The sequence below is a fragment of the Pinus tabuliformis genome, chromosome 1_2 (assembly GCF_031772625.1).
Source record: "Pinus tabuliformis cultivar Carrire ecotype Pingquan chromosome 1_2, CPIR1, whole genome shotgun sequence".
Taxonomy (NCBI): Eukaryota; Viridiplantae; Streptophyta; class Pinopsida; order Pinales; family Pinaceae; genus Pinus; species Pinus tabuliformis.
The window spans coordinates 501,356,545-501,428,633 of record NC_142298.1 but is presented as its reverse complement, the minus strand read 5'-3'; the positions used below and the strand labels follow the sequence as shown (position 1 = coordinate 501,428,633).

At 39.1% G+C, this 72,089-nt stretch overlaps 1 protein-coding gene across 13 annotated transcripts; it reads left to right on the top strand.

Moving 5' to 3' along the window:
- The first annotated feature begins 27,842 nt into the window (after nt 1–27,842).
- Nucleotides 27,843–63,840, top strand: SYP61 (syntaxin of plants 61). Of its 13 annotated transcripts, none has more exons than XM_089395466.1 (9): nt 37,708–38,062; nt 38,922–39,032; nt 40,892–40,975; nt 61,313–61,426; nt 61,830–61,943; nt 62,178–62,374; nt 62,738–62,828; nt 63,022–63,087; nt 63,416–63,840. In XM_089395466.1, exons 3-9 carry the CDS (start codon nt 40,922–40,924, stop codon nt 63,524–63,526), a joined length of 747 nt encoding a protein of 248 aa, XP_089251592.1. In that variant the 5' UTR covers nt 37,708–38,062; nt 38,922–39,032; nt 40,892–40,921; the 3' UTR covers nt 63,527–63,840. The 13 variants fall into 13 exon arrangements, with proteins under 13 accessions (XP_089251589.1, XP_089251592.1, XP_089251591.1 ...); XM_089395465.1 differs by having other exon boundaries at nt 38,922–39,037; XM_089395461.1 differs by having other exon boundaries at nt 38,914–39,032.
- The last annotated feature ends 8,249 nt before the right edge of the window (nt 63,841–72,089 follow it).

Sequence of the window (72,089 nt, the reverse complement as noted above, 5' to 3'; positions counted from 1 at the left end):
ACTGGGACTGTTATATTCCTGCATCCCTTGACTCCCCATCGGAGTTATACACATCATAAGAAGGAGAATCATCATATTAGACATAATAAGATCTCAGAGGGTTTGCTTGCGACTCGATGATGTCTCCTTCCTCTCTTTCTTGATCACTGGGTGATGCTTCTTGATGCCAGTATATGTCTTCTTGGAGTGGAGCCCCACAAACATCTTCAACAGGATCATTAACCTCATAAATATTTTCAACATAGAAATATGCACAACAACCTTCAAATAGAGCATCCCACGGATATAATCTTTTGCAATAATGATTGAATGCTATGTGAAATCTCTTTAAGGAAGATATGCTGCCATGCAGTATTGTTCTGTACCAAACTCTAAAATCTTCTTCTAAAGAATACATGAACAATTTCATTTTCGCATATTCAAAAACAATACCCTGTTGTTCCATGGATTCATGAAAATCCTTGAGGTGTTGGTCCAACCTTCTGTCTATGTTTCCACCAAATATAGGCAAATAGGTATTCCATTCATGAAATGGAGGGACATGATTGGGATAACCAACAATAGAAGAAAAATCCAGTGGGGAAAATATGTTGGCCAAGAATGCAGGAAGGGCCATTTTGAAAACCTCTCTAGGTGATTGATCTCAAGTTCAAATGTAGGGGAAGTTTTCTGCGGTTCAACATTAGAGCAAGTATGAGGCCTTTTGAAAGCCGTGATGGTCAAAAAAAGATATAGACAATGGAGTCACCAGGGTGTTTATAATAAGATTCAATGGTGGAGTCGTCAAGGTGAGAGATCTTCAACCCACACTTCCCTTGCTCACCGGACAGAGGGAATGTAAAAATTTGTCGTACCCAGGGAAAAGTATTTCAAATTCGTTCCCCGGCAACAACGCCAGAAAGACGTTGTAAATTTTTCTATCACCTGTAGCACAAGTGCTTTGGAAGATATAGAAGCCTCTTAGAGACAGTCTCTGGTTTGAAATAAGACTAATGCATCTTATAGAGAGGAGTGCTTTTGAAGATTATCTGAGGGAAGTATGTTGCACTCCAATTGTCACGTAGTTTAAAAGGAAATAATTCAAGGGGCTTGGTTCAATAGTCCTTCATCAAGGTAAAATCAAACAAATATATGGATCTAAATACTCAGGGGGTAAATCAAGCTAATCTTAGAGAGAAATGTCTGGTTCCGGTGGCCGACACACAACAATAGGTAGCTTTAATATTGGCGTTGTAGTAAAATGAATAGGAGGAAAGAAAGGAAGGAATTCGATGCGTAGGGCTGCAAACAATACAGAATCCTAAGCAACAATGTTCCAACCGAAGTATGGAAGACTGAAGAAGTGAAATGACAAGAATAATGGAGCGTTAATTAAGGTCACAAGATCTATACATCATGAATACATTCGTTACCAATTAACATAAGTAAATTTGTGCTCATACAAGTACTGTAAACTATCAAATAACATAATATGTAATTACCACAGGTACTGATACTACTTAGCAGCATACATACAACCATGAATCAGAGTGAAACCACCAACTTCATTACACTATTTTAGAGGGAGAAAAACATACATGAAGTGATAAACAAAGGAGAAACATATTGCACATTGCTCTGATTGGAATCACCAAAGAGTTTCATTAATCCTTCAAAATGAGTCCAATTCACCAGTCCATTTACATTCAACAATGTATCGCTCAAGTCCCTCATGGACATGCAAATAGAATCAAAGTGGAACCACAAAATTTGGACATCTTGGGTGCATAATTCCAAAACCCCTATTAAGTGTTTCTTCCCTCTTTTTATAAGGAAAGAGAGAGATTTGTAAAATAGTTACGAAAATATCTTCATTTGAGCTCCAGTTGTCTCATAGACTAGCTGTCTCGGCGTGCGATGGCTGCTACCCAAAATCATTACATTCGAATTTGATTCCGTTCTTGAAAATGTAGAAATTACATAATAAAAGGAAATAAGGAAACATAATGATGGATGAAGAAAATATCTCCCTGCCATCCCTGTGATGGCCTCTAATCAAGCCACGTCTCTGCGTTGATGTGCCTCCCTTGTTGTTTGGCTAGTTCCCATTGCTTTCATATTTAACCACTTGAATTCCCACTTTCTAGAGCTGGGAGCAATTGACTGTGGTTTCCTTGGCGATGTCGTGGAATCACAACTATCGACCCATCCATCAATAACTCCATGTCTTTCCCTATTAGAATGCTATATTCCCCGTAATATAGCCATATTGTTATATCATAATTCTTGCTTCATCGAGACTTTTACTTTAAAAGGTGTTACAAAATAGCGAGATCTGATGCTCCTTGGCCCCCTTTTGTTTAGCCCCTTTCAACATTTTCCTCCATAGGATCGAGGGTTGTGACATAAGGCTTAGCCTTAAGGCACTAGGCCTTTTGTTCCTGTCCGGGGACCGTTTTTCCTTTATAAAGTGATTTGCGCCCCTTTCCTTTGAGTTTCTCTAGTGATCATGCGCTAGCCCAATATATTGGAGCCCCCTTATCAACATTTTCAAGTGTGCACTGCTTTAAAGTGCCGACATCCATCAACCTTCGATTTGTGATCTGAGATGTGATGTCATCCTTGCCATGTGGAACTTCCTGAGTGGTAACACATGTCATCCGGATATGCCCCCTCAAAATGCCAAAACAGATTGCCACATGTCCTTCTGTATCGCCACATCATGCTGACATCATCTGCCATGTGTCTTTATCGGAGCCAACCCTGTGCCACCACGCGTCATTATTGGAGCCAATCCTGTACCGCCACATGTAGCTTATCAGGACCAACTAGATGCTGCCACGCATCCTGCTGGAGGAGAGAGAAAAGGGCCCATCCACCCTTGGTTTTGTGGGGAAATCCTTTGTAAACTTATTTTTTAGTTTCCGTACGGCTTTACACTATATCAGAACTTTATGCGATATATCAACTTTCAAATGTTGTCACATGTTTAGAAGTTTTGATTGCCGATTGTCGATCTTCCGATATGCTTGATGTTCTGATTGTCTACCGCTGATCTTATCCGAGCTCCGATGTGTGATCGCTAATATGCTCAACTGTTCTAGTGTGTGATTGTCGATAGGCGATCGTCGATGTGCCAGGACCTTCGATTATGCCATCGCCGATATTCTATCCCTCATGATGTGTGATCACTTATATGCAATGCTGATCTGATGCACGATTGTTGATCTGCGACATGCCTGAACCTATGATATGCAATCTCCGATATCAGACCTCCAATATTCCTTCTTTCCTTAAGGCTTTAACCCTTGAGCTTCAGAAGACCATAACTTTTGATCCAGGAGTCCATTTTTAGACTTCTACATACTGTCGGAAATCTTGTTCAAAGAACTTTCCAATGGAGAGGGTCCGGTTTAGAATTTGAGTCTTTCTGTGGCTTAGAAGATGACTATAAACTTCTCTACTCTTTTGCACTTTGGACATCTAAAAACACATTTTGCAGTAGGTGACAACTGATCCAGGTGGATCTTTAGATACAGTGGCATGGAAAAAAATCAAAAAATCAAAGTGATCAAAAGGAAGTCAACTTAGGATCAGAGTGTAGATATCGTCATCCTAGTTCCAACGACGCAGACGGTACTTCAATCCGAGTTCGAATGATGAAGTTATCGCATAAAGAAGGATGCTTTAATCCTTAAGAAAATGAAGATTTTCCTTTAAAAATGGGTCTTAAGCCTTTAAGGCCAAATCGCAGTCAGAGGTTGCATAGAGGTAGACTTAAGAGGGGTGTTGTCACACCCCTACACTAGCGGTACTCTTCAATCCGCACTATAGCGAGGTGTGGCACTACCAACCGTTTTCTTTTCACCAATACTTACGATTGTAGACTACACTTAACATTCCATATTTAGTTTATTTTTTTCATTACCAAGTATTATCTTTGTCCTTTATACAGTGAAAGCCCATAACATTCACATAAACAACATTATACAATAGAAATGTACAACAGTATACAGGGAGGGGCAACTCCCTGCAATATGAGTATGCCCGAGTCAATATATATAATCTTCTTTTATAAGTACAAGTTAAATATTGGGAAACCCCAAATTTACACTTAGCCAATTTTCAACTTCGACAAACTCAGTTGCCCAGCTCGTCGGTGCCTCCGCATGGTCGCCGCACGACTCACCAACCCTTTGTTCACCTCGTCGCACGATCGTGTTGTTTGCCCAACTTGGGCGCGCCTCGTCATAACCAAGTCGCCACACACGGGCGCCTCCACACGAGTCACACCTTCGTTCACAACCTCAACACTTCACCATTTCCACCGTTTCGTCGGGCATGGCGCACCCTACCCAAGTTGCCCGCCCGCACGATTCTTTGTTTCGGCGTGCACAGCGCACCCTCGCCCGGCTCCCCTTCTGCACGTCCACCCAAACAACTTCACCTGAGTCGCCACACGACTTCACCCAGGTCGCCACATGAATTCACCTGGTTCACCCGAACAACCTCACCCGGGTTGCCACATGACTTCACTCGGTTCGCCCGAACGACTTCACCCGGGTCGCCTGATGACTTCACCCGGCTTGCCCGAACGACCTCACCCGGTTCACCCGAACGACCTCGCCCGAGTTTCCTGCCCGACGACCTCGCCCGACTTCTGCCTGAACGACCTCACCTGAGTTTTGCCCGCGACCTCGCCCGAGTTTTCTGCATGAGTTTCCTGCACGAGTTTTTTGCCCGAGTTTTTCACCCGACTTTTCTGAACGAGTTTTCCACTCGAGTTCCACCCGTTGTGCAGGCTCATCCACGCACCGCAGAACTCCTTGTTCAAACTCATGTTGATCGAATGATGGTCGTTTGCCTCCAAACGCCCTCCAACATATACGGGCGGGTGGCGGGTTATGTCACCCGAACGACCCACGCCCAACGCCCAAGCTAACTCATTCAACATGTTGCCTTCGCCTGAGTGGAGGGTCGGCCCGCCCAACTCGTGGGACCACCCTCACAACTCGCCCAACATCGTATAAACTCGTCCAAGGTTCACTTCGTTTCACATTTCGCACAGTGGAGTTGCCTTGCCCGTCGCACGGACCGCGGGTCCATACATCCTCCCCCACTTGAAGTCATTGTCGTCCTCGACAATATCTCATCCCGGCAACCACCTATCACCGAGATCACCATACCAAGGTATACACCCCATCGGTATGTCATATATCGGAAATCATCTCAATCGATGACCATCAACCACCCTAACGCAATCTCCACATGCTACTCTCCATCGTGGAAGGCTGGCCCCTCCATCTCAAGCTACATGCTTCCTACAACATCTCGTGTCGACCTCATCCTGTATTGTCCTCGTGTGAACTGCTGCCAAGATACTCCAACATAATGTTAACACATCTCTATGCACTAATGGTCCCCATGTCTGAACTAGTCGGGTGATCAGTGCAACTATCACGTTCAAACCATGAGAGTGTACATCCTCATGCCACCATCAGTTGTTTCTCAGAACATCCTGTCACATCCTCAACTCAATCAAGAATCCATCTCCATATAAGTGTAAGCCATGCTCAGGTCCATGAAGTAGTCCTCATCTCATCTGCAACATGTTGTCCATGATGTTTTCTACCCAACATCATCATCCATCTGCAAAATATCCATCTCCTCAAAGTGAAGAGATCATCACCCGACTCTCGATGTGCCACATCCAGGTCCATGAAGCAACCTCCATCATATCTGTAATGTGCCATCCCCCAAGTCTGCCATAGAAAAAAGTATACACTTGTCTCATCTATCCATGTGCTACCCATGATCATAGATCAATTAGCTCCCATGTGTCAAAAGTGGTTAAGTCTCGGCTCAACCCATGCCCGAGTGTTGCCACCAAGGCATCATCATCGTTGTAACTCCATCACTCCAAAGTGTCTCATATCAATCCTCCACATCAAGTCACTCTTCCAAGCCACACCCATACATGTACTCAAGAGTATGCATCCCATTCTGCATCAAAGTATCTGACCTCAGGTCCTCAATGCTTCAGATCCTCCAAGTCCACCATATATGAAGTCCCTAAAAGTCACAACCTCATGTCATCATGAGCTCCATGAGTCATCTCCAACCAACACTCTAGCAAGCATACAAGTCTCAGCCCAAAGGTCTCTGCAAGATTCCTTAGCTCTCCATGTAGTAGGAATGCTCCATAGTCTACTCACAACTCCATCCAAGTCCATGGCCTTGTTGTACAAGAGTGCACAACCTCTCCATCGGCTCATAAATAAACCATCTCCATGTCACACCAGCAAATCTACCTGCACAACATCCTTGCCTTGGCACTCCTCATTGGATGCCCATATGACACCTCTATAAGTGCTCCTGCATAATGTCCCTACATAAGACTGCCATGCTCCATGTCTCCAACCTGATGTCCATGACTAAGTTGCCCATGTAGTCCAACCAAGTAGACCCACCACAACAATCGGTCATCCCCATCCAAGTCTACAATATTCGGTCTAGTGAACTCGGTCACCCAACCATATCATCATCATCACGAGTCCCTTCCATCATAGCTCCCCCACTGAAGATTCCACCAAGACTTGCTCTTGGTCTCGGCCATGAGAAGTCCACCCAAGCATCACCATACCTCCAGTGTATGCCCTCCTCCAATTTGTCCATGAGTCATGTCGGGCACTTAGCCAATTCTCCATGTGGCTAAAGCATGACCCAATCCTTCACAATGATCATCATGTTCCTCCCTTGTCACGGGCCTTTGTACCTTCTACCATAAGGTCACAAACAACCCCAACAAGTCTTGCAACAATCAACAATCCTTGCTTCTTCATACAAGGTCTCATCATAGACATCCATGGTAAGATGTTCCCCTGCATCGGCAAACTGACTTTGCCCTTCCCTGCATACGGTTCATCTCCCAAATGCTCAAGTGAAACACAAGTATCAATAGTACTTACATCATTATCACGAGGTTCCTCCATGTGAGTATCCTCATCCCTTCATGTCTGCAAACTGCACGATCCTAGTCCAACTTGATCAATCTCAAGTTCATCCTCCATCGTTGTCACATCTGCAACATTCTCAAATATCACGGCTTCCTCTTCCTTGTCAGCACAATCTGCAACTTCATCCTGCTCCATTGTCCAACCAAGTTGAAGAAGTTTGTCTTCAACATTCCTTTCCAAGACTTCAAGTTCCCTTCGAATCTGGGGATTCTCTTCTTTCATCCGCTTCAACCTGTATAAGGTAAGCAAGAGCTTCCCTTCGCATTCTTCCAAACCTGCCATGCCTTGTCATTCAGCGTGGCCCAAGCACTAAGCTTCACCTCTGCTAAACATGTTTCACCATTCACCTGAATCACCCTGATATTCCACTTGTCACCTGCAAAACTTTAACTTCCTTTCAAGTCTTTGGTCTTCGTAGAATCAGCTCCTTGATTCAGTTCACCAAGTTTCCTGCAAAACTTGGACCAGCTCTGATACCACCTGTCACGAAGTGCAGGTGTGTATCAGCTTCAATGCTTCAACACCAGCACCAGCTCCCCGACACTAGCTTTGATACCACTTGTCATGCCCCTACACTGGCGGTACTCTTCCAACCACACTATAGCGAGGTGTGGCACTACCAACCGTTTTCTTTTCACCAATACTTACGATTGTAGACTATGCCTAACATTCCATACTTAGTTTATTTTTTTCATTACCAAGTATTATCTTTGTCCTTTATACAGTGAAAGCGCATAACATTCACATAAACAACATTATACAATAGAAATGCACAACAGTATAAAGGGAGGGGCAACTCCCTGCAATATGAGTCTGCCCGAGTCAATATATATAATCTTCTTTTATAAGTACAAGTTAAATCTTGGGAAACCCCAAATTTACACAGCCAATTTTCAACTTTGGCAAACTCGGTTGCCCAGCTCATCGGTGCCTCCGCACGGTCCCCGCACGACTCACCAACCCTTCGTTCACCTCGTCGCACGATTGTGTTGTTTTCACAACTTGGGCATGCCTCGTCGTAACCAAGTAGCCACACGCAGACGCCTCTGCACGAGTCACACCTTCGTTCACAACCTCAACACTTCACCGTTTCCACTATTTCATCGTGCACAACGCGCCCTACCCAAGTCGCCCATCCGTACAATTCTTCGTTTCGGCGTGCACAGCACACCCTCGCCTGGTCGCCCGTCCGCCCGTCCACCCGAACAACTTCACCCGAGTCGCCACACGACTTCACCCAGGTCGCCACACGACTTCACCCGGTTCGCTCGAACGACCTCACCCTGGTCACCACATGACTTCACCCGATTCGCCCGAACAACTTCACCCGGGTCGCCCAATGACTTCACCCGGCTCGCCCGAGTTTCCTGCCCGACGACCTCGCCTATGTTTTGCCTGAACGACCTCGCCCGAGTTCTGCCTGCGACCTCGCCCGAGTTTTCTGCACGAGTTTTTTGCCCAGCACGAGTTTTTTCACCCGATTTTTCTGAACGAGTTTTCCACCCGAGTTCCACCCGTCGTGCGGGCTCATTCACACACCGCAGAACTCCTTATTCGAACTCGTGTTGATCGAATGATGGTCGTTTGCCTCCAAACGCCCTCCAATATATACAGGCGGGTGGTGGGTTATGTCAGCCAGCCGACCCACGCCCAACACCCAAGCCGACTCATTCAACATGTTGCCTTCACCCGAGTGGAGGGTCGACCCGCCCAACTCGTGGGACCACCCTCACAACTCACCCAACATCGTATAAACTCATCCAAGGTTCATTTTGTTTCATATTTCGCACATCCTTCGCACAGTGGAGTTGCCCTGACCGTTGCACAAACCGTAGGTCCATATAGGTGCAGTGGAACCCCCGATCGCCAATCTCTGATCAAATCAGATCGGCGGACCGAAGGCAACGGGATCGGAGGACTTACTGTATACATATCAGCGAGCAGGCAGAGCGACCGGCGATACACCGATCGATGGAACCATTATCGGGACACCCGGGGCAATCGTTAGTGGGACACCGATGCGATCGGCCAATGCCGATATCGGTGGTCGACACTTCCCCGTGAATAGGACCTTGGCAACAGCGATACGTTGATTGCGACCACAGGTCGAACCCGATAGTCATATAAGCTCGATTTAATGATTTTTTGAAATCCGGGTAAATGGTTTTAGGGCAGATTATCAGTGTTTTCAGGATTTTTAAGGCCTTATCGCCTCAACGATAAAAGGCCATTTAAAGAGGCAGTTACGCTCACCGATCATTCCTTGATATCGGCCTCCATTGTGGACCAAGACAAGCCCCGATTTGAATGGGATCCTGTCCAAAGAATCCATTATAAAGCCACGATCATTGGAAATCGGAAGGGGAGAAGGCATTTTGTTGCAGAACGTTGTTTCATTGGCAGGAGGCCAAGAGCGCTATTTGTCTGTGTTTAGATAGTTTTACATGATTCCAGCCCCTTTTATTGCCATGGACGCTTTGTGCTGTTTACCTCTCCATCTCAGGCATCCATTTCACAGGCTATCTTGCAGATTGGAGGTATAAGCCTCTTGTGGACAATTGATGAATGTAATTATTTTCTTTCATGCCATTTTAATAAGAAAGGCCTCCCCATTGTTGAGCTGGGCCCGGAGACGTAGTCTGAATTGGACGAACTCCATTATCAAGCCTTGGTGTCTTCTTTTGTGCCTTTTATGTGTTTACTTCTTCTTTTCTTATGTGCACATTTCTGTGTTAAGCTGCAATTTTGCATGTGATTATTTTCCATACATCTATAAGCGAAAACATCCTGGATCAATTGGTATCAGAGCAGGGCTTTTTAGATGTGAATTTCATGTTTGCATGCTAATAAGAGGTAGGCTTCAAAGAGGTGAAGGGAATCTAGAACCTTTTGATCTAGAAGTAGGGCGTGCACCTCGAAGGAGAAACATGGCAGAAGATGAAGCTCATATTGAAGAGGAGCGTAATTTCAGAAAGACTTTCTATTCAATGGCAGAGAACATCAGTCAGCTGGTTTTAAGACTAGAGAAAGCAGAGGAGATAAATCCAGAAGGACAAGGTTCAGCACATGGGAATGGTGGAGAAGAATCCCCTCCTTCTCCTTCTGGTAGTGAAGGATCTCCTTCCTCTCACCATGTTATAGACATTTTTGGGCACTGCAACCGCAATCATAAATGTCCATAAACTAAGGGCTCCTAAATCCCTAAAGGTGTTGTTCCAACCCCTAAAAGAACAAGGTCAACTGATTACATCATCTCCCAGAAGTTCTCCATGAAAAACTACTCAGAACTGGTCAAAACTGGATCATTTCACTTGCTCCATGGCCAGGGTGCGATGCATCTCACCTTGTACACATGGGAAGTGCATTGCATTTCAAAAAGCCCTTCTATGGGGTGCGATGGACGAGAAAAGACAAGTGGCAGAGACAGTTTGCGAGGTGGATGATCATGGAATCTTCCAGAAACTTCTCCTGTGACACTTGCCTCTCAGAATCGCCCAAGGATGAGTAAGATATCAATGAGATCTCCAAGTGGAATCAAGAACTATCAGAGAGAAGACACTAATCAAAAACCCAGAGCTGACTCACACCTCTGCAAATATCTATATATAGATCTCTCATCCCAGAGATCCAGAGGTTGGAGGCTAGAATTTTGCATCTTGTAAGGAATTGTTGTCGGTTTCTTGAGGTAACATCATAGTGTTGGGTGATCTAAGCTTTTCATGAGGTGAAGAAGGGCTTACTTGCTGAGAGGATGATGTTGGGTCAGAACAACTGGTTGTAACTCTCTTGGCTCTTTCTTGATTATCAATAAAGCTATTCAAGTTTTCCTCCATACTCTTGTGTGATTTATGTTTTATGCATTTGTATGGTCAATTTACATCTGATCTTAGATTGTTTATGATAATAGATCTATGTTCTCATATAGTGTTATGCTGCTTTGATTCTGCAGGTACTTTGTGAAGCTGGGTATACAAGAAAGCAAGTAGCAAAGGACTATCAGAAGAGAGAGGAATCGAGCAAGGAACCAAGCGCAAGACAAAGGTTGGTCTCCTTTATTCTTCTCTCATCTATCTTTCATAAAGGAAAACGAAAGTAGTTTTACTTTGTCTGTTTCTAAGGTAGCTACCAGCCTTAGTGGGATTAGCAGTTCTGCATAGACACTTTTCCCTGTAACAAAATGGCGACTTCGCTGGGGAGCGAATAGATTGATTGTTTATCTACATTTGTTTACTTTATAAACTTACAGACGGAGCCTGAAGTCAAGCCAGCTAGCCTTCGAACTGCATTTGCTATGCAAGTGTAAAGTAGATCAACGCTGCTTTAGTCAATCTCTGGGTTTTGTTAATGAATTAAACAATTAATTTACAAGCTTTCTAATTGCCCTCGTGGTGGCTCTACCTTAGATCTACCCCTGTGATTGATTTACTGATTACCACTTGCTCGGCCAAAATCCCTGAACTGAATTGCAAACTGTGACCCGGAACCCAATCAAAGTCTCGTCCCTGGTCCAGCGCACTGTCTGTTCTGCGAATCTCAAATTCAGCGCACTTCCAGAGTGTAGTAGGTGCGTTGCATTTCAGTTTCACTATGTTACAGGTGCGCTGATCAGACTAGGCATTGTTCCTAAATTTTGGTTCCTGTGTTCACTCTTTTCAGATCTATTCAAGAGTTTTGCTTCCTGTAGTCAGTACACCTCTGTTTTAAACCCCTTTCCTTGCTGTTATTCTGCCTCCATTGTGCAAAGAACTGTAAATGTTTTTATGTATGTTTTGAGTGATTTTCAGTTCTCCTTTGCAAAAAAGTAACGTAATTGTACTATCGTTTCTTGATTTGAAAGTGTCGCAAGTGTCGTTTTCAGTCATAGAGGAGAGTCTGATTGCTCTTGATAGTCGATTACTCTGTTACTCTTGTATTTGATCTGAATTAGTAGTTTTTCTAGTGTCAAAAGCAAGTTTTCAATTCCAAATCGCAAAGTGTTGTCATTGTCCTCATTTTGTCTTGAAAAGAAACTTGTTAGTAATTGTCACTTTGAAAAATAATTCAGATTTGCGCATTAGCTTTTTTTTTATCATTTACACATTAAGAAGGCTGAAAACAAATACATGCATGTGCATTTGCATTTAGACTATTTGTTGGTTTGATTTAGGACAGTGCATATAGTGTGTGCTCTTTGCTCTTTGTTGAAAGAACGCCATCTCTCTTTCCTTAGTAGCTAGGATTTTCATTGCACAAAGAAGATAAAACGATTGTTTGTCATCTTAGATTGCATTTTAGGAATTGTACATCTACATCAAGCGGTGAACCTGAAAGGCAATTTTCTTAAGCAAAATCAACTATAAAATAAATTTAATGAATCTAACAATGCTTTGGAACCTAACGCACAACATCTAGAAGTCTAGGCTAGAGACGTATTCCGGCGTCGTAAAGCCTGGTAATTGTTGTTTTCACTGTTGGTTGGGTGATTCCTCCACTTTGAGACGATAAGTGCCAGTACGGACTTGTGCTTCCATGTACCGTCGAGTATATTTTGGGAGACCACAATAGGCTTTATCCTTTATCCATAGGAAGCCGTGTCTGCAGCCCTATCGATCGCAATGCACTGAACACAGCATTCGGGAAGATTGACTGTCGTACTGTAAAAAGTATTCTGCAGTTTTGCGATTGGTTTGGTAATCCCTCTGTCTAGATTTCCATAGCAGTCCCTTTCGTTCCTTTTCAGACTCCTTAACGGAAAAGGTCCATCTGAGCACTTGTCACTTCAGGCTCATTAAAAATCGAAGGCGACTGGAGTCATCTTTTGTTTTTTCTCGACTCTTAAAAATTGAAAAAACAAGTTGTGTCAAAGCATATAAAATTTATTTTAATCGGAATAACATCACTGTTCCCTCGTTGGTCTTAGAAGTTAGTCTCCCTTCATCACAAGTTCTTGTAGAATCGCTAGGAAATCTTTTGGATAGACTAGATATGTCTGAACAACCGTCGACATCCAGCACTGTGTCATCTGACACAGCAGCGGCAGAGTCTCCTGCTGCTACTGCAACGATGTTCGCCGCTATACCATCTGTCCCAGCAAGTTATCAACAACAAGCCGGAGTCCAATCAGGGACTGTTTCGACGACATGGTCAGTTCCTATTTCTTCATCTGGATTATCATCTGGTATTTCTTATGTTGAAACTCAACAAATTGATCCAATGTGTCTTCAAAGGCCAATCTACCCTTTAAGTACTGGATTGCCACCATATGGAGGGCAGTATGCCTTTTCAATGTTCCCTCCCGGAGAACAACCATATGAGAGTTTACAACAAAGTTCAGGTCAAAATGGAATTACATCCAGCGGTTGGGTACCAATACTGCCTCAGTAACCAAGGGTTGTATATTCAATGCAACCAGTCCACCCTGTGTCGAATATTCCCACTATACCTGCTATGGTGACTGCGTCACAAGTACAAGCGCTACCTGTTGTATGTCAACCCCAAGTTTCTCATGTTAGAACACAACAGCCTCTTGTCTCAATGACTCAATCACAACCTCAGGTTAGTGCCTCCTTATCTAGAGCGACTCAGGCTCAAACAAGTATTATGACTCCTCATCTTGGTCAATCATCCAGTATTCGGCAACAACAAATGGTCCAACAACCATGGCTAATTCAATCTCAACAACCGCCATTCCAGCAATCATATCAAGGACCTGAGCAACAAGTCTTTGTAAGTAATGGGCAACCGCATTTCCAAAGCGGTTATCAACAACCATATTATAATGGTTATGCCCATCAACCTTATCAAAATTACCAGCATCAAATACATTATGCTGGTATGCAAAGACCAACTGCTCAAGCGATTCCATCTTATCCTGGGTATGCTTCGCCTAACCTGAATCAACAGTTGCCCTTTGTAGCAACTCTAGAATTACCAGATCTAAACCGGCTGACGAATGATCCAATTGCTTATGCCCCTTGGTGGCCAGCAATTCCGCATAAACTTCCATAAGATATTCCTAAATTTAATGGAAATCTGGGTGAAGACCTGTCGAATCATGTGATGACCTTTCATCTGTGGTGTTTATCAAACACCCTAAACGATGATTCGATTAGGCTTCACCTTTTTCAGAGGACGTTAACTGGTCCGGCAGCAAAATGGTATATCGAATTGCCCAGAGCTTCATTTGACAACTTCAGTACCCTAGCCACAACCTTTTTAACCCATTTTCAGTTACCGATAAGGTACGAAACGGGAACAAAACTTCTTACCAATTTCAAGCAAACAACGGCCACTCACATATCTGATCATATTCATGAGTGGCGACGTCATCGTAGAATGGTAAAAACATATGTTCCTGATCAGCTGCTAGCTGAATGGTTTATTAAGTCTTTATTACCTTCTATCACAGAAGATGTAGCAAAGGGAGGAGTCGTCACTGAAGAGCAAGTTATTGCTCGTGCACAATATCTAGACTTGATCTATACTCAGTCTGGCACGCTTTACGATAAAATACCTGATGCTCCTAGACCGGAATTTTCTGTTCCTCCCCCTCCTAAATCAAACAAAGAATCTCATGCCGGTGATGGCGTGATAGGTACGACAAGCACGAAATCGACAAAGGCTACATCTAAGAAAGCCTGTAAGATTGCTGATCAAAATGCAAATGAAGAACTTCTCGCCTCAGAGGTAAATGCTGTGTCGACCGACAAGGGCAAACAACTGAAGCAACTAGGGGGCAAGAAGAGAAAGAAAGGGAGGAAAAAGAAACAGGATGAGTCATCTCCTGAAAAACCTTCTGCAAACCCTTCTGGGCAAAGGAAACCCCCTGCGGGTGTCAGATATGCGATGAGGATCATCAGACGAGAGATTGTCCACATAAAGTTGAAGTTAAGAAACTTTTTAAGAGTTCAAAAACCTCAGCAGTATTGACTGATCCGTTTCCAAACCCGGGAACCAAACTGGTTGCTAATCAAAATGCTTCCCGATCCCAAGTGCTTATGTTGTCTATCTCAAAGCAGCAAAATTATGCTTTGACAAGGAATAAAGATTACGGGAATCCACAGTTGTCAAATAACAAGGCTAATGAACAACCTAGTTCAACAACAACTTTGACCGAAGTTGTGCCACCCATCATTCTTGAACCAATGATAAAGCCGCCAAAGGGAGTAGTACATAAATCGACATTTAATCCTCGTGCCAAAGTAGCACAGAATTATAATATAGTAGAGGATCTGGCCCAATCGTCGTTCGCTATGTCGAAACTTGAGGTACCGCAAAATTGTCTCTCCCAAAAGCAGGATCTATTATCAGTAATAGGTGGGACTGACCCAACGGATTCCAATCTTGTATCCTTTAATCACAAAGGATATGACCCTCAGTTACCAACTCAACTAGCTTTCCTTATTCAAGTGAAAGCCCTCAACAAAACTCTTCATTGAACAATTATTGATGAGGGGGCATCTGCATGTATTATGTCGATGAGTTGCTGGAAAAATTTAGGTTCACCACCCTTGTCGAGATCGTCAACGACGTTAAAAGCATTTGATGGACGATCATACACCCCATATGGGATTTTAAGTAACTTGCAAGTTGAACTAGGGGGAAAAACAGTAGAAATAGATGTTGAAGTAATCGACGGAAACCTCGATTACAACATCCTACTGGGAAGGCCCTGGATATATGCCATGGCCGCAGTTGTGTCGACCTACTTCAGGAAGATTTCATTTCCCTTCCAAGGAGGAATTACAATCGTCGACCAACAAACATTTCTCCCCAACAATTCACAAGTTACGGGAAGCATTCCAATGATCCATGGAAGCAATCATTCGCTTCAAAATATTGGAGTAGGCCTCCTAAAAGACCCTGCCTTAATGGGTACTTTTGCCCTACCGCCTCTGAGTAATTTGGCGGAAGTGGCCACAGTGGAAACCTGCAATATGAAATCTTCTATATCTAATGGATTCAGAAGATTCCTAAACATTTTGTCAGCATGGATCATCGCCATTTTAGAAATATTGTAGCAATCAATTTTCTTGGCTTGGGGGGCAAACCCAAATCAACGCTCATCGAGTGTTTGGATAGATAGGTCTAAGGAATATGGCACCTCTTCAGATCCTTGGTCGCATGTACATTCTATAGACGAAGGAATCATTCAGGCAATGATGTTAGGAGAGGCACCATGGGAGGATTACCACCATCGTTCCCATCTCCCCGATTACAACGGAGATTATTCCAATGACCTTAATCATCCTTCAATTTTTTATTTTCTATGAAATACTGTAAATACGGTGGATTTCGAGGATGGTTCTTATCGCGTGTCAACCTCATTAAAAAATGAAACGACTCCCTTTCCAAATCGAGTCTTTGATTACGATCTTGTAAATCAAAATCGAGTCTTTCGAAGATCTCAAAGGTAAACCTTCATTCCAACCACCGAGTTGAATGTAATGAAGCTTGGGGGGCATGCACCTCGATTTGCGTTATTATGCTGGGGGCATGCAAACTTATCATGAGCAGTGTTACCGTAGGGTTCAAGCTCATTAAAAAATAAACATGCCACGAGCAGTGTTACTGCAGGGTTCAAGCTCGTTAAAGCATAAACCCGCCTCGAGCAATTTTAATGCGGACTTCATGCTCGTTAAAAAATAAACATAAGCAATGAGAAAATGTTTCCCCCAGCGTTTAAGCTCATTTGAAAATAAAAAATGGACCAATTTCTGGTAAATAACCATCGTGAATGTAGTACTTCAGCCTTTGAAGCCTTGGTCGTGTTCTCATCATCACCTCCACTCTGTATTGGCTGATCATTCACCTCCACTTGATTGTTTACCCCTTTTGAGGAACAGCTGCGAAGAGTGATCCTGTTAGCCATCCTTGTAACACTGCCGTGATTGGAAATTCCAAACCTTACCTGGAATCAGCTGCTACCCAAATTTATCACTCGTTCCTCAAAGACGAGTCTCCTTTAAGCTCTTTTCAACTGACTCGTAAAACATGAAAAGATTGCCGAGCCATTGGCCTCTCCAGCTCGTTAAAGTGACCGGAAGTGTTATCCCTCCTTTAGATTTTAATCTTTTTGGACCTGAGGGATTATTACACAAAAAGATCGAGCGCTTGTCTTGTTCGGCTCGTTAAAATTACCGAAAATTCATCCCTTTCGTATTATTTTATACTTTTTCGGACTTAAGGGATTTGATGACGAAAAAGGATATTTTGGAGTTTCCTTTATGTTCCTTTTCAGACTCTCTAAAATTGAAAAGGACCGAGTTATCTTTGTCGTTAAACTCGTTAAAACCTAATAGCAACAAACTTGTCCATAACAGACAAGAACGAGTTTCACTATCGCTAGGCTCGTTAAAACATAGCGATGGGTTTTCCCGAAGGGCAAATTATAGAACAAGCATATGTTATCCTCCTCAAGCTTGACAAAAATAAAGAGGTATTGGTCAGCAATGACGGGAAAAATTGGGAAGAAAACTTGAATAAACTTTGTCGGTAGCAAGTCGCTCTTGAACATGACACTTTCACTCCGCATCCAAGTCGGGTTGGGTTGTTTCATTCACCGGTCACATCACCATGGTCACATCACACCATCCACATTTGGGGTTAATGCTACCAATCCATCATGTCAGTGTCACCGATATGTTCAAGAGAAGTCACTCAGAGAATTCACCTATGTCTCACCCGCTGCAATACATTTACGCTCCATTCTTTCATGACCGCCACCCTGAACCTTATATCACCATATCGTTTTCACGTCCATTAAAATCATTTGCTCCATTCCGTGTCATTGATGTGGGATTCATTAAGGCCCTCCTATGACGGATCGCTTCTTGTCGACATCAGCTCATTATCCAAGAAGTCGATCTAGGAACACCCATTTCAGTACTTTGAAGCTTGCATGCCTCAATGGCAAGTTTCTCACTTCCGGCGACAGGTTTACATCAATGACCTTTGACTGAAAGATTTTGCGTGGTGTTCGACGCCAAGTCCCTTATTCACACCACGTGAATTTTACTGCAGTACCTTGAGGATCATTATCATTATCGGTGATTCCTCTCGCGCCTGTTAACAGCTTACATCATTGGCTGGTAATCAGGCGATGTCTTTCCATGTTCGACTCCAGAACATCTCTCACATGGATCAACTTGTACTTTGAGTGAAGATCGAACAAGATTGAAGACCCCGGATCTAGTTTCATCCATCCGGGTTGCGATATATATTCAGGAAAATAAAGACATTAAATGTACATCATTGCTGCACAGATATTCATCCAATCTAAGGGATGATGGCTCTACCAGAATCATCAGTCTACACTCAGACGATTGTCTGTCCTATGTACATGAAAATGAATTTATAAAGTTGAGCATGGGAATGCCCGCCTCAGCTAGATCATGAAAAAATTATGAAGATAATGTATTGTATTGTATCTTCTTACAGGTCTCCTTCCAGCTTGAAAGAACTTCGGATCCTCATGATAAAGCATTTCACCCGACATCAAAAGATTAACGACCTCATGCTTTAGGGGGCAACTGTTATAGACATTTTTGGGCACTGCAACCCAAATCATAAATGTCCATAAACTAAGGGCTCATAAATCCCTAAAGGTGTTGTTCCAACCCCTAAAAGAACAAGGTCAACTGATTACATCATCTCCCAGAAGTTCTCCATGAAAAACTACTCATAACTGGTCAAAACTGGATCATTTCACTTGCTCCATGGCCAGGGTGCGATGCATCTCACCTTGTACACACGAGAAGTGCGTTGCATTTCAAAAAGCCCTTCTATGGGGTGCGATGGACGAGGAAAGACAAGTGGCGGAGACAGTTTGCGAGGTGGATGATCATGGAATCTTCTAGAAACTTCTCCTGTGACACTTGCCTCTCAGAATCGCCCAAGGATGAGTAAGAGATCAATGAGATCTCCAAGTGGAATCAAGAACTATCAGAGAGAAGACACTAATCAAAAACCCAGAGCTGACTCACACCTCTACAAATATCTATATATAGATCTCTCATCCAAGAGATCCAGAGGTTGGAGGCTGGAATTTTGCATCTTGTAAGGAATTGCTGTCGGTTTCTTGAGGTAACATCATAGTGTTGGGTGATATAAGCTTTTCATGAGGTGAAGAAGGGCTTACTTGTTGAGAGGATGATGCTGGGTCAGAACAACTGGTTGTAACTCTCTTGGATCTTTCTTGATTATCAATAAAGCTATTCAAGTTTTCCTCCATTCTCTTGTGTGATTTATGTTTTATGCATTTGTATGGTCAATTTACATCTGATCCTAGATTGTTTATGATAATAGATCTATGTTCTCGTATAGTGTTATGCTGCTTTGATTCTGCAGGTACTCTGTTATGCTGGGTATACAAGAAAGCAAGTGGCAAAGGACTATCAGAAGAGAGAGGAATCGAGCAAGGAACCAAGCGCAAGACAGAGGTTGGTCTCCTTTATTCTTCTCTCATCTATCTTTAATAAAGGAAAACGAAAGTAGTTTTACTTTGTTTGTTTCTAAGGTAGCTACCAGCCTTAGTGGGATTAGCAGTTCTGCATAGACACTTTTCCCTGTAACACACCACCATAATCAAAGAAATCCAAAGGATGCATCTAAGAAACCTTTTTTTAAATTAGATGTTAAATTTGATCTTCCTGTGTTTAATGGTGAAAGTAACGCAAAAAAGCTTAACAATTGGATCAGGCAGATTGAGCTTTACTGCAGGATTCAGCAAATCGTAGAGGATAAGGCGAAATCTAGTTGGCCTCTCTACGGCTGGGCAACACAACTCTCGTTTGGTGGGAGAGAAAATTTCAGAGCAGTAAAAATGTGGGTAAGCTCTTTTCTTCATGGTCTGATTTTACTTCTGCGTTAAAGGAATAGTTTTATCCCTTAGGATATAAACAGAAAGCTTTGATGAATTGGCAATATTTAAGGCAAGGAAAAGGGTAGAATGTTCAGAGTTTTACAGAAGAATTTAGGAAGCAAACACTGAATTTGGGTATTGCACTTGATGCACCTAAAGTTGTAACTAAGTATATTGGCTCACTGCATAGTTATATTAGGCATTCATTGTTATTGTTTGAACCAAGCACTATTGATTAAGCCAGCGTAAAAGCAATTCATATTGAGAACAGGGGCAAGAATGAAAGCGAGGATCAGTTTAGAAAGCCATCGTTCAAACCTCCCAATGGCAAATCCAAAGCGAAATGGAAAGGGAAGGAGAAGAAAATAGCAGTAGCTAAAGAGGGAGAACGACCTTATTGCAATCACTGCAAGAAGGAAGGCCACGATGACGATCACTGTTGGAAGCAGCACCCAGAAAAGCGTCCAAAGAAGTATGGAGGAAAAGGGAAGCAGAAAACAGTGGCAGTGGCACAGCAAGACCTTGGATCAGATTCGAGAGATGAAGCACTGGTCACAGCAGCGGGAACAAAAGGTACCCTTACACCTCCTGTTGATTCTAAATCGCATGAAAGCACCAGTTCTGTAGATGAGTCCCTTTCGAATGATAGAAAAAGAATTGAATTATTTCATATCAGAGTTGTAGTAAATCATACCAAGGTTGAAACTCTGTTTGACACTGGGTCCCAAGCAAACTTAATTGCAGAATCCCTGGTAAAGAAGCTTGGCTTAGAGACAAAACCACACCCAAAACCTTACCTGCTGGGATGGATACATGATAAAGAAAAATTGAATGTAACCCAACAGTGCAAGGTCAAATTTGTGATTGCATCTAAGCTAGTAGACGAAGTAGAAATGGATGTAATACCACTGGATATCTATGGCATGGTATTAGGGAGCCCATACCTATATGACAGAAAAGCAGTCTTTTTCCGCCATGAGAATAAATACCACATCACCAAGGATGGGGTAGAATACATAGTGTGGGCTCATCAAAATAAGATTAATGCCAACCTCGTAAGCGCTGGGTAGATGAAACGACTGGTGAATTCCAGTAAAACATGCATGCTTATGGTTGTAAGGGAGAAAGAGGCCGATTTCGCTGATGCGTTCCAGGGCTGCGATGGGAAGCATAAGCAGGAATTAATTGAATTAATTTCTAATTATAATGAACTATTTCAGGAGCCGAAGGGACTACCTCCGAAGAGGGAAATCCAACACGAAATCCATCTATTGCATGATGCCCCTCTGCCAAATATCGGCATGTACAGGATGTCGACGATTGAAATGGAGGAGATCAAGAGGCAAGTGCAGGAATTGCTGGACCAAGGCGTCATCAGGCCGAGCTCCTCTCCATGCGGTTCGCCGATTGTTCTAGTGCCAAAGAAAGACGGCAGCTGGAGGATGTGCATGGACTACCGCGCGCTCAACAAGATATCGGTGAAAAATTGCTATCCCCTCCCACGCATAGATGATTTATTAGACCAATTAAAAAGTGTTGTTTATTTCACAAAGTTGGATTTGCGCAATGGCTATCACCAGGTCCAAATTGCGGAGTAGGACGTGTGGAAAACCACTTTTAAGACCAAGCAGGGGCTGTTCGAATGGATGGTGATGCCATTCGGGCTTTGCAATGCTCCAACCACCTTTATGTGGGTTATGAATGACATATTTCAGCCTTTCATTGATGAGTTTGTTCTCGTGTATTTGGAGGATATATTAGTTTTTAGCAAGGGTTGGTTTGAACATGTGAGTCATGTAAAGAAAGTGCTTGATGTGCTGAAGAAGGAAAAACTCTTTGTAAAATTGTCAAAGTGTGAATTCGGGAAAACCTCTTTAGGTTACCTAGGTCATATTGTTGGTCATGGTCAGTTAAAAATTGATCCCTCTAAAGTTGAAGCAATTGTAAATTGGCCTAAGCCCACTAGTGTAACCGAGGTCTGTAGCTTTTTAGGTGCAGTCCAGTATTGGAGGAGATTTATTGCTAATTTCTTTGTTATTGCAGCACCTTTGCACACCTTGACAAGTGTGAAACAAGTCTTCTAATGGGGAGGAAGACAACAGAAGTCCTTCGAAACATTGAAGGAGAAAATCAACACTGCACCAGTCTTAGCCTTACCCGATCTCCAACAACCATTTGAGATCGAAACCGATGCCAGTGGTTATGCCATGGGAATTGTACTGATGCAGCAAAAGAAGCCAATTTGTTACCATTCTGAGAAGTTTTCTCAAGCTGTGATAAACTATCCCACCTATGACAAGGAGCTTTATGCCTTGGTGCAGAGTGTGAAAAAATGGAAACACTACCTGATCAACAAGGAGACCATCATTCATACAGATCATCAGCCCTTGCAGTACCTTCAGTCACAAACCAAGTTGCAGCAATCTCATCATTTCAAGTGGATGGGCTTTCTTCAATAGTTTCATCTGGTAATAAAGTATAAGAAGGGCACTAGCAATAAAGTGGCCGATATGCTATCTCGCCCTCCTATTTCTGCTTTTGTTATTTTGCATAATGCTTCGTTATCTTTTGAAAGTTATGCTGAACAATATGCTAACAATGATGACTTTAAGGAGGTTTATGCAAAACTAACCCATGGTTCACAGGTGGACAACTATCACTTGCAGGGGAAATTGTTGTATCACCTTGGTAAATTGTGTATTCCCACAGGAGAAAGAGTACATGTAATTCAAGAGGCCCACACCTCTCTTGTGTCTGGACACTTTGGTGTCGAAAAGACTTTATGTCATGTACAAATATTTTGTTTTTGGCCTCATATGAAAAACATTGTGACTTGCTATGTAAAGGGTTGTGTGATATGTTCTGTTTCAAAGCCCTCTGATAGAAGACTTAGGCTCTACACACCACTCCCTATTCCGAGTCGTCCATGGGAAAGTGTGTCAATGGACTTTGTAGGAGGTTTACCTTTGTCTAGGAAGAGTCACGACTATTTGTATGTTTTCGTTGACCATTTCAACAAAATGTGTATTCTTATGCCTTGTAAAAAGCAGATTACTGTAGAGCAGACTGCTTCTCTTTTCTTTCAGTATGTTTGGGTCCACTTTGGATTACCCACATCAATTGTGTCAGATCAGGACTCTCGCTTCCTTGGAGAGTTTTGGACCAGCTTGTGGAGGATGATGGACACCAAATTGAAAAGAAGCATGACATTTCACCCGTAGACCGATGCGCAGACAAAGGTTGTTAACCATACCGTGGTACACTTATTACGAGGCTATTGTGGGAAACATCCCAAGTTGTGGGATGAATATCTCCCCTATATACAACATTCCTACAACCGAGCAGTGCATTCATCTACGCAACATTCACCATTTGAGACAAAGCTCAGCAATTCATTCAACGAATCCAATTGATTCACCAAGCAGTGCAAGAGCAGTTGGAGAAAAGTCAAGCCCGTTACAAGGCTCGACATGATAAACACCGAGTCGACCATCAATTCCAAGTGGGCGACAAGGTGTGGTTCCACATCAGCAAAGACAGGATGAAGGGAGAAGGAAAGAAGTTGCGGCCAATCCAGTATGGACCATTCACCATATTGGAGAAGATTGGGAACAATGCCTTTCGTCTTGACTTGCCGGTATATATGCAGATGTATTCAGTAGTGAATGTGGAGAACCTAAAGCTGTATGAACCACCTTTGATCATGGACACTGATGAGGTGGGCACAATTCCTACAGTCGATGATTTTGCACTAGAATATCTCGATGAGTTGCCCGAAGACATCATCCTCGACAGAAGAACCAGGACTTCACGGCGAGGAGATGTAGAATACCTTTGAGTTGGATTCAAGGGAATGCACCCCAGCAAGGCCAGATGGCTAGAGAAAGAGAAAGTGAGGGCACAGTTCCCTCACTTGCCAATTGACTAATGAAAAGCTTTTGGCGGTCCAAAAGCTCCTCAATGGGGAGGATTGATCCAGGTGGATCTTCAGATACAATGGCATGGAAAAAAATCAGAAAATCAAAGTGATCAGAAGGAAGTCAACTCAAGATCAGAGTGTAGATCTCGTCATCCTGATTCCAACGGTGCAGACGGTACTTCAATCCGAGTCCGGATGATGAAGTTATCACACAAAGAAGGATGCTTTAATCCTTAAGAAAATGAGGATTTTCCTTTGAAAATGGGTCTTAAGCCTTTAAGGCCAAATCACAATCAGAGGTTGCATAGAGGCAGACTTAAGAGGGGTGCAGTGGAACCCCCGATCGCCGATCTTCGATCAAATCGGATTGGCGGACCGGAGGCAACCGGATCGGAGGACTTACTGTATACATATTGGCGAGCGGGCAGAGCGATCGGCGATACACCGATCGGCAGAACCATTATCGGGACACCCAAGGCAATCATTAGCAGGACACCGATGCAATCGTCTGACGCCGATATCAGCGATCGGCAATCGGCGGTTGCCACTTCCCCCTGAACAGAACCTTGGCAACAACGATATGCCGATTGCGACCACAGGTCGGACTCGATAGTTATATAAGCTCGATTTAATGATTTTTTGAAATCTGGGTAAATAGTTTTGGGGCGGATTTTCAGTGTTTTCAGGATTTTTAAGGCCTTATCGCCTCAATGATAAAAGACCATTTAAAGAGGCAATTGCGCCCACTGATCATTCCCCGATACCGGCCTCCATTGTGGACCAAGACAAGCCCTGATTTGAATGGGATCTTGTCCAAAGAATCCATTATAAAGCCACGATCATTGGAAATCACAAGGGGAGAAGGTATTTTGTTGCAGCACACTGTTTCATTGGCAGGAGGCCGAGAGCACTATTTTTTTGTGTTTAGACAGTTTTACATGACTCCAACCCTTTTTATTGCTACAGACGCTTTGGTGCTATTTACCTTTCCTTCTCAGGCATCCATTTCACAGGCTATCTTGCAGATTGGAGGTATAAGCCTTTTGTGGACAATTGATGAATGTAATTTTTTTCTTTCATGCCATTTTAATAAGAAAGGCCTCCCCATTGTTGTGTTGGGCCTGGAGATGTAGTCCAAATTGGATGAACTGCGTTACCAAGCCTTGGTGTCTTCTTTTGTGCCTTTTATGTGTTTACTTCTTCTTTTCTTATGTGCACATTTCTATGTTAAGATGCAATTTTGCATGTGATTCTTTTCCATACATCTATAAGCGAAAACATCCTAGATCAACAACACAATCCCTAAAACTTTAAGCTCCAAATCATACAACCTCAAATCAAAGAATTGTCAATCCCTGAAATTCAGGCTCCATCCCCAGATTTCTATAACACACCCCCTTACTTAAACATGGATGGTCACTATGTTAACCCGAGACTTGTTGTGTGGTTAAGAGAAAGATTTTGTTATTTATTTCTCTTTATATTTGTTATTTTTCTTCTTCTATATTTGTATGTCAAAAGTGTTTATTTTGGTTCTAAAAACATCACACTAGAAGAGGGGTTATTTAAGAAACCAACTTGACAGCTTGGGGAACTCTTGGCAAATTGGATTGTTTTTAAATGGTGCAATAGTTGATATGTTTTAATGGATTATGATTGCACAATGTAGTGGCTAGCCAAATTCAGGTATCCTTATCTCAACGATGGTGCAATGGAGTACTTAGTAGGTACTCCTTCATCAAGAGTGAGGAGTGTTTACTTATTGTTTTAAATTAAAAATGGGGAAAATATTTACTCACTCATTATTAAAGAAAAGTAAAACATAATAACACAATTATTAACAATGTTAACGTTCAAGTAATGGAAAAATTATCACATCAATTAAATAACTCACTTTCATTTAAACTAAATATTTTCATTTAAAAAAATATATTATAATTATTTTATTTTTTAAATATAATTATTTTTTAAGTTATTTATAAAAAATTATGATTAGTCAAATTCATTTTTAATTAGCATTATTTTAAAAATTTTCACATTTAAATCTTTATATTAATAAAAACTTGGTAACCTTACTTTTTTATAATTATATTACATATTCCAATTACTAAGAAATAATAAATAAATATGCATCACTATAATATGACATTGAAAATAAAATATAAATAAGAAAACTCATGCAACATACCAATCACTATAGTCATAAATTTTTTTACAAGAAAAGAGTTCTTATTTTATTAAAATATAATGAAATATCTTCATATTTTAATTAGGAAAGGTACAAGGGTTTTACATAAGTTAATTATGATACATGTAATGTGTAGTTGAATATTTATTTATATATCACTAAATATACTCATTTTTAGGATGTGGTTATGGAGCTTCATGTTCAAAATCCATAATACCTATGATGTAGTGGGAACAAACACCTTAAATTAAATTTGATTTAAACAAGTCATTTTACATTATTCTTCATGCTAACATATTAATAAATATGATAAGATTTACATTAAATTATGTATTTTTAAAGATTTCTTTTAGGTGTTTAAGTGATTTTTTTTAGGTAGAATGATATAAAATGTTTAATTGAAAAATTAGATGGGCTTAATTTTGATATTTTTCAACCAATTTACAGCAAGATCATAGCCTAACCATTTTTTTTATATAACAAAAAATATCTAAACTTTTGGTCAATTTCGTATAAAAATTCTGGCTTTAGGGATTCTTAAGATAACTCCCACACAAAATTGCTTTAATTAATTATGATAAAGTCCCACCTTAAATCATATTCAATTTGAGAAGTTATTGGTATTTTTTGTTGTTTAAAAATGACCATCCTCGACATAAAGACTTCTTAACTACATTAACTTACATGGTCACTCGTTATTTTTGGGACCCGCTTGCAAAGACAACCGTAATTATTTCTGGAAAGATGAGAAAGAAAGAAAACAAATTTTAATGTCCACAAGGCTAAAGATAGCCTATGTGACCTCTTTTAGAGTGCAAAACTTGAAAAAGTTCGAGAGATTTAATCATCTTCAAAATGGATCTATATTGGTTCTATATATGCATATAGCATGTGTAACTTTTCGTTTTTAAAATTGTATTTTTGAATGCATAAATGGATACAAATGCCTTCAAAGTTTACTTGGACACTTGAGTTGTGTAAACTACCCTACATAAATTTGCAATTCCAACAAATCTTTGCTAGACAAAATTTAAATTTAAATTTAACACTAGAATTAATGGCTCCACGAAAATAGCTCCAAATTAATTTAAATTTTTTAAAGGGAGATAGTTAAAATTCGAAAACAAACCCCCTTCTTTATATTGATTGCAGAGTATCATGGAATTTGAAGGATAGTTAAAATTCGAAAACAAACCCCCTTCTTTATATTGATTGCAAAATATCATGGAATTTGAAGGTCACTCTAGTGAAAGATGCTCTTTATTTAATCTCATTATCAACACACATTGATTTTAGTCATTCCCTTGGAGCAATTACAGTTTTTGTGCGCTAGTGCCCATGAGGACCTATGGTAATGTTTCTCCTCATTACCTTACATATTATAGCTTGTATATATATATATATATATATATATAAAAGATTTTGACATAGTGGTATAATTGGAAAAAAATGATTTAGCAAAGTGGTTCAATCAACTTCTGTCACACAGGGATCGACACAAGTGTGAAACTATTGCAAACGTGAACACATTTCCTTCCCTCCATCCTCCCCCTTTAGATTGTTATATTTCTTTTACCGCAACATTTTTACGCCGCCTCCAACTGCTACCAAAAAAATGATTTAGCAACATTTTTACGCCGCCTCCAACTGCTACCAAAAAAATGATTTAGCAAAGTGGTTCAATCAACTTCTGTCACACAGGGATAGACACAAGTGTGAAACTATTGCAAAACGTGAACACATTTCCTTCCCTCCATCCTCCCCTTTAGATTGTTATATTTCTTTTACCGCAACATTTTTACGCCGTTCCCCTCTGAAATCAACACCTCCAACTGCTACGGTGTCATTATCTACACCATTCGATCAGATTGGATTGATAATTAATACCAAAAAAACCCTCATAGTGAGGTTAAAATGACCATTCTCCAGCATTTTTACAACATTCTCTGGTCCTGTGACTCAGAAAAACAACCAGGATTGTTGTGATTTCGACAGGGCTTTCAAATTCACTTTGAGGATGCAGGGTAAGGAAAACCGCATCCTTCATTTATGCCATAACGTTTCCTTATGCACGATGGTTTGCAACTTCTGCAACGCTGAACAAGGATTCATTGCATTCATTTTGCTCTGGCAGGCTGCAAAATTCTTCAAAGAAGGTTCAACAATATTCTCATTAGATTTGAGTTAGGAGAACTTGCCAAATTGCCAACCCTTGTCGCTCCAGGATGGTTTCTAAACCTATTTTGAAAAAAAAATTGCATTGTTTGCCCTTCCGGACTTGTTGGAGTTTGCTAAGCTCGAAGAGGGTTTTCTTCTGTGTTAATCATTATGGGTTCTTTTTCTTTGCATGTTGAGTTTCTGGTACTGCAACCTTGAGGGCTTTGAAGGAAATGACGCTTTTGATCAGTTACTACTAATAAAAGTTAAATAACGGAAACTACAAACTGAGGTCAGAAACTTGAATGGTTTCATCTTGATATCCTTGTCGCTAGTCTGTTGATGTTGTAGTTGTAGTTTAGGCTATAAAATGGGTCCTCACATAAGCCTTCTCCAACATTTGGTTTTTTATGCTACACGTCAATAATCAGCAGTGAACTTATGACACCAAATCAAGAGGTGAATTTAGACATTGTACTTCTACTTCCTTGAAAATCTTGTATGGAGGTGAGACTGATGCATGGTTAGGTTATTTCCCTTCTCATCTCTGTATGTGGAATTGGGTTTTCTAGCTTTGAATAATGAGGCAAGGGAAGTTTTCATGAGTTGTAGATTGTAGGTTATTTTAGGAATAAAGACATTGCTGATTGAGAAATGACTGCCTCAATTACGTGGACACATTTGGCCCGGATGAAACCTATTTGAGAAAGAAAGTTGAAGGGACCTTTTTTTCAAAGTACTTGATGTATATATTAGTGGACACTGATGACAATGGTGATCCCATCGCTATTTCTTCATTTTGTTCATATCCGATTCCTTGAAAGCTGAAGTATGTGGATTTGAAATATCCCCTATACAGGCTGATGTTATGAATGCATTGTCAAAGAAAACCGATGATAACGTTGGACAGGAAGATTTAGAAAATGCATAGCGTGCAGCTGAGGCAGACAATCTCGCTGATTCGGAAGCCTAATCGGTCAGTAGAATAGGAATTATCAAATAGAAGTTGTAGGATTGATCCTAAGACAATAGACAATGCCTCCAGCTTTGCAGCTGCTGGTACAGAGCTTTCTTTGTCATTGACTTCAGCTGGAGATGTTGGTGTAGAATTTTTTAATGATTCCACTAGTGTTGCTAATTCTAATTATGGTATTGTTTCATTAGATCATAGTTTTGGAGGAAATGGCTCCCAGGATAGAAAGGATGAGATGCTTGTGAAAATGTATACACCGATAAGGCATGAGATGAAGGCTGCAAAACTAAGTGCTTTAGAATCTACAACAGCTTGTCAAGAAGCTCTTGATAGAGAGAAGGGAATGCAAAAGAAGTTTGAGGCCTAGGTAAGACATAAATCTATATTGCAAGAAGAATTTGTGAGTGAGAAGCGTAAGCTTGTGCATTTGCAGCAGCTGCTCGTAAAAGCTAAAGAATGGAGACTATAAACTGAGGTCAGAAACTTGAATGGGTTCATCTTGATATCCTTGTTATTGGTCTGTTGATGTTGTAGTTGTAGTTTAGGCTGTAAAATGGGTCCTCACATAAGCCTTCTCCAACATCTGGTTTTTTATGCTACCCATCCATAATCAGTAGTGAACTTATGACACCAAATCAAGAGGTGAATTTAGACATTGTACTTCTACTTCCTTGAAAAGCTTGTATGGAGATGAGACTGATGTATGATTAGGTTATTTACCTTCTCAGCTCTATATGTGGAATTGGGTTTTCTAGCTTTGAATAATGAGGCAAGGGAAGTTTTCATGAATTGTAGATCGTAGGTTATTTTAGGAATAAAGACATTGCGGATTGAGAAGCGACTGCATTATGTTTGATTGAATTACACATCATTGAGACTTCACTAAAACATCCCGTAATTTTAACATTTATTAGAATTCTGATTATTTGCCTTATTTTGGAGTGACTCCAAAATGCTACACCTGATCATGGTTCACAATGTATTGGACCAAAGTATTTGATAAGCTTGCTTTACAACTCATGTAGCTGCTACTGCCTCTTTAATGCCTTGCATTTTCAAATTGCACAATTTAAGCTCAGCCATATTCTGGTGATGGAATATATAAATTTTACTATACAATCCTCCCTGCTACCATCTTTGAACTCTTAAATTTCCTAAATAATAATTGCAGATAGCATGTCTTATCATTTTATAATTTTTTCATGATAAAGAAGACCTCATGAGCCTCCAAACTCTCTTCACTCCTCCCCCTGCCACCCAACAAAAATCTAATGGATGTAGGCAGTCTTTTACATGCACTGAACCTCCTGAAATTCATTAAATATAGTTGGCCATATTGATTGGGTCCATATCACCACCAATCACTAGGTTCCATATGTAAGCTAACCAACAGCCTTATGGAACTATCACAAAGTCACCTTGTTGGGATTAGCTAAGACATAGATGAACTTAATCAGAGGTACTGGTCATGAGGTTCATGAAAACACAAGGTAAGATATCAATCTAAATTGAGACATTAGCTCAAACCCTTCTCTTATGTATAATGCCTTCCAGAACTACAAAAAGGATGAAAAATATATTTTCAACTTCTTTTTGGATGCTTTGTTCAAAGTGACACCATCTCAGTTCCTTATGAAATTAAGGAAATCTGTTCTAGACCTTCAAAGATCATTGTAATATATAGATTTTATTGTGGAATGTTTTAAAACCATATGTACAATCATAAGTTTGTGCACAAGGTAAGTTCCATTGCTACTTTCTTCTCACAAAAGGGGTATATATCAAAATATAAGCTTGCTTTTGTATTGACTATGATTTTCTAAGGTAATTTTAGAAGTCCTTCGACCTTCTATTGTTAGACCTAAGGCATTTCTACCTTATGCAATCATGTTGAGGTATCATTTTCGACCTTCATGTAATAATACTGAGGCATAAGATGTTGGACTCTTTTAAGTCATTACTAAAGGAATTTTTTAGTATATATACTTGCTATTTCCAAATGGTGAGGCCCAAAAGCAGAAAAGTGGCAGGGCATCATTGACCTCCAACATAGGCATATTGTAAAGACGAGTGTCATTTCTATATAGAACAGGGGAATTTTTAGTATCTCTAACATGCGTTAGGATAACTATGATACATGAGATTATGAATGCCATGTCTAATTCATACCTGTTTAGAGCTCGGATTTCATCTAGTACAATATATCTCAACACAAATCATGAGTATGGCCCAACCTTTTCCGTAAGACAAAAATGTCATAAATGGAGCAACTCGAAAAGGAGATCATATGAAGAGCAACCTAACTAATGTAAAAAGAGATTTAGGAACTTTGTTTTCACCAACTGCGCGGACAAATAAACTAGACCGAATAGAACATGGTGAAGCCTGTTTATTAAAAATGTTTTCCTATTGAAAAGGGGCTGCTTTTATTAGGCATTGAAAACTCAAATATGAGATGTAGGACCAAAGCTGGTTCATGCATTAGATGCTCTGTTGGCACTGAAGTTCAGCTGAATTCTATAGATATATCAAATTCAATGCCGACAAGGTTGCTGATTGGGAAGCCTAATCAGTGAGTAGAATAGGAATTCCCAATGAGAAGTTATAGGATTGATCTTGAGACAGTGGATGATGCCTCCAGCTTTGCAGCTGTTGGTACCAAGATTTCTTTTTCATTGCCTTCATCTCAAGATGTTGGTGTAAAAGTTGTTAATGATTCTACAAGTGTTGTTGAAGATGCAACTAATTCTAATTATGATATTGTTTCATTGGATCATATTTTTGGAGGAAATGGCTCCCAGGTTAGAAAGGATGAGATCCTTGTGAAAATGTTCCATCTTGCTGATTTGGAAGCCTAATTGGTCAGTAGAATAGGAATTATCAAATAGAAGTTGTAGGATTGATCCTAAGACAATAGACAATGCCTCCAGCTTTGCAGCTGCTGGTACAGAGCTTTCTTTGTCATTGGCTTCAGCTGAAGTTCAGCAGAATTCTATAGATATATCAGATTCAATGTAGACAAGCTTGCTGATTGGGAAGCCTAATCAGTGAGTAGAATAGGAATTTCCAATGAGAAGTTGTAGGATTGATACTGAGACAGTGGACGATGCCTCCAGCTTTGCAGCTGTTGGTACCGAGATTTCTTTTTCATTGCCTTCATCTGGAGATGTTAGTGTAAAAGTTGTTAATGATTCTACAAGTGTTGTTGAAGATGCAACTAATTCTAATTATGATATTGTTTCATTGGATCATATTTTTGGAGGAAATGGCTCCCAGGTTAGAAAGGATGAGATCCTTGTGAAAATGTTCCATCTTGCTGATTCGGAAGCCTAATTGGTCAGTAGAATAGGAATTATCAAATAGAAGTTGTAGGATTGATCCTAAGACAATAGACAATGCCTCCAGCTTTGCAGCTGCTAGTACAGAGCTTTCTTTGTCATTGTCTTCAGCTGGAGATGTTGGTGTAGAATTTTTTAATGATTCCACAAGTGTTGCTAATTCTAATTATGATATCGTTTCATTAGATCATAGTTTTGGAGGAAATGGCTTCTAGGATAGAAAGGATAAGGTGCATGTGAAAATGTTCCATCGTGTTACATAACTAGGAACACTGCTACAAAAATGGATTGAATGGGCCCATGAAAAGGTAATGCAGGCAACTCTAAAACTGAGTAAAGACAAAGCTGAATTAAAATCCCTCAGGCAAGAGAAGGAAGAAGTTGTCCGCCTTAAAAAGGAAAAACAGTCTCTTGAGGAAATTACCATGAAGAAACTTTATGAAATGGAGAATGCATTACGTAAAGCCAGTGGGTAGGTAGAACTTGCCTATGCTGCAGTCCACAAGCTGGAAGAAGAAAATACACTGGTAAGGCATGAGATGAAGGCTGCAAAACTAAGTGCTTTAGAATCTACAACAGCTTGTCAAGAATCTCTTGATAGAGAGAAGGGAATGCAAAAGAAGTTTGAGGCCTAGGTAAGACATAAATCTATATTGCAAGAAGAACTTATGAGTGAGAAGCGTAAGCTTGTGCATTTGCAGCAGCTGCTAGTAAAAGCTAAAGAATGGAGACTATAAACTGAGGTCAGAAACTTGAATGGGTTCATCTTGATATCCTTGTTATTGGTCTGTTGATGTTGTAGTTGTAGTTTAGGCTGTAAAATGGGTCCTCACATAAGCCTTCTCCAACATCTGGTTTTTTATGCTACCCATCCATAATCAGCAATGAACTTATGACACCAAATCAAGAGGTGAATTTAGACATTGTACTTCTACTTCCTTGAAAAGCTTGTATGGAGATGAGACTGATGTATGATTAGGTTATTTACCTTCTTAGCTCTGTATGTGGAATTGGGTTTTCTAGCTTTGAATAAAGAGGCAAGGGAAGTTTTCGTGAATTGTAGATCGTAGGTTATTTTAGGAATAAAGACATTACTGATTGAGAAATGACTGCGTTATGTTTGATTGGATTACACATCATTGAGACTTTACTAAAACATCCCATAATTTTAACATTTATTAGAATTCTGATTATTTGCCTTATTTTGGAGTGACTCCAAAATGCTACACCTGATCATGGTTCACAGTGTATTGGACCATAGTATTTGATAAGCTTGCTTTACAACTCATGCAGCTGCTACTGCCTCTTTAATGCCTTGCATTTTCAAATTGCACAATTTAAGCTCAGCCATATTCTGGTGATGGAATATATAAATTTTACTGTACAATCCTCCCTGCTACCATCTTTGAACTCTTAAATTTCCTAAATAATAATTGCAGATAGCATGTCTTATCATTTTATAAATTTTTCATGATAAAGAAGACCTCATGAGCCTCCAAACTCTCTTCACTCCTTCCCCCGCCACCCAACAAAAATCTAATGGACGTAGGCAGTCTTTTACAGGCACTGAACCCCCTGAAATTCATTAAATATAGTTGGCCATATCGATTGGGTCCATATCACCACCAATCACTAGGTTCCATATGTAAGCTAACCAACAGCCTCATGGACTTATCACAAAGTCACCTTGTTGGGATTAGCTAAGATATAGATGAACTTAATCAGAGGTACTGGTCATGAGGTTCATGAAAACACAAGGTAAGATATCAATCTAAACTGAGACATTAGCTCAAACCCTTCTCTTATGTATAATGCCTTCCAGAACTAAAAAAGGATGAAAAATATATTTTCAACTTCTTTTTGGATGCTTTGTTCAAAGTGACACCATCTCAGTTCCTTATGAAATTAAGGAAATCTGTTCTATACCTTCAAAGATCATTGTAGTATATAGATTTTATTGTGGAATGTTTTAAAACCATAAGTACAATCATAAGTTTGTGCATAAGGTAAGTTCCATTGCTACTTTCTTCTCACAAAAGGGGTATATATCAAAATATAAGCTTGCTTTTGTATTGACTATGATTTTCTAAGGTAATTTTAGCAGTCCTTCGACCTTCTTTTGTTAGACCTGAGGCATTTCTGCCTTACGCAATCATGTTGAGGTATCATTTTCGACCTTCATGTAATAATATTGAGGCATAAGATGTTGGACTCTTTTAAGTCATTAGTAAAGGAAATTTCTTAGTATGTATATATGTGCTAATTCCAAATGGTAAGGCCCAAAAGCAGAAAAGTGACAGGGCATCATTGACCTCCAACATAGGCATATTGTAAAGACGAGTGTCATTTCTATATAGAACAGGGGAATTCTTAGTATCTCTAACATGCGTTAGGATAACTATGATACATGAGATTATGAATGCCATGTCTAATTCATACCTGTTTAGAGCTTGGATTTCATCTAGTACAATATATCTCAACACAAATCATGAGTATGGCCCAACCTTTTCCACAAGACAAAAATGTCATAAATGTAGCAACTCAAACAGGAGATCATATGAAGAGCAACCTAACTAATGTAAAAAGAGATTCAGGAACTTTCTTTTCACTAACTGCGCGGACAAATAAACTAGACCGAACAGAACATAGTGAAGCCTGTTTATTAAAAATGTCTCCTATTGAAAAGTGGCTGCTTTTATTAGGCATTGAAAACTCAAATATGAGATGTAGGACCAAAGCAGGTTCATGCATTAGATGCTCTGCTGGCACTGAAGTTCAGCAGAATTCTATAGATATATCAGATTCAATGCAGACAAGCTTGCTGATTGGGAAGCCTGTGAGTATAATAGGAATTCCCAATGAGAAGTTGTAGGATTGATCCTGAGGTAGTGGACGATGCCTCCAGCTTTGCAGCTGTTGGTACCGAGATTTCTTTTTCATTGCCTTCATCCAGAGATGTTGGTGTAAAAGTTGTTAATGATTCTACAAGTGTTGTTGAAGATGCAACTAATTCTAATTATGATATTGTTTCATTGGATCATATTTTTGGAGGAAATGGCTCCCAGGTTAGAAAGGATGAGATCCTTGTGAAAATGTTCCATCGTGTTAGATAACTGGAAACACTGCTACAAGAATGAACTGAATGGGCCCAACAAAAGGTAATGCAGGCAGCTCGCAGACTGAGTAAAGACAAAGCTGAATTAAAGGCCCTCAAGCAAGAGAAGGAAGAAGTTGTCCGCCTTAAAAAGGAAAATTTTTCTCTTGAGGAAAGTACCATGAAGAAACTTTCTGAAATGAAGAATGCATTACGTAAAGCCAGTGGGCAGGTAGAACTTGCCAATGCTGCAGTCTGCAAGCTGGAAGAAGAAAATACACTGGTAAGGCATGAGATGGAGGCTGCAAAACTAAGTTCTTTAGAATCTGCAGTAGCTTGTCAAGAAGCTCTTAATAGAGAGAAGGGAATGAAAAAGAAGTTTGATTCATAGGTAAGACATAAATCTATCTTGCAAGAACTTCTCAGTGAGAAGCGTAAGCTTGTACATTTGCAGCAGCTTCTAGTAAAAGCTAAAGAATGGAAACTACAAATTGAGGTCAGAAACTTGAATGGGTTCATCTTGATATCCTTGTCACTGGTCTGTTGATGTTGTAGTTGTAGTTTAGGCTGTAAAATGGGTCCTCACATAAGCCTTCTCCAACATCTGGTTTTTTATGCTATGTGTCAATAAATATCCTTAAATGATTCTTTAAGATCTCTTTATAATTGCATACGATTTGTAAGTAAATGTTTCCAGAAGATTGACACGAACCTCTAATGTATTTCATTCTTCAAGAAATGCTACACATCAACAACTCGAAAGAGATTTATGATACAAGTCTTTGACACAGGATTTTTCAATACAAGTCTTTGACACAGGATTTTTCAATCAAACCTTTACTTGGTCTTTACTGACAGAGTTCCTTTAAATGGACAAGAGATTATTCAGATCCAGGAATACTTCAAAAATCATTGTAGGTGATGACACATACCTATTAAGTATTAAATTCACTGATCTTCATGCAGGTCTGTGATCTTCAACACTTTAATTGTAGCATATATTCTTCCTTTTAGACAAGGTTAGTTCCAAGAGCCATAACAAGTCCTCAAGAGGTACTGGTCATGAGGTTCGTGAAAACACTTCAAGCTAAGATATCAATCTAAATTGAGACATTAGCTCAAATCCTTCTCTTCCAGAACTCAAAAAGGATGAAAAATATATTTTCAACTTCTTTTTGGATGCTTTGTTCAAAGTGACACCATCCTGTATATTTATTTACTTCCCTGTATTAATTTTGTTGTATGCAATTTACACAAGTTTCAAACACTTGATTAGCAGGTTACACTTCTCAGCACATCTAGAATTTCTGGCTTGTACATTGAACAACATAGTTAACCTTGTTAAAGCTATCCCTAAAAGGTCGGGGATTGAATTTTAATGTAAAGCTTGCTGAACCTTTAACTAGTCATTTTTTCAATTTATTTACGCATAGAAAGTTTTAGGTAGAAGATTTGCCCCGTGCACAAACCTGAAATACTTTTTCATCATTTACACTAGGAAAAATTTGCAATGCCTTGTATTGTCCATTATTGAAATTAACACAAGATCCATCTTAACTCAAGATTTGAGATGTGTCCTACTGAGCTTGCAAGCTAGGAGGATTGGTCTAGAAAGGTCTTAACTAAGCTAGCTATACAGTCTCTTGCAAAATCTTATCTCAGCTTAGTTAAAATGCTTTTCATGAGCTCAAGCTCAACTTAAGAAGGTATGGTCTTGATTACTTGGTTATGCTTGAGCCCAGGAAAGGTCCTATTAAGGTTTTAGTATCAAATTCCTCTTTAGATGAGTGAAAAAGCATTCAGGCGTTTCCTTTGCAACATTTGGTGCAAATGCTAGTTGTAGGCATATTCAATTCTTTAATTGTATCTTTGCACCTTTAGAGGCAATTGCGAATTTAATAATAATGATAAAATAGTTTCAATTAAATTAAATAATAATAAAAAAATAATTTGAATTGAATTAAATAATAATAATTATAAAATAGTTAATTTAATGATAAGAATGATATGGTGACAGTATCACTGTTTCGCTTTTTTACATACATGTATTTTTTACATATAAGTTACATGCTGAAAATACAAAAACTGTTAAAAAATAATAACAAAATTAAAAGAACTGCCACGTCACGTGTACACTAAACTTACAAATACAATGACGGTCGCGGATTGATTACCCTACGATCCCTCTCCTGTTATGTGTCAATCACAGAGATAAACCCAAGGACTGCTTCCATCCTTCGATTGGTTTCCCGTCAACATCAACGGACACTACCGTCGGACTATAAAGCGAAAAAAAAAATAATGCGACCGTGAGGACTGTATTCCTTCTGAAAACCAGACGTGGTCCGTGTTGATCCTTTAATTGTCGACGCGATCCGTGTTTTACCTTATAATCGTCGACACGATCCGTGTTTTACCTTTTAATCGTCGACGGTGTCCGTGCCGGTCGTTGTTGAAGTTGCGTTACCTAGCTGGTTTCCTGGTTTCTATCCAACCTAACCCTGGGGCTGCCTCGAGTGCTTGAGAAAGGCCAGGTCGCGCCATTGTCGCTTGGAAGGTATTGCGGTCTTCGCTGTTATTAGATTTAATTCAGGTCTCGTCGATTTTGCCGTTTTGGGGTCAGTCGTTTCGGGCTTTTAGGGTTGATTTTGGAGTTCTTTGGGCTGGTTTCGGTCCCGTGCCAGCCGAGAAAGGGTTTCTTATGTGGAAAATTGTGATTTTCTCTGGAATAAAGTTTCCAAGTCGCTAGATTTGCGCCCAGCCGAAGGGAATTGAAGCTTTTTGTGCGGCCGAAATCTTGGAAAGGCGGATCTCGGGTGTTCTTGATTTGCTTGCAGACGCCCCATTGAGTAAAAACAAATTACCTACTATGCGGCTATATATAAACCCTGTGACCTCGTTTTGTTCGCAGCTGCTTAAGATATAGACCCCCAAAATTGGCTTGGCAGGCTTTTTTGAATCGTAATTTATTTGGATTTATCAAAAACCAAGGTCGAGTTTGGCGTGAATTTTCGCTTATGTATCTTTAAGTATTTATTTGGAGAATTTGTATACATTGTCTATTTTGAATTTTTGCCGTCCCCCAAACGCTGCCTAAATCGGCTTTCCGTGGGCAGCAGTCCCTTTTGTAATTAAGAGTTACTGGAAATCTCATCCTCAATTGTTTAGATATGCTTCCAGAATTGAGAATTATATTGCACCTTCTAAATGGATTTTGCCGAAGAGAGCTTTACTGCTCTGTGTAGTTGGTTCTAAAATTCTACTTGGTATGATGTCCTGCTTTAGAAATTTCGATTCGGTCAGTTCAGCTATGTTGAAAATTGCTCATTTTAGTAAAATTTTTTCTCCTTTGAATCTGAAGAATTGTTTGCTTCCTCCGCATTTCTAATTAGAAGTCTTTTTGTCAAGGTACAAAGACAAGCTGTCTAGCTTTCTTACATTTGCATGCCAAAATGGTGTCGAGAAGAGGACTCATCTTTGAGTATTAACACACAGTTTTGTGTGCTAGGACAAGTCAAATTTACACTGTAAGGTACTTTGTGATCTTTAATTTCCTTTCCAGAGGAAACGAAACTTTTAAGAACCATTTGGTAGTAGATTCGTGTTTTAAATACCTGCATGGCAAGCTGTATCACATCTAGTCCTAATTTGTGGTAAGATTAAGATTAGTTCTGAGTTTATTTTTGTTTAGTGTTAACTTATAATAATTCTGGTTATGGTTCTTGTATTTTTGTGCATTATTTGCCAGTAACTGTAAAAAGATTTTGCTGTCCAATTTTCAAAGAGGTGTTGCAATGAAGCAGCACTGAGAGTTGCATTGAGCATAGAAGTTCTGGAGATCAATTTTGAAAACAGAGATCTCTGTGTATTACAAAGAACTAAGACTGGAAGAATATTCTGCAGAGGATCCTTGTTGGTGAAGCGAGTGCTATAAGTTCCTTGTTTGCAGATCAGAGGTGGTCTTATCCACATTTGGATAGAGGATGGAATCTCTTACTCTGGATCTTAAGCCCTGGAGATCAATTTCGAAATTCGAAGACAGAGATCTCTATACAACACAGAAGAAGTATATTCCACAAAGGATCCATGGTGGCAAAGTGAGTGGGCTATAAGTCCCTCGTTTATGGATCAGTGGTAGTCTTTTCCACACTTGGACAGAGGATGGAATCTCTTCCTCTGGATCAAGATCTAGAGACCAATAATTGAAATTTCAGATACAACCTGCCAATGCCCAGAAACCACATGCCACGATGGAAGATTAAATCATGATCTTCCTTCAGTTGAAAGGGAAAGCCAAAAAACCCCTTATTACAAAAGTAAATTTGAGCCCCACCTTTTGTGTGGGAGACCCCACTGGCTCTGGATCTTAGACTCAAGTTTTTATGTTTGACCATGACCCCATAAACTTTCTGATCAGTATATGATCGGTAAACTGCATAGCTTTTCTCTTTGGCCCAGCAGATTGTATGATCAGCTTGGGGATATTTTCCAGCTTCTTGATGAACTGGGGTTGATTGATTATAATTCCAACTCTTTTAGTGGTATTAGTACTGTTTGCAAAAGGACAACAGTCTCATCTTGTTGGTTCTTGCTTGAATCTGTGTCCATTTTTGTGTCCATTTTTGGCGATCAAATGCTTGTCCTGCAAATCCACCTCTGGCCCATAAATATTTGTTTCCCATTGGCTTCAGTGGGCCTACTAGCAGTATACCACCTTTCATTGCATAGGATGGTGGCTAGAGTGGAACCTAGCTACAGGCAGAGAGGAGGGGCTTTGGCTTCATCTCAATTCTTCAGCAAAGTAATATTTGTCCGAAGAGAATGTTGGCTGTCAGAGCTCTGCTTCTGCACAAATTTCTCTAAGTAATTTTCAAGTTTGATGATACAATGTCAGACAAGTGGACTGTTTTTTTTAGGAAATTGATCCTTGCATTAATGAATACATTTGCATAAATTTTATTTATTATTTTTAGTCCCTCTATTTAATTTCTATTATCACTAAATTTTTGCATGCTTGAAAATTGTGGAATATGTAACTGTCAGAGCTCTGCTTCTGCACAAATTTTTCTAAGAAATTTTCAAGTTTGATGATACAATGTCAGACAAGTGGACTGTCTTTTTTAGGAAATTGATCCTTGCATTAATGAATACATTTGCATAAATTTTATTTATTATTTTTAGTCCCTCTATTTAATTTCTATTATCACTAAATTTTTGCATGCTTGAAAATTGTGGAATATGTAAATTTTGATAAAGTAATTTTGACAAATTTTATATGTTTCAGCTACTGAACGGACGACATACTTGTAGTCACAAAGTTAATCTTCAAAGGAAGAAGGAAAAACATAATTATTGATTGTTGTTGCTGTTGCTGTTGCTGTTGAAGCTGTGGCTGTACCAAAATAAATACAATAAAATGTCTGCAGCTCAAGATCCATTTTATATAGTCAAGGACGAGATTCAGGATTCTGTAAGTTTTGTATCTTTTTATCAATTTCAATTTCAGCACAGTACTTGTATAACCTTTTTTCCAAAAAATTGTAAATGCTTTATATAAGAAGATAAATTACATTTTGTTCATGCATACTGCATGTTGCAACCATCCAAAAAATGATCTCCAATTTCCAAAGCCTAAAAGTTTCAAAAAGGATGTCCTTTGAAGCCCTCATAAAGCATAATTTCCACATACATTTCAAAATAACCCTAAACTACCAGCGCTAAAGCTATCATCAACTGTCATTAGTTTTTAAACAAGATACCCAGAGGGATAACTAACATAGCATAGAATGCCGTATATAGCCATTATGATACAAAAGTACATGAAATATTTGAAGTGAGATACTGCCCACCTTCCAGGCCAAATAGAGTACTAATATCACCTTGAAGAAGGAAACTGGTGAGTGCAAGAATTTCAAACGCTACGTGACTAATCCTTGTGATCTCAATCAAACAAGTAGATTGCTGAATTTAATTAATGGTGAAATTATATTTTAAACCATAGCATCAATCACACAATAGCTAGACATTAAACAGTGGAAGCATAAAAAGTAATTTTCCTCATACAGGTAATTAGGGCATGTGCTTTCTTGTCTTTGTTTTTCCATATGCCTAGCTCCTTGTCTGATGTAGGTTTGTTAGGTCCACTGTCCTCCTGTCCTTTACTAGTGACATCATCTCCTTCATAGATGTCATCCCACAAATCATTAAAGATGAGATGTGTTTGATTTTTCTGGATCACTATCAATAGTTATCCTTGCTAGTGAGTACCTCACCAAAAATGGAAATGAGAGAAAGCATTTTTGTCAACGAATTGTAGGAATATGGAGAATTTCGAGCCTTCTGCACAAAGTTTCTGAATAATATAGGCTAGATTGTAAGATGTTCAATGTCTAGTCCATTTCTCAGTCATTCATCTACACTAAGCAGATGTTGTCTAGTTTCATCACAATCAATGCATATTATCACCACTATTATTTCTTTTTGTCAATCAAAAAGAGTTTAGTTCATTATAGTTTCTAAGGAAAAACTCTTGAAGTTTGCACATCCATTACTTTTGAGGAGTATGGAGACATCAAACGTAACTTTGATTGAGCAGAATGAGATAACTAAACTAAATACAACAGCAAAGTATTAACAGCCACCTTTACCACTTTTAATATAGACACCGAATATAGGTATTAGAATTCTACATTTCTTCTTCATTCATGTCTTAAACTATAGAATCAAACCCATCATATGGATGTATGGGTCTTGTGTAGAAATAGGAAACATGAATGGAATTTGAAAAGACTTCTGCATGGAACTTCAGATGATCTCCCTTTCAAATCATCATTAGGTATATTGTGTGAAGTTGGGCATATTCTTCACGATATTGATACACTTCACAGAGCAACATGAATGGGCATAGAGAGCGTAGGTGCATCAATAGTTTGACACACCCATAGATTAAGAGTGTAGGGTTCAAATGATGCACCAATAGTTCAAGTGGTGCGGGGTAGAATGAATAACTAGGAATAATTTGAGCTGGGTTGTGGAGTGAGCAGAGGGTTTCTTCCACGTCAAGAGAGAGGAATCAGGTACACAGAGAAGGGAAACAATTGAGTGGAGTAGAGCTATGAGCAGGAGAATGAGAAGAAACATATTTGCCATTCATTGACAAATGACATACTGACAGAGCATGAGCAAAAGGAGGTTGCACAAGTAGAATGTTGAAGAATCACGGAGATAAGAATAAATCCTCAACTTTGATACCACTGTTGATCAGAGGAATAACTCCATAGTTGATTGATTTTATTAATGTGAATCCTACTTAAATACAATAGGGAGATGACCCTTGGGTTTAATCTTCACTTAACTCTTCATATACCTAATTCAACTATTTACAAAATATATACAATTATACAAAATCCTGACAGTTTATGTGTCCAAAAACTGTCAAGTTTCAATTGACTAGGCCATCATAAGGTTTGTTGGGACAAAACCTTACACTCTTTGATTAAAGAAGACAATGGCATATGTGAGGCATGTTTGGTGGGAAAGCAACATCGATTCAAATTTGATAACAACAAAGCCAGAGCAACTCAGGCACCTCAATTAATTCATAGTGATGTTTGTGGCCCCACGAGAACGTAATCTTTTGGAGGTGCTAAATATTTTGTCACATTCATTGATGATTTCTCAAGAAAATTATGGTTGTATTTTTTGAAGAACAAATCTGATGTTTTTGCCACTTCTAAGCAATTCAAATTTCAAAGGTATGGTTGAAAATGAAAGTGGTCATTGCATTAAGATGTTCCAAAGTGATAAAGGAGGTGAGCATGAATCAAATGTTTTCCGTGATTTTATATCATCATTGTATTAAAAAAGTAACATCTATTGCCAAAACACCTCAACAAAATTGCATAGTAGAGAGAAAAAAATAGATCTATTATGTAGATGGCTAGTTGTATTCTAAAAGGGTGTCATCTCAGTGATTAGTTTTGGGCTGAAGTAGTACACATAACAGTGTTTTTATTAAATTGCAGTTCGACAAAGTCATTTTGTGGATAGATCCCCTATGAAGCTTGGTCAGGAAGAAAACTAGAGGTAACTAATCTCAGAGTTTTTGGTTGTTTAGCATATGCGCATATTTTTGATTCAGATAGACATAAGTTGGAGGGTAAGAGTAGAAAATGCATATTATTGGATATGGTACTGAATCAAATGCATATAAGTTATATGATCCAGTAAACAAAAGGGTTGTTATAAGTAGAGATTTCATTTTTGATGAACGACCTCCACATGTCCATACATCTGAATGGAAAGGTGAAGCTTTGCATGGTGATAATAATGAGCATGAGTTCAAAACTCCTGTTACATATAGAAGGTGTAGAAGAGAAGAGGACAGAGAAGTGGAGGAAAACAAAGCAAAGTTGGAAGAACAAGATGGTAATAAAAAAGAACAAGATGGCAGTCAATCTTTGCATGATGATAGTCAATCTCGTAAAGCCCAAAATGGTCCTATAGGGCTCTTCAAGATACAAAGCCAAACAAAATACAACAAGGACATAAAAGAACAAGGTCACAATCACCACATCAGGTAAATCTTGCTTTAATGAGCGAAGTTGTGCATTCTTATGATCCAGTTTCTTTTAATGAAGCAAATTAGAAACAAGAATGGAGAGATGCTATGCAAACCGAATATGATGTTTTCATAAAAAAACAACACTTGGAAGTTAGCTGAATTACCCTCAACTAAGAAACCAATAGGCTGTAAATGGGTTTATCACACAAAATTCAAATCAGATGGTTCCATTGATAAATATAAAGCCAAGTTAGTTGCAAAGGGATATGCACAAAAAAAAAGATATTGATTATGAGGAAATATTTGGTCCTACTGCAAAATTAATAATTACAATGTTGTTAGTGTTGAAAATGTAGAAATTTGAGTTTAATTTGTAGCCCTACTCAATTTTATGTTTTGCATGGTTTAATGCCCAAACCCATCATGAAATACAATACTGATAATTGCATTTACATAAAACATTACAGCTACTCTACCATATTCTTATGCACAGCTAACACAAAAGATAAAATAGCAAGCACACACAATATTAGACACAATGATTTTTGGTCAAATTGACCCCGGAAAAACCACAAGCTTCTTGGGGAAAACTAGTCTTCTAAGGAGGAGATTTATTTGCTTTTGAGGGAAATTATTTACAACAAAATTAACAACAAGAGTACTTATATCTTCCCTTTGAATATGTTGATTAGAGATCCTTCTTTTACACTGAAACTAAGACTGATATTTTCACACAGTCATTCTCCTTCCAGCTAAGAATACAGTCTCTTGACAGCTGCTCACACACAGGGAATCAAGTCTCTTTTTCAGCTACAACACAGGAATTTGAGCTCCTTTTATCAACTGCACTCTTCTGCTTGAAGTCTAGGTCTGTGTCACTGAAGGAACAAACCCTTAACACCCTCAAATTGCTCCCCAAAATTTATGCTGACGGTCCCGAAAATTTGGGGAGAGGACTGACTATCAAACTACTCCATGAAATTTATGCTAACAATTCCGAAAATTTTGGGAGAGGACAGTGACTATCTGTGGGTAGATACACGACCTCCTTAACACTGGAAACCACCCTAAAATTAGCCCAGACCTGTAGCAGCCAACAAATATGCTCTCTGCCTTGATATTCGAGCTCCTCTAAAGTTTGTAACTTGACCCTGGGAGGAAATCAAACTGCTGTAGGCGATTGCTTCTTGCTCTGTTGTAAATCTCCAAAGCTTCTTCTCCTTTCTCAAGCTACTCTCCTCTTCTCAACGTACTCATGAGAATAATGAGCAAATGATAGTCTCTTTTCTCCTTTTGTTTGCTTGGGGGAAAACCCTAGGAATGGATGGTTGATTTAATCTTGAGATCTTAGATTGGAGGGCTAAGATTAATTCCCAAGATTTGGACCCCTCATACATTGGCCCCATCTTTAAGTGGCTTCCTAGTACTTTATAATGTCTTTTCTCCTTGGTCACTTTTTCTCTCATAAAGTGAACTTTAAAATATAAAGTCACTTTAATTTTAAAAAGTGTCACATGTACTTTTTCCTCATAAAGTGATTTTATAACACAAGTCACTTTAATAATAAAGTACAAGGTACATAGTACATTAAAAGTACATTTTCCCCTCATGACTTAATTATAACACCTCAAGTCCACCACAAAAGTTATTAAAGTGTCTTCCTAGGCCTAGAGACCAAAGACCATAGGAAACACTTCCTTGGTACCCTCCTTAATTTTTCAATAGAAAATAGTAGTGAGAAAGGTTCCTTGTTTTGTGCCTCAATCAAAGGTACCACAACGAGATTTTCCTTAGCATGCTCGAGTTCCTATAAGTTAGGATCCAATTCCTATAAGTTATGACGAATTCCTATAATCTAGGATTTGTTCCTAAAAGTTAGGACAAGTTATGAAGTAGTTAACTATTGTGCAAAAGTGGAATGCCGAGTTTATTGTCTTCTAGTGCGAGTTAGTTTGGGAAAAGGACAAGTGACTGAATCTCAAGTTCTAGAATTGAGATGAGACGAGTTGCATGAGTTACTTCAACTTAGTTAACTGATCAATAACAAAATCAATTTCCTAAAATATAATTTGCCACATTTAGCCATTCAAATTGCTTATAAAGAGGAACGAAGGCCACTTTTATTCATTCTCTTGAGCACAAGTTTTGTGTGTGAGCTTGTGAGGGAAAGAACGTGCAAGAGGAGCTTGTGTGAGTTTATGAAGAAGAAAGAATTGCCTTGTCAATGCGCTAGGAAATAGGGGCTAATTCCTAAGAAATAGGAGCAACCCATGTGCTTGGAAATAGGGGATTTGCGCAAGGATTTTGGGCTCATTCAGGCAAGGCAAGAAGGCAAGTAGATCAGGGGTCTTGCAAGGTTTCAAGCTTAGTTCAAGTAGGGAGATCGTTGTATTCTCTATTGAAACTATATTGTATTGTAAGAGGTTTATTGCTCATTCTTCTTTAGTAAGATTCTCAATCAAGCAGAGGGTTTTCCCAGTTGGGTTCTCTAGAAAAATTGTGTTATTGAATTGTGTGATTGTGTATTTAATTATGTTCTTATTCTACTGCGAAATAAGTAGGGAAATTGTGTGTTTGTATGAAAAGAAGCAATATATGGTATATTGATAGCAATATATGGTATATTGATTCAAGAGCTTCCATCCGCATGACTGGGAACAAGAGGAGTTTTAGCCACTTGAAGGAGAAGGACATGGCAGTTTCAGATTGAGCTAGGAGATGATGGCATGTATGCAGCTAGAGGAGTTGGTACTGTTAATTTATAGAGGGAGTTAGGTAATCCTCTTCATCTGAGAGATGTTCTCTATATTCCAGGATTGAGGCAGAATCTTGTTTCATTAGCTACCCTTGAGGACAAGGGATATGATATCATCTTCAATAAAGGTAAGGTGTACCTCCAACTCTTAGCTTCTGGATGTAAGAAGCAGATAGGTGTGAGGGCGAAGAATCTCTACAAGTTGTAGGTAGAGATAGGTGCAACCTTGAGCAGCAAGGCAGGGAGAGCTCAAAGTAGAGAAGTGGTGGTTGAGCGAGAGCAAGATAGAGCCCTCAAGATGGAGACTTAGTCAGTGTCTTAATTTGAGTCTAAGCTAGTTGGCAGTTGGGCTGATCAACATGATGATGAGGAGCATATCCAAGGGAGAGTGGAGGCAACCACTCGGACAGAGACTCCCAATATAGGGAGAGTTCGAGCCAAGTGGGCAGAGGTTTTGGGTAAGAAAGATCAAAAGAGAGTTGAATCTTCTAGTATCACTTCTAGCTAGAGGAAGCAACGATAGAAGTACGTAGGGTACATCGCTCTTATGATTGAAATGATGGACTCGTAGAACGTGGTGGGAAAGAACAAGTCTTTAGATCAAGTTCCATAGAAGAAAGTAGGGAAATCTTCTAGTTTAGAGGGAGCAGCTGCCGCAACAGAGAATGTGGTAGTGTTGGACACAGATCTAGGTGGACGAGGTTCTTCTAGAAGCACCTTCCTCTCTAAGAGGAGTGTTGAAAATAGCAGTGAGAAAGGTTCCTTTATTTGTGCCTTAATCAAAGGGACCACAATGAGTTTCTCCTTAGCATGCTTGAGTTCCTATAAGTTAGGAACCAATTCTTATAAGTTAGGAGCTAATTCGTATAAGTTAGGATGAATTCCATTTAGGATTTGTTCTTAAAAGTTAGGACGAGTTATGAAGAAGTTAACTATTGTGCAAAAGTGGAAGGTTGAGTTTATTGTCTTCTAGTGCGAGTTAATTTGGGAAAAGGACAAGTGATTGAATCTCAAGTTCTAGAATTGAGATGAGACAAGTTGCATGAGTTAATTCAACTGAGTGAGCTGATCAATCACAAAATCAATTTCCTAAAATATAATGTGCCAATTTAGCCATTCGAAGTGATTATAAGGAGGAACAAAGGCACAATTATATTCATTCTCTCGAGCACAAGTTTTGTGTGTGAGCTTGTGAGGGAAAGAACGTGCAAGATGAGCTTGTGCGAGTTTTTGAAGAAGAAATAATTGCCTTGGGAATGCGCTACGAAATATGGGCTAATTCCTAAGAAATAAGAGTAGCCCATGTGCTAGGAAATAAGGGCTTATTTCCTAGGATTTGCGCAACGATTTCAGGCTTATTCAGGCAAGGCAAGAAGGCAATTAGATCAGGGGACTTGCATGGGTTTCAAGTTTAGTTCAAGCAAGGAGATCATTGTATTCTCTATTGAAACTATATTGTATTGTAAGAGATATATTGCTCGTTCTTCAGTAAGATTCTCAATCAAGTAAAGGCTTTTCCCAGATGGGTTCCCTAGAAAAATTGTGTTGTTGAATTGTGTGATTTTGTATTTAATTTTGTTATTATTTCGCTTCAAAATAAGTAGAGAAATTCTATGTCTATATGAAAAGAAACTAGTTTTCAAGTTGTTCATATTAGTAGTTGCATAATTTTGTGCATTTTCTACAGTTAGCTCTTGCATCACAATTTGAATGGTAGGTACACTAGATGGATGTTAAAAAGTGTGTTCTTGAATGGAGATTTACACCAAGAGATATATATGGAGCAAGCCTAAAGTATTTTTAGTTGAAGGAAATGAAAACTTAGTATTTAAGTTGGTGAAGGCCTTGTATGGACTATAAAACAAGTCCTTGACCATGTTATGAAAAGATTAACAAGGATCTTAAATCAAGAAGTTTCGAAAGAAGTGATTCTGACCCCAACTTATATATCAAAGAAAAAGGTGAAGAAATTATATTTATGATTGTATATGTTGGTGACTTGATAATTATAGGTAATAGTAACGATTTGATATAGGAAGAAAAATATGGCCTTTGCAAATCATTTGATATGATTGACTTGGGATTGTTACATCATTGCTTGAGTATTGAAATTTGGCAACAACCACATACGATTTTTATTTCAGAGTCAAAGTATGTTTCAAAAGTGTTCTAAAAATTTAGAATGCAAGATTGGTAATCCAAGCAAAACTCTGATGGGGGTAAATTTAAACCTTTGGAAAGATGATGAATTTGAGGTAGTGATTGAATTGCTTTACTGTCAACTTGTTAGAGGATTAATTTATCTTACTAAAACCAAACCATGCATAACTTTTGCAGTTGGAAGGTTATCAAGATTTTAAATTGTTCTAGGTAAACAAATTTAAATGCAACAAAAATAATACTGCGATACATCAAATGTACCTTACAACTTGGTATTCCATTGGAAAAAAATGATAACTTCATGTTGAAAGGTTTTTCAGACGCATATTGGGCAATTGATACAAATAACAAGAAATCTACAACAGGTTATGCTTTCTCTTGATAGTGCAGTAATTTCATGTTCAAGTAAAAAGCAACCTTCAGTAGCACTTTCAACAACAAAAGCAAAATACAAAGCAACAGTTGGAGTGACTTATGAAGCAATATGGTTATGAAGGATTTTAAGTGACTTGAAGCGTCCACAAATGCAACATCCAACTTTATGCTATGACAATCAAAGCACCATTAAGATGACAAAGAATTGAATTTATCATCTGAAAACAAAATATGTTGAAATTCAACATCATTATATCAGAGAACAGGTGCAGAATAAAGAATTAGGGCTGATTTATTGCAGGTCCCAAGATCAAGTAGCCAACATCTTCACCAAGGCACTCAGTGGAGAGAAGCTTGAAATTTTTTGAGAAATTTTAGGGGTTTTGGAAAATGCAATTATCTTTAAGAGGGGGTGTTAGATATTGTAATGATGATTTTATAATACTAATAATAAAGTTGTAAAAAAATAAATAACTTATGTTTCATATGTAGTTATTGATTAGGTGAATAGTTATGAATTAGGTGTCATATTTCTAGCAAAAATAATAAAATCTCCTATATATATATTTTTTTTCGAAGAAACACCTGTAATTTTATTCATCATAAGAGGAAGAACAAAATTACATTTTGCATATGCTGAGAGCATTGTAGTGGATTCGCCTCACGACAATGAGTTGAAGAGAAAAAAAACTATAAAAAAATTATAGAAATAAACATACAAAGTTAAGCGTGATAATAATCACTTCCCTTTTTTTACCTTTCTTTTTTTGCACTTTCTTCCATTCTGTTAATTTTCTTTGAAACTCTGCAACTACTTAGTGAATTACTGAAAACAAGGCAACTAAATACTAAAACCAAATTTACTTTCACCAAGATATAGAGTTTCTTAACAATTCATGAGCAGCGGAAAAACACCAAAGATAAAAACACAATCACACAAATTGACACGTTTGTTTACCCTTGAAACCCAAAAGGGAAAACTTGCTTTCTTTGTTGTGGTATTTTATTGATTGTTCTTGAGCAATTGATCTATTACAAAGCAATCTGTCTCTGAGAAAGCGTTTTGCTTCTTCTCACTAATCTCAACTGATACAATTGATCTCGACCTGCCTTGATCACTGCTTGATCTCGACCCTCTAGCACACAATTGATCCCCGGCTGAACTAGCCAGACTCGCCTTGCAAATCCCTGATCCTGCTCCTTGATTTTTGTGCACTAGTAGCCCCTATTTCCATGTGCACTACTTACCTATTTCTTAGTGTACAAGAGGCTCCTAAATCCTTGCGCAAATCTACCCCTATTTCCTAGTGCACAAGTCCATATTTTCTCACGCACTTGAGGCTCCTATTCTCTTGTGCACTTGTGACTTCCTATTCCTTAGGACACAAGCTCTCAATTCTGCATACACACAACTAAAGAATAATCTCACAAACTTGTGATTTCTTGTGCCTTTGTCCTCCTCTTTATAGACCCAATTTGAGCATGCAAGGAGACCCAATTCAAATTTAGAAGTTCGAGTTGGTACTCTTTCTCTCTCCAATCAACACTTGGAGTCTTAACTCGTTCTTCCTTCAATCAAGACTGAAGACTAACTCACTCTAATTGAACTTGTAACTGCCACCTTGTTCTGTAGTCAAACTGATGAAGACTCCACTTAACTGAAGCTCCAACTCTACGCATGCCATCTTGATGATCATTCCAGTAAATTGGAAAATAAACTCATCCTAACTAAACTCTACCTCATGAGCCTACACTCATGCTAGAGAAAGACAAATTGAGATCTTCATTAGCTAAGGCACAAGCTAGAAGACCTTTACTCGCTACATTTTCAACACTCCTTAGTGAGGAAGGCACTTCTGGAAGAACCTCTTCCACTTGGATCTGTCTCCAACACCACGTTATCTGCTGCTGTAGTTGCTCCATCTGAACTAGAAGACTTCCTTGCTCTTGTTGCAGAATATGATCTGAAGACCTGTTCCTTCCAAACATGCTCCTAGGATCTTGATCCTGAGCATCTAACAATGTCATATCATACCAATTGAGGCTCTTGGCAGTACCTGAAGTATCACTCTTCCTTGCCTCTTGCTCCCTCCTCAACAATTGACACTGTTCTTGTATCCAAGACGCTGGCCTTGTACTTGTCCACACTTCCATATGCTCCATGATTCACCTTGTACACCCATCGTGAGCATACAACTGATTTGCCCTTTGGGCGTGTTACAATCTCCAACACATCGTTCTTCATGATGGAGGAATATTCCTCCACAATGGCATCTTGCCAAACTTACTGAGAGGCTGCATCCTCATATCAAGAAGGCTCTGTGTCTATCAAGTCAGTGATCATTGCCATATACCTTGTGTACCTCTGTGGCTACTTGCTCTGCTTGAGCATAGAGCTAGGAGTCGCAACTCGCTCTAGGGCCTCCTGATTTTCCCACTTGGCTCTCCTCCTCCCTGTGTTGGGAGTCACTGTCTGAGTGGCTGACTCCACACATCCTAGTCTCTAATCTTCTGCTGACTCCTAATCATGCTGCTGTGCGACTCTCTTGCCACCTAGATAAGACTCAATATGTGATATTGGCTAAGGCTCTTGCTTGGGAGCGAGTGGCTCCTCCTCAGGTACTTTAACTTGCTCTCGCTCTAAGGACTTCCTTAGAGCTCCACTCTCCTCAAACCTCAGGTCTCTCCTCTATGCATTTCCTACCTTCATGCTCAATGCTGCGCCTGTCTCAACCTGCAACCTGTACAAATTCTTCATCCTCACACCTATCTGCTTCATACATCTAGAAGCTAAGTGCTTATGGAAAGCCTTACCTCTATTGAAGATGACATCATAACCCTTATCCTCTAGGGTAGCCACTGAAACAAGGTTCTTCTTGAATCCTGGAACATAGAGGACATTTTTGAGATGAAGAGAGCTACTTAACTCCCTCTCAAAACTTACAGTACCAACTCCCTTGGTTGCGTACTTGCCATCATCTCCTAGCTCAATGTGAAACTGCGTGTCCTTCTCTTTTAGGTGGTTGGAATTTTCCTTGTTCCCGACCATATGGAAGGATGCTCTTGAATCTATGTACCATACATTGCTGCATGTTGAGCTTGCCATACAAGCCATCAATGAGAAATCTTTCTTGAATTGAGAAGAAAACGCATCTCCTCAGTTGATGCAGCCACGTGATCCTTACTGGACTCCTTTCGATTAGGATACTTAGTGGCATAGTGTTTAAACTCATGGCAATGGAAGCACTTGATCTTGCTCAACTCCTTCTCGCCCTTCTGCCTGGACTCAACCTCTCCTTGGCCCTTCTTGCCGTTGGCTTTGCGACCTTTGCCTGCCAAGGCAAAGTTCTCCTCGTCCTTTGTCACAACTGATCTCCTAGTTCTCGTCCCTCTCCAAATTTCTTCTTGAACGTAGTCACTCCATAGCCTTTCCCAATTGGGAATATTCTCTCTGCCACGTACTACATCCTGGAAATTCTCCCAAGGCTTATGAAGTCCTAGAAACGCAAGACTCATAATGTCATTGTTTGCTATAGTCTCACCCACTCTAGCTAGGTCATCTTAAACCTAGGTGAACTTGGAAAGGTATGTAATGATGGGCTCTCCTTTGATCATCTGGATATTTCTTAGCTTATTCTTCAGAGCAAGCTTCATGGCATCACTGGAACCCTGATACAAATCTAAGATGGCTTTCCACATTTCATATGCTCTCTTCTTCCCATGGAGATGAGGGATAATATGGTCTTTGACCCCCTCAAGAATGATCCTCCTAGCCTTGGTGTCATTCTTGTTATTCTGGATCAACTATTGGGCATCTTGAGGTGGGACTATTTGACTCTTCACAAATTCTAGCACTTCATTATCTTCCAATGCCACTGAGATCCGCTCCTTTCATGAGCAGAAATTCGAGGCTTCCTCTAAACAGAGATCTGCCCTCAACCCTTAGAACGACATCCTGCGATCCAAAAAACTGATCTTCAAAACTCTAGCGCAAGACTTATTGAATTATCTACGCTCTCTACTTGATCAATTTGGTGCTGGTTTTTATGTTGATCTTTGCTCAAACACCATGCTAATTTTCTTTGAAACTTTGCAACTACTTAGTGAATTACTGAAAACAAGGCAACTAAACACCGAAACCAAATTTACTTTCACCAAGATACAAAGTTTCTTAACAATTGGAAAACACTAGAGATAAAAGCACAATCACACAAATTGACATGTTTGTTTACCCAAGAAACCCAAATTGGAAAACCTGCTTTCTTTGTTGTGGTATTTTATTGATTGTTCTTGACCAATTGATCTATTACAAAGCAATCTGGCTTTGAGAAAGCGCTCCGCTTCCTCTCACTAATCTTAGCTGATACAATTGATCTCTGCCTGCCTTGATCATTGCTTGATCTTGGCCCTCTAGCACACAACTAAGGGCCAAACCCTCAATTTTGCTGAACGACCGTGACTTGCCCTACAAATCCACGATCTTGCTCCTTGATCTTTGTAATATTCCTAACTAGCCATGGCTAATTGGAATATTCGATTTTGCTCAATTTTGCCTTCTATAGTTATTTATAAATAAAAAGGTGAGGAAAAGGGGACTTAACTCACTTTTTGAATAGAGTCACTCCCTAGTAGCACAACGCTGTAACTTAAAAGGGGAGCCAAGGGGGCCAAAGGACCACGTAGAGAAGGGGGCCCATGTAGACACTTGGAGGGACTGCGCAGATGGAGAGGAGCACGTGGCAAGAGAGAGGCTATGTTGTAGGAGGTGGGCCTTAGGGTTTTGAGAGAGGCCAATGCTATAAAGGAGAGAGGAGCCTCCTCATTTTGGCAATCGATTATGTTGCATTTGAGCTAGTCACTTCGACTTAGAGCACGCTGACTGTTTATCCTGTCTGCAACACTGTTTAGTGCATCGAGTGTCTCCGTTCAGAGATCTCACCCTTAGCCCTGAGGGACTTCGAGTGCTTGCTCGGGTAAGGTAGTTTCATCAGTCTTTTGCAGGAGGATCGATCTTTGGAGTTGAGGAGGAGTTGAGCATTTTGATGACTGCGCAGTCTTGAGAGAGGAGGACGCAGTCTCTTTTGGTAGGAGCTCCGGATTGGGTTTATGCAGAGGATTTGAGCTTGGAGATTGAGCAAGGGATCAACCCTTACATATTGGAGGATTTTGGCAGAGTCTCGGGCAGAGTCTTGGAGGATTCTCTTCAGTGGCAGCGCAGAGCCTTGAGGGATAACGTAGATCCTCAAGGGGGTGATTTTCGGGGGTCAATTATTTTACGAAAGCTTTCTAGGCTTTTCTGGGTCTATTGAGCAGAGGTTGATTCCAGAGTTTCAACATTTTTTGAAGAGGGGAATAGCCCCAAATCCTCACTTGATTCCAGTAGTAGCAGCAGCACAACAGTTCTCCGGCAGCTGGGACGCAGTTCAGAGAGAGGCCATTTCCTTACCACTCTGAGTGTATTTCTTCACTTGCCTTGTGCAAGTCGAGGTGCTATCTTCCTGATCACCTCTTGTACTCTTTCCATTACTCAGTATAATAAAATGGCTTAGTATTTCTCTCTGCATTTCTTGAGTATCTGCTTATATTCCATGTATACATTATTGTATGTTGCACTGCTGTTATTTTTATCTCTTTTAGCTTCCCGACTACTATACCACTTGTGTATTTTCTCCCATTCTCTTGGACAGAGTCTAGAAAGGGCCAGGTAGCCTCCAGATCTCATCCTCTTTTCAGAAGCGTCATATCTTGTAAATGCCCTCCCAGTCCATCTCTGGTTGGAGTTTGCTTGTGTTGGAGGGATATCCTTGAAAAGGGATATTACAATCTTTGTGCACTAGCGACCCCTTTTTCCTTGCGCACTAGGTCCCTATTTCCTAGCGCACAAGAGGCTCCTAAATCCTTGCGCAAATTTACCCCTATTTCCTAGTGCACAAGTCCCTATTTTCTTGTGCAATTGAGGCTTCTATTTTCTTGTGCACTTGTGACTTCCTATTCCTTAGGACACAAGCTCTTAATTTTTGCAGACACACAACCAAAGAATAATCTCACAAACTTGTGATTTCCTGCGCTTTTTGCCTCCTTTTTATAGATCCAATTCGAGCATGCAAGGAAACCCAGTTCAAATTTAGAAGCTCGAGTTTTGATTGCGATTTAACTAAGAGTGGTACTCTTTCTCTCTCCAATCAACACTTGGACTCTTAACTCGTTCTTCCTTCAATCAAGACTGAAGACTAACTCGCTCTAATTGAACTTGTAACTGCCACCTTGTTCTGTAATCGAACCGATGAAGACCCCACTTAATTGGATTTTCATCTCTATGCATGCCATCTTGATGGTCATTCCAATAAACTGGAAATAAACTCATCCTAACTCAAGTCTAACTCATGAGCTCGCACTCATGCTAGAGAAAGACAAATTGAGATCTTCACTGGCTAAGGCACAAGCTAGAAGACCTTTACTTGCTACATTTTCAACACATCCCTCTGTGTTTGGATCAATGCGAACCTTTGCTAGTTCTCTTCCTGTTTCCTTTGGTGGGGATTTTTGTTTGAGTCTGAACTCTCGGAAACATGAGCTCTTTTTGTGCCCCCATCCTAGTTTTTTTGTGTGTGTTATCATTCTGTGGGTCTAATGCCCTGCATATGCTGTGCGCCAATGCCATTCTATGGTTGAGATATGTTTACGTTCTGGACCTGTGCATCTGCTTCTTCTTGGTTTGGGGGGTTTTCCATGGTTTCTTCTATTTCCGCTTTAGTGAAATGGAAATCATGAGTCTTGCCATCCTTTTGATTTGTGGGCCTTGACCCTTTTTCTTTTTTTGAAGACTTTTTTCCTATGGACGTGTTTTGCAAATGACCTATTTGGTAGGATGTGCGACATCAGAATGTCGTGTTCTCATTATCTAGTTCTTGATTCCACTGAACGTTTTTATGAATCAATAAAATATGATCAAGTAGACTTTTATTGAGGTCTATATCTACACAAATATTGGCAAAAGTAAAAAGTCCCTTTTTTTTTTCGTGGTCCATCTTCCTGAATTTTCCAAGAGTATTCCCTATTTCTTCTAGAACATTATGCCAGAAAGGGAGCGGTAAATTTGGAAGTTGAACCCATATTGGCATTGTTGAGACCACTATTTTAGTAGCATCAAAATCTGAAAACCAGGGGGTAATGAAGAGCCCAACTCTTCCCCAAAACCAGGGTCCCTCATGTAAAACTTTCTCCAAATCAACTTGTTTATCAAATTGGACAATGTAAAACCCTTTAGAGCATAAATAGATATGACAGTTTAGGGTCCAGGAAGAAAAGACCCATTGATGTAATGCATTAGATTTAGGTTAGAAGCCATTGAACTTACATATTACAACCTTGGATTGAAGAGAAAAAAATAATTGGTTTACCTTAGTGAGGTTGATCTCCATAGAAGGCACTTGTTTAATTTGTTCGACAATATAGGGTCTTGGAGTGTTTTGGGGCTGATCAGCAGAAGAGGAAGCCTTTCCTTGCACTACATCCTTGTAGGAGATTGATCCATTGGTTTTCGGGGCTTCGAAGATCTTCCATGCAGTCTCAGATTAAGGACTATAGTTGAGTTTCTTAAGATGCCAAATCTAGAGAGAGTACTGAAGCACCTTTCCTTCATATTGCAGACACTGGCAAAGATGCCCCACTTGTTCTCTATACATTGCTTCAGGTTGTATATTGTGTTTGAGCTCCTTGTCCAGAAAAGGGAGGACCTCCCACTTACACTCTTAATGTAGATCTGAAAGATATTCTGCCCGAGCACATTCTGTGGCTCTGTTTTCTCAGATCTGATGGGGAGGGTGAGCGCATTTTGAAGAGACTTATCCTGCTTATGAATAGACGACAACACCCCACTGACCTCAAAACCCACAAAACTACAGGAATTGAGGGGACCCAGAGCATAGGTGATGAAAGAACCATTAGACAACCCTGTTGGGCTTTGTTGTCACGTCCCCTGCAAAAGCTCTACGAACCGACCATAAAATAGATTATGGGTTCCCGTGTTATTCTACAATCCTAGCTATTGGACACCTGTCAATCCCAGGCAAAAGGGGATACGTTTGGGTTTTGCAACCTCGTCCCCTCAAAGACCTTAAGCAATACACCGCAAGAAGGCAACCTTTTTGCCGAAGACGAATGCTTGCTCGTCAGTGCGTTTTTTACTAAATAATGGTCGGGGTCTGCAACACCAATCCATGGTGAACCCATGAGACAAAACTCCAAACCCTGGCTCGTGGTGATAGATGGGGAGAAACTGCAAAGTTCAAACAAAACAAACCCTAGAACTCAGTGCGAACTCCGTTTCTCCTAATTCCTCTAATAAAAAACAACCTCTTAATATATATATATATATATATATATGATACCATCTTACTTTATTCAACATAGATTGATATAATACATCTCTCTTTCATTCATATTCTCTTGTGTGTGTCTCATATTCTCTATATTTTATCATGAATATCAATGAAAAATGTTTTTTTCGTTAAATTCAAAATATGTGTCTATCTTTATTTATTTTTTATTTGCTGATATTTTCCCGATCCAATTCAAACTTTTCACTCCTTTACCTCATGTTTTGTCAATTCCAAGTCTGATAACATTGGCTGATAGAAGCTTTGTAGTTTTCCATCTTTGTCACAGCACGACCTTTAGTCTGTTTGAATAATAATGATTTTTAAGCCAAAGCCCTGAAATTTTGTTTGGTGGGCCTCACATCAATTTTGAACTGATGGAGATGCACTTGGATGCACTTGAATCTGGGATCCTTACGATTTTGTGCTTCAATAATATGAGTAAATCCTCTGAAATTAACAGTTCAAATTTGGAATGTTTCATTAAAATGCGGTACTTCCAAGTTGCTTGCTGACCATGACTGTTTCCTTAGTCATTTCTTTCTCAACGCAATGCTTTATATCATCACATTCTTACCATCATTTTCCATTCTTTTTGCTTGGGGCTAAAAGTATGTGACTCTTGTGAACTAACCTTGTTGCTTGCTGACCATGACCGTTTCCTTAGTCATTTCTTTCTCAATGCAATGCTTTATATCATCACATTGTTACCATCATTTTCCATTCTTTTTGCTTGGGGCAAAAAATATGTGACTCTTGTTAACTAACCTTGTTGCTTGCTGACCATGACTGTTTCCTTAGTCATTTCTTTCTCAATGCAATGCTTTATATGATTACATTCTTACCATCATTCTCTATTCTTTTTGCTTGGTGCTAAAAATATGTGACTCTTGTTAACTAACCTGGGACAAGGCTTTGACTTTCTCTCATTTCTCATGCTCAAGAGCATGGAGAAATGATTGGGGTTCACTGACTTCAATCTCTTATTGTGGAAGTTGTCGAGGGTGAATTTTTCCTCATACAAAGGATTTGGTAGCTTTCTTGCCCCTGACAAGGCTTGTGTCACCTTTGAATGGTTTCTTTGATCGTTATAACCTCCTTTAGAGGTGGCCAACCTTTAAGTTTATAAATTGGCAATTTTTGATGATATCCTCAAGATCAATTGTCTGAAACGATGATCGGGGGCATTGACATAAAACACCTTTTGATTGAACCTGTTTTCATCTATTTGATGTGGACTGTTTTCTTGAGTTTATAGGTAGGTCAACTTTTCACAGGTGTGCTTGATTGGGCATGAAGACATCTTTGATGTTTAATGGCAGATTATCTTTCCTACTGGGGTCCCCAAACAATCCAAAAAGTGGGAGAGCAACAAATGCAGGCGGGGAAACTTAGGACATGTCGCAGGATATGTATCTTGATTGACTCCATAACTAAGAAATTATCATTCCAATGGGAGAAAACTACAAAGGTTTGCAACACATCAAAGTGTTATGTGAGAGTACTTTAGAGTAGAAAGGCTCTTTTGCAGACTGAGAAAGAAAATTCAAAGTACCCTCTGGTCAGGTCACGATAACTACATATGCTCCTCCAATATGGGTTTCCCATTTTCCCTGGATGAAGCTCCCATTGACGGATTCAATCAGGTCAGACTCAAAGTTTCTATCTTGGGTGTTAAATAACTTCTCCAAATATAATTGCAGGTCCAAAGTGTCCATTTTGGAGATTAAATGCAGTAATAGGCTGAATTTTTAGCAGCCAAAAGTCAAAAAATAAACCATGTGAACATATTGATGACTTTTTGATTAGCATTTTTCCTGTGTAATTCCTGAGTCAAACAATTTCAATGTTTAATTAGAACTGTAAGCCAATGATTGTCTAAAATTAAAGTACATACTTAAAGCCATGGTCGGGTTTGTGGGTGGGGATGCAATGTCATGTTCAGTTTCTGTTAATTTTGGAAACTAGGGCCAAACTTCACCTTGGACAGCTCATATGAGGCAGCTGATATTTTTATTGGATTCCTCTCTCCGAGAGCTGTAGGATTGATTTAAAGATCATCCCATTATGACATGTGCAAATGGAATTATGAATTTATTTTGATTACGGACAAATTGTCAAGGTCGGCCAGCAAACTATCAGAAGCCCAGCAGTCTCGTCTATTCATCCTCAACGTTTGCATATAAATACGAGGTGCCGCCTCCTCATTTGGACACTTCACTCACTCACACATCTCTCTCTTCTTGATTGGGTACGGATCTTCTGAGGCTTCTCTCTCTCCACATGTGCGAAGAAGGGACTGTTCTTTTGCTGCTCCTGTGTTGACCAAAAGTTGCAGGAAGCTGTTTTGACCAGCGTTGACCATCTTTGACTGCGGTTTTGTGTTGGGGTATTTCTGTTTGGGCAGGCAGCAGTTCTGGGCATGAAATCCGAGGCTGTTTAACCTCTGTTTGACCAGCGTTGACTGTGCTAGGGCTTGCTGCTGTGTTGACTTTTGTTGACCAGGTTTGACTGGATAATTTCGACTGTTTTTGGGCTGATTTGATTTGATTTTGGAGGCCTTGTTGACTGGGTTTGACCAAGCTATTTTAGAAGTCAAAATCTGCCCTGTTGACCAGGGTTGACTTTCTGTTTCTGCTGTTTGACTGATCAGATTTCACTGTGATTGGGCAAGTGAATATTGTATATTGTACTCTCTCTCTCTCTGCTGAACTTTTGAATAATTATAAGAAGAATTGATCAAGGGTTTCCCCACATTGGGGTTTGTTCCTAGGTGGTGCCATATCTTGTGTCCTCTTGTCTTGGCTTGTCTTCTACTGTTATTGTTTATGTTTGATCTGCATTTTACTATCATGATGATGTGATTGCTAAACTGGATATTGATATTGGGCTAATAAAGAATTTGAAGTAAATTTGCTCTTAAGCATAGAACATACCTTTGTTATCCAAAAATTAACAGTTTCTGTATTTTTGAAAGTAAATTTTTTAGGTGCATTATTAAAGCATTGGAACACCATTGTTGTACACGACCAAAAAATATAAACTTGAAGGGAAGCATAGCCATTCTTGGCATTTTAATTAAATTTAGTTCAAAGTCTCACATTTGTTGTAATGAATAACATGAAGCAAATCACCGCTTGTCAAATTCCACAAGGTTTTGTTGGGTAAAACCGTAAAGGAACGCTCCTGGTTGCTGTAAGAAATTTTTACCATTATATATTGTTGGGTAAAGAACATTTCTGGCTGCTGTAAGAAAGTTATAACAATGTCTGTTTTTAGGGCAATTTCGCCTTTATGTCTGGCACAGGCTGTTATCGAGCCCTTCTTTTTATTCTGTGGTGCTTTAAGTGTGTTTAGTGCCATTCTTCTTGTGTATTTAATCTTTTAGGTTTTTATTGTATTTTACGTGCATTTCCCAGAAATAAATTCTCCATTTTTTTATATCTTTTCAATCCTTAATAAATCTTACATAAGTATTTTTGCATTTCAAAATTCGTTTTCAATGTATTTGAGGGGAATGGTTGATTTTTTTTCCACTCCTTACTGATAGATTTCAATAAATTTGTCTGTCAAAAGGTGGATAAATTGCAGACTACATTCAGAAGATGGGAACAACTCTTTCCAAGTTCAGGGGAAAGGATTCATCTTACAAAAGAGCTGCTGGCAGGATGTGAAAGCATTGAATGGCAGGTAATGTGTCCTTTTAGGTGTATTTGCAATATTTTACAGTTTACTTGCTACCTACTTGCATGCAAGATAACCTCATAATGTGAATTTGAAGCTGCCTGTTGAAGCCTTCACCATGGTTTAAACTTTAGTAGGAGGGATTGAACTAGACACTCATTTGCGGTGAGTACTTTTATTCTGGCTCAAAAGTGTCTATTTCAGTCTTCACTCGTAATTAAATGTGACTTGATTTTTGTGGGGGAATGACATTAAGATATGCTTTGTGGGTTGAAGCTGTAGTGGTTTTTGTTTGCCAACCGTTTGAGAAGAGTATTTGGTAAATTGCAGATTTCTTCAAAGATGGATTTTTGATCAACTTAATTTGTTTAAACTTCATTTGCTGAGGAGCTGAGTTTTTGGTGGGAAGGTAGATGAGCTTGGAAGGGCCATTGCAGTGGCAGAACGGGATCCAGCACGGTTTAGTATTGATGAAGTTGAACTTGCGAAGCGTAAGAGATGGACTGATTCAACTCGGAGTCAGGTCTGTCTTTATCAATACTATTATTTTTCACTGGATATTTTAAACTTAATATTCTTCATAAAGTATCTTGTTTAGATTTTTCATCTGACAGAGTTCTGCAGTGGAGCAATGTCTTCTGTGTAATTATAATACTGAGCGGATCCAAACATATGTATGACATGTATGCCGTTTTTTCCAAGGCTGCTAAAAATACCTATATTCAATTATTAATATATGTGCTTAATGTACTCTCAGATTGGGACACTGAGAAAATCTGTGCAAACGGGTATGGACAAATCTTCTGTGCAAGCTAATATCGGTTTGAATGGCATGCGCCGGGAACTTCTAAGGTTGCCAGATGATCATCCGGGTGCAAAACCAAATCGAGTTATGACCTCAAATAATGATGAATTTCTTACATCAGAATCAGACAGACAAGTTCTTCTCGTAAAGTAAGATTATTCTCTATTTTTTGCTGGTATTTCCTGCAGTTCAAAGCCGTCAATGACTGTTATCCTTTCTATGAATTCCCAATATATGTATTCTGTTATTAGAAGTATGATCAAATTTATGTTGTTGAAGATCACTTTTAAATATAGCTTTTTTTATAACAGTGCTCTAGAGTCTAGACACCTACGCTTAAGAGCCTTCTCGAACTTTGTTTTTCCTTTCTAAGAATCTACACTTGTCGGACACCTCTGCTAAAGAGCCTTTTTCAAAATTTGTTTTTCTCTTCCAAGAATTTACACCTGTCAGCCTTTTTCTTGAATAGCATTGATCTGGTAGCCTCTTAACTTGCTTTGCCTGGTGACCAGAGAACAAGATCAAGAGTTAGATGCGCTTAGTGCGAGTGTTGAGAGACTTGGCAGTGTTGGTCTCACAATACATGAGGAGCTCATGGGACAGGTGAATTTTCTTGGGCATATTTGTTCCTTTGGTTATTAAACTACTAGTACTATGATCTAATGCATTCAAGTGATCGAGTTCATCAGTGTTTGCCTATCAATTCCTGTTGATTTTAGATCAACATTTCTTAAAAGATGTTAAAGAAGTGAATCATGTCGACTGATGCGTACCACAAATCTGCCTTTGCCTGCAGGAAAGAATTTTGGAGGACCTTGACCAAGACATGGACAAAACTTCAAATAGACTGGATTTTGTTCAAGTTAGTTCTATGTGAACACCATCGATTTGTTTCCACTCGAGTCTTTATCTAAACAATGATTTTCGTAAAATGAATCCTCGCATTCTCAATGTATACTATGTAATATATAAAGTGGATTCTCCTCTCTTTATATTTTTTGTTTGGTTCAGAAGAATTAAAAGACATCAAAATTAATGAAACTGAGCCTATAGGAATGTACTATCTGATTTATCTGTTCAGATATATATAGAGGGACATCAGAATCGGAGGCTACTCTAGGTACTGTTCTAAATTCAACCTGAAAGCATTACTTATCAAAATACCTAATCCAAAACATTCTTCTGTGCAGAAAAAAATCGCTTTGGTGATGAAGAAGGCCGGAGCCAAGGGACAGATAATGATGATTGTGTTTTTGTTGATATTGTTTATAGTGTTGGTTCTTCTTGTATTCTACACCTAGTATCCTTCAAGGCACGCGTTTCAGTAACTTGATGATCATATCCTTAGTTCATTTGCTATAGTAGGCTCTTGAACCTTTGATCTTAGGCGTTGCTACTAAAAGGAGTTTTGCTACAGAAGTCATTGTTTGCGGCTTGCCATGATAAACTGGGTTTGAGGTTCCCATCGACAGGGAAGTCATTTGATAGGGCTATATCTTATATGTGATCCAAAATGCATTGTAATTCTCTGAACTGAGCTATGCCGGTATGTTACAATGCCTTTTAATGCTTTTGGTTTAATGAATAATCACCACCTGTTTCAGGTGGCTTTCAATGGAGCTCTCTTAAATAATATCACTTGGCCATTATATATGAGAATTTTCATCTTTCGTCAATATTTTCAGGGTTTAGAAATTTATTAATGTGAATTTAGTTGGTTTGAACTAAATCGAGCCAAATGACAGGAAGGCATTTGATAGGCACAACGTTTATGGATTCCAAAATGCATTGAAATTATCCAACCGAGCTATTGCCAGCTGTTTCCATTGCTTTCAATGGAGGTATTCTAAATAAAATCACTTTGGATACTATTTATTAGTCTTCATTTTTAATCAACCAATTCAGGGTTTAGAAGCATAAAATTATTCATGTCAATTTTGCTCGTCTTTGCTAAAATGAGCCACTTAACTTGTGCCATTTAGTTTAATAGAGTTTGAAATGGCCATATCCACCAATGAAGTACGGAAAAGATGTTTGCCAATTTTACAGGTATTGACACATAACACTTGTGCCATTTAGTTTAATAGAGTTTGAAATGGCCATATCCACCAATGAAGCACGGAAAAGATGTTTGCCAATTTTACAGGTATTGACACATAACATAGTGATATGGGTACTTTTTGTTTGCCATAGCATAGTGTATTTGGTTCATATGTTAATGTTTTTTTTCCCATGTTGCCATCTTATGTGAAATTAATGGTCATTTGCCAAGCCCAATCAACATTTAGCTCATAAAGAGTCCTAATTGACAATCAGCTCAGCTCACAGAGAGTGAACATATCGTAATTGTGATTTGAAAGCACACAGAGAGTGAACATATCATAACTGGGATTTGAACTTAGGTGGAGAGGACGACAACTTATCTCGATTCTCTACCACTTGAAACACATCTTAATTGTGATTTGAAAGCACACAGAGAGTGAACATATCATAACTAACTTATCTCTACCACTTGAAACATATCGTAATTGTGATTTGAAAGCACACAGAGAGTGAACATATCATAACTGGGATTTGAATTTAGGTGGAGAGGACAACGACTTATCTCTACCACTCCAAACCAAGATCAAATCGAAACCTATCGGAATTGTGATTTGAAAGCACACAGAGAGTGAACATATCATAACTGGGATTTGAACTTAGGTGGAGAGGACAACGACTTATCTCTAGCCCTCCAAACTAAGATCAAATCTACCCCTCCAAACTAAGATCAAATCGACATGTGTTGAAAATTCATACTATCTATTCAATCAAACTTCGGTGGAGAGGACAACAACTTATCTCTACCACTCCAAACTAGATCAACCTAGATCAACCACTCTAAACTAGTTCAAATCGACGTGTTGAAAATTCATACTATCTATTCAGTCAAATAAATAATTAATAGTACCACAGACGTTGCATTTAATGATGCAAACATTTAGGTGGTTTTTTAGCCCCTCAACAACACTAGTTTTATTTCCAAAATAATATACTTTATAAATGATGTTTATATAACATCATTGGCCAGTAAAATAATATGACCTGATAAATTAGGAAAATATTATTCCTCAACAACACTAGTTTTATTTCCAAAATAATTTATTTTATAAATGTAACAATATTATTGGCCAATAAAATTATCTTAACCTCTGATAAATTAGGAAAATATTATTCCCATTACATTCACTGACATGCCTTTTGTTAATAGTGGTTACGGAAACAAACACGAATAAATGGGTGTCGTTAGTGAAACACACCATGATATAAAAAAATTAGTGGCTTGTTGCAGATAGGTTGAAGTTTTAATGAGAATGCGAGTGCTTAAATATTTAGGTGGTTTTTTTTAACTCCTTAACAACACTAGTTTTATTTCCAAAATAATTTACTTTATAAATATAAAAATATCAATAGCCAATAGCCAATAATTTGGGAAAAATAATTTTCCCATTACATTCACTCACATGCCTCATAGAATTACTTATCCTCTACTAAATTGGGAAAAATAATTTTCCCATTACATTCACTCACATGCCTTGTGTTAATAATAGTCACAGAAACAAAACATGAATATATGTGTTATTACTGAATCATAATTATGTAAACCATGATCTACAAAAATTTAGTGATCCGTTGCAGATAGATTAAAGAAAACATGAATACATGTGTTATTACTGAATCATAATTAAGTAAACCATGGTATACAAAAATCAGTGATCTGTTGCAAATAGATTGAAGCTATAGTGAGAATGTGAGTGCTTAACATGTTTGGAATTGTATTTGAGCCTTGAGATTTGCATAATTAAATAAAATAATTCTCTAATATAATAAAAAATATAGCTACTATGAAAATGGTTATCCATTATAAAAGTCACCTTGTCATCCAATTCACACACATACTTGAAGACGAACTGTTGGGGGATGTTGTTGGGGGATGTTGTTGGTGCTTGACAGATCTATATAAGATCCTATGTCCATTCTCATTGAGGACTTTTATGGATTTCAAAATGCTTTAATGAAACAAGTGTTTCAATTATGTCTATTTTCTATTATGTTTATAGTGGCTCATTTGATCTTGAATGTTTTTGTTCAATTCAACATTTTGTTGTTATTTAACTAAATACCTATGTAAACAACTATTATATAACTAGCCTAGCCCAAGCACATTTTCAAGAAGCAATCAAATCCATGTAGGAGAATGATTCAAGCATGTAATACATTTATTTTGCAACCTCCACTATTTTTATTTTAATTTAACATATATAGTTGGAGGATATTGTGTATTACGTAAAAAAGAAGAAGGTTGAGATTGATATTAATTAGAGAAAGTACATAGATATTAGAGGGATATAGAGCCATGAGGCTATTGGCAATACATTTGTTGATTAAGGGAGGCAAAAGCCAACTAATACATATTCTTAAAGGGCACAATCTTTTTTTATTGTGTATGTCTTTCAAAAAGACCCTAAAAACGATTTTTTTTTATAATAAATCAACTCTTTGAAGGGCTCCTGTAAAATTTTAGTTAACAATGGTATGTTTTATGCTTTAGTACAATTTACTTCAATGTTTCTTATCAACCCAATGATAATTTCCAATTATATCTAGTAACAATCACATTGACTTAAACACATTGACAATGAATGCAAATAGAACATAAAAACATGGGCAAAAGACAAGCCAAGATAGGAGGACACCAGATGTGGCAGATGCGAGGGAAAAATCCCAATGTGGGGAAATCCTTTGATCAAATCTTCTTATTATTCTTCAATAGTTCAGTGGAGAGAGAGAGTACAAATATCAAATCAACTTTCCCAAAACAGTGCTGTCAAATCAACAGTCAATAGTAGCCCTAACTAGAAAGTCAACAGTGGTCAAAGCAACTCCAAAATGTCCTCCAAGCAACTTGATCAACAACAAATAAATTCGGCCTTCCAAGAGGGTCAAAGTCAACCCAAAACAGATTGGTCAAACTAGTCAAAGGAGAGAGAAAACCTTGTTGTAAATTCTACAGTGAAATCTGAAGTTAACTCTGTCAACTTGTTCCAATCACCTCAAAAACTGTGCCAATAACCACGGCCTTCAAAAATCGAAATTCTGCCCACAAGAATGAAGTCAATGCTGGTCAAAAACACCCAAGCCAATGTTGTCCTGTTTCATGAAATTTTCGGCCAACAAACTTGTTGACACCTAATCCTCAGCGGTTGGGTGTACCTGGAATGTGAACAGTCATCAAGTAGATGAACTGATCAGTCACATTCCTGTATATAAGCAATAGTTACCTAATGAAATAAATCAATCAGTTTTTTCTGCCAAGTCTGGAGTTACCCTGGCCTGACATGGTATCAGAGCACAGGTCCCAGGTTCCTTTTTTGGCGTGCCTTGTAACTCCTCTGTCCCATATTCTGGCATAACGCATCTGCCTGCTGGTTTTAGTGAAATTGCATCCGTTGGTTAACGCCTCTGCCTTATTCCCTTCTGTTCTTAAATAATTTGTCTCTGCCAGCGCTCTGTCTATAAAGCTTGTCTTTGACCTGCATAAGGACTGACAACGCTGTGCACTTATTCCCGTTAGAGAAACTGCAAGAGAAAAAAGTGGCACGATGGATGATTGAACATTGAATGCCCACGCTGAGCTTTCTTGTCGGAAAAACCTCAGGAGAAGAAATTGGCGTTACCGTGCTTTCTTGCAGAGTGCGTTGGAAAAGGGGATGCCTTTGGCGGTCTGAGATCATTGTGTGGGTTATTGTTTTTTACTGTGGATGAAGTACGCCTCCCTCTCTTTGTCAAGAGCCACTCTACTCCGCAATGATAATGGTTAGAATATCATTTGGTCTCTGAAAAATTGACACGCCCTTTTCATTGGATGTTATCACTATGGAGTAATTTGTCGTTGAAGATTCAGAAATGGCGACATTTCCATTGCAAACCGCAAGGCTATGACGACATTTTGCATCGCAAACCACAGATAACATGTTTTTGATTTGAATGTGCGCTGTTTTAGATATTCAATACGCACTGTCTGATGGTTGTTAACAGATAGCATGTTTTTGATTTGAATGCGCGCTGTCCATGGTTATATACAGTGATGATAGCACTGTATCAATACGCACTGTCTGACGATAGCATGTTTTGATTTGAATGTGCGCTGTTTTAGATATTCAATACGCACTGTCTGATGGTTGTTAACAGATAGCATGTTTTTAATTTGAATGCACGCTGTCCATGGTTATATACAGTGATATATGAAACGACTCAATAATATTGGATGCGTTGTTGAATGTGCGCTGTTTTAGATATTGAATACGCACTGTGCTGGAGCTACGCATTACCTCTTTACAAAGGGGCCGAACCCACGACCGCATGGATATGGTATGGTAACTGTGAGTGTGAATGTCCGTGGATACGCTGTGATAAGCATTGAGTCAAAGTATTGTGCAGTTTTAAAAGTGTTTATATATATCAGTCAAAGTGTTTTTGCACGTTTTATTACACAGTTTTCTTTTGAATGGTAATGCTGCATTGAAAAGTTATCATTTCAATAAAATGCTGATGCTTCTAGCAACATTAGAGGGATTTGAAGGCTGTAACGTAAGGAATTTTTTTATCAGCAGAAGTAATTTTTTACAGAATGCATTCAATCATTTTTATGGTAGGAATAGTTCTCACTGGCAAGGAGAACTATCCTGAATGGTCCCGGATGATAAAACACACCCTCATCTTCAATGAGTTGTGGAAAGGAGTGTGTGTCGAAGAAGAAGACAAAGACCCAGTGCAGCCTACATCAGACAAAGAGCTCGTCATTTGGAAAAACAAGAACAACAAAGCCTATGCATTAATCGCAGCATCTGTAAATGAAGAAGTAAGTCGCCATATTTCATCATATTCAACTGCCTTTGAAGCTTTACAAAAGCTGAAAGAACTCTATGACTCACATTCTGCACTTGAAGTTGTTCAGCTCATGATTAAACTCTTCACTCTTGAACTGAAAAATAATGATCCTCTTGCTCTTGCATCTGAAGTAAAATCCATAATGCATGATATCAAATCCACTAAGGTTGAGCTGGATATCCCTCTTATTGCCTTTCTCAAGGCACTCTATCCTACTTACTCCAATTATCTTGAGTCTTTACAAGCAAATGGAAATCTTAAAGATATAACTTTTGACTCTCTTGTGAAAAAGTTTGCTGAAAGAGAGAAAGCCTTTGGAAAGAAGACAGTCCCTGAATCTTCTGAAGAGACTGTGTGCCTTGCTCATAAAGAAAAGCATCCTGCTCAAGACTCTACAAGAGGAAGAGGTGGACGAAGAGGAAGAGGAAGATATTTCAGAGGCAGGGGGGGCAGACATTCTCAAGGAGAAAAGGCAGATCTGCATTGCATTCGCTGCAAACGAAATGGATCACATGATGCTTCTACATGCAAGCTACCATGGGACAAAATTGAGCAGAAAAGAAACCAGCAGAAAGGTAAAACTGATGATACAGACAAAGGTAAATCCCCTGAATCCGCTCACTATATTGAGGCACAATGTAACATTGGAGTAAATGAAGATTTGTTTAATGCTTCACTTGCTTCTTCGAAAAATGATTGGTTGCTTGATTCAGGAGCAACCTGTCATATGACTCATAGGAAAGATTTTTTTGAAGATATCACTGACAATGTTGATGGAGAAGTATACTTTGCAGATCAGTCAAAAATCAAGCCATCAGGGCTTGGCACAATCAGGCTTAAACTGCCTGGTCTTCCAGACTTTCTTCTGGATCATGTTCTATATCTCCCACAGCTCAAGAGAAACTTGTTGTCCTTGGTCCACATCCGTCAGCAAGGTCACTCCATTCATATGTTTGATGGCAAGCTTGAGGTAAGAAAAGCATCTGACCACTCACTTGTCATGAGGGGAATAGAAGAAGAAAGACTTCTCAAACTGCAAGGAACCTTTGCTCATGCACAACATTTCTCTTATATTTCTCATCATGAAGAAGGTACACTTCCATCAAGTTTATTATGGCATGCTAGATTTGGACATTTAAACTATGACAGTCTCCGCTTATTGAAGAAAAATGGTGTTGCTGGTTTGCCTACAATTCCTAGGAAACATAAGCAATGTGATGCTTGCATTCTGGGAAAGCATAGCAAACAATGTTTTCATGATTCACATTCAAGAGCACATAGGAAGCTTGAACTCATTCATTCAGATTTATGTGGTCCAATGCCTGTTCCTTCTGCAAATGGAAATAAATATATCATGACATGTATTGATGATTACACCAGAATGTGTTGGGTTTATTTATTGAAGAACAAATCTGATGCTTTTCAAACATTCAAGAATTTTCATAAATGGATTGAAAATGATGCACAATCTCATATTGGGTCTATTCGCACTGATAATGGAAAAGAATATACATCAAATGAATTTGACAACTATCTTCGCCAACATGGAATCAAACATCAAACAACTGTACCTTATAATCTCCAACAGAATGGTGTAGCAGAAAGAATGAATAGAACAATCTTGAATATGGTACGATCCATGCTTTTCTTCAAAAATGTAAAGATAATGTTTTGGGCTGATGCTATTCTATGTGCTGCATATATAAAGAATAGATGTCCATCTAGTGCTATAAGAAACAAGACTCCTTATGAATTGTGGTATGGACATGTTCCTTCGGTAAAACATCTCAGGATCTTTGGTTCCACCTGTTATGCTTTAATACCAAAGGTACATAGAAACAAACTTGGTGCTAGAAGTCATAAGTGTATCTTCCTGGGGTATTCAAACACATCTAAAGCATACCGCCTCTATGATGAAGTAAATAAAAAGTTTGTTGTATCTAGAGATGTCATTTTTCTTGAATCATCCAAATCTGACAATGTTGTTGAGCGGAAACTTGATCGCTTGGATAGATTCGCAAAAACAAAATCATTTCAAGAATTTGATAATCAGATTCCACATCTTGAAGGGGGGATTCTTATACTAGAACAACATGTGGAATCTTCTTCTAAAGAATAATCTCCCCCGCATGAAACTCCAACAACGGATGATGCTTTAAGTGATGTAATTGATAGAATTGGGAGACTCAATCTTGATTCAGTCCAAACTCAATCAACAGAGCAGCCTGGACCATCTCAGAAAGGTCCCCCAAAGTGGCTGACAAAGACACTTGAAAGTGTTCATCCTGATGAAATTGGAAAAACAGGAACCAGAAACTCAAACCAACAAAATGGAGGTGATGTAGATGACTCTAATTCACCTGTTGATATGGATGTTACTTATGATTGTGAATTGAACTTGTCTACAGATTTTGAACCAACTTCCTTCAAAGAAGCTGCTTCTCATGATGAATGGAAAGAAGCGATGCAAAAGGAGTATGATGCCCTCATAAAGAATGGCACTTGGAAGCTGGTTGATCCTCCATTTGGAACCAAACCAATTGGCTGCAAGTGGGTCTACAAGAACAAATACAAAGCTGATGGCTCACTTGACAAGCACAAAGCTAGGCTTGTGGCAAAAGGTTTTGCACAGAAGGAAGGGGTCGATTATGAGGAAACTTTTGCCCCCACAGCAAAATGGGCCACCATCTGGACACTCTTTGCACTAGCTGCTCAGAACGGTTGGAAAGTCCATCAAATGGATGTAAAAACTGCATTCTTGAATGGAGATCTAAAAGAGAATGTTTTTATGTCCCAGCCTGAAGGATTTGCTGTGAAAGGACATGAACATAAAGTATGCAAACTTGTGAAGTCCTTGTATGGCCTCAAACAAGCACCACGAGCCTGGTATGAAAAACTAACAGAGCATCTTCTGAAACTCAACTTCAATCATTT

Coding starts and splice junctions, on each gene's coding strand:
- SYP61 (XM_089395463.1), top strand. CDS start 40,922: ATGTCTGCAGCTCAAGATCCATTTTATATAGTCAAGGACGAGATTCAG. Junction 62,829..63,021: donor ATGAGGAGCTCATGGGACAG/GTGAATTTTCTT, acceptor CTTTGCCTGCAG/GAAAGAATTTTGGAGGACCT. Junction 63,088..63,415: donor ATAGACTGGATTTTGTTCAA/GTTAGTTCTATG, acceptor TCTTCTGTGCAG/AAAAAAATCGCTTTGGTGAT.